The following is a 72089-nucleotide window of genomic DNA, read 5'->3' as shown; positions in this document are numbered from 1 at the left end:
TGAATTTGCTCATATTTAGTCAAGCACACAGAGAAGAGATAAAAAAAATAAATCAACATACAGATGCACAACAGCACTGCAACGATCACATATTTGAAATAGTTACTGATCAACATTTCAAATATACATGAACATTAAAATCACCTCTTTGATACTAGAAAGGGTGGAAGAGAATAGCGGGAAGGAACACCCTGTCGACTGCAGAAACATTTGCTGTCGATCCTGGAATTTTCTAAGTCAGTGGCTAAATACATGGATCAACTGGAGGTTATAAAGTAAGACTGATTGGTCCAGTAGTCACATTTTGCTTTATGTACAAGCCAAGGTTCTGGTTCTAATCCACCCAAATAAAATTTTTTATTTGAATAAACTAAAGACGGCGCCTGTACGTAGGTAGGTGTATATAAGTAGGGCGTGTGTCTGTGTGCATGAGAGAATGCCCAGTGTTGTTTAAAGGGACTGATGACAGCCGCAGTGAGCACTCACCAGCCCGTTCAAAATAACACACAATCCAGTGATGAGGAACAGATGCTCATGCATTGCATGCCATCTTGTGGTGAGATCTGACACCACCGGCCCCAAATACAGACACCCCTGTCTGTGTCTGTATCTGAAAAGTTTCCCTTTTAGTTTTCTATAGTGATATAACGGTGTTCACAGATGAGCAGAAGCCCCACACGCCGCCAACAGAGAATGCTCATCTGACAGTGGCCAATCATACCTGAAAAATAACAGTTATTAAACATCATACCTGAAAATAACAGTTATTAAACATCATACCTGAAAAATAACAGTTATTAAACATCATACCTGAAAATAACAGCTATTAAACATCATACCTGAAAAATAACAGTTATTAAACATCATACCTGACAACAACACATTTCCCTCTCGAGAGGTCTCTCCTATTGCGTAAGTAGCTTACGCTATGGGAAAACTCAGTTTCTCGAGAAATATTGAAGTCTTTATGTAAAACGCATTGCAGCTGCACAGCAGACAGCAATGAGCGAGGCAGCTCGGTCATTGGCTGTGCTGTGGCAACTTGCTCGAACCAATGACGGGGCGACTCTGAACGCTCGCGCGCTCAGAGCCCGCCAAGATGGGCGTGGCTAGGGCTATATATTAGGCACCCCGTCATGAGAGTTCTTTAGATTTAATCTCCTTCAGCGAAGACCTTCTCTTCACTGGATCCTCCGGATTGTTGGAGTCTTTTCGCCCGCCGTTGACAAGCCTACAGCAGGACTGCTAAGAGGACGCCGGCGCCTTCAGCCGCCTTCGAAGCCTTCTGCTATGCCATCCGGCGCGCATCACTGATATCCTTTTTTACTTACAAGTGTTCGCCTCTGCGACGCTTTTGATTTAAGTAAAAGAGCAATATTCGAGGCGTTGTTCCAAATGCCTTTAACCTGTGCCTCGTGCAGAGGCCCTCTTCCTGACGGGGACCATCACGTTATCTGCACTCGCTGCCTGGGACCTGACCACGCAGAAGCTGCTCTCATTCAGGGCGGATGCCCCGAATGTGACTCCCTGGGTCACCGCGCAAGAAAAAGCGCCGCTCACAGAGGCTGCCAGAGCACGCGCAATTCAGTGACGTCATGCCGGGCCAGTCCGCGCGTGCTTCACCACTACCCAAGATCTCCCCGCCACCAGTCCATTTCACGCAGGCGGACCAGCACCCCTCCAACAGAGCGGTGGGTCTCGTCTCGTTCGGCGCGTCAGGATGAAAAGGATGACAGCCTCTCTATTGACGCTGCATCCGACGACTGGCCGGGCTCGGCCTTCGACCCCGCGCCGTCGACATTAGCGGACACGAGCACGGGCACCAGCATGGACTCTGAGATCGTCCGCATCCTGTCCAAAGCCGTGGAAGACCTCGGGCTCGACTGGTCTTCTCCGAAGAACCCGCCCGCAGCCGGCTGGACGAGTGGTTCCTGCAGGGCGCCGCAGGCCCTCGACAGAGACCCTCCCTTTCTTCCCCGAAGTTCACGACTGAACTCACAAAGTCGTGGAAAGCCCCACACTCTGCTCGCCTGAAGCCTTCTTTCTCTTCCTCGCTCTCCTCGGTGGACGGCGCGAGAGAAAGAGGCTACGAGGAACCCGCCCCTCGAGGAGGCTGTGGCCAACCATCTGTGCCCACCCTCCACCGCTGGATGGAAAGCCAAAGCTTCTCATCCCTCGAAGCCCTGCCGATCTACCTCAGCTCTCGCCGTCGCAGCATACGCCGCCGCGCTAAGCTGCGTCAGCGCTTCATTCCATGGCTGTTCTACAAGTTTATCAGGCCAAACTTCTCCGCACCATGGACCTAGTCGGGACCTGAACCTGAGGCTTTCAGGACCTGCGCAGCGCCACTGACGTAGCCCTGCGAGCCACAAAGGCCACCGCCCAATCCATCGGCCGGGCCATGGCTAACCTGACTGTCCTTGAGCGCCATCTGTGGCTGACGCTAACAGAGATGAAGGACGCGGATAAGGCGCCATTTCTTGAAGCGCCTATCGCTCCAAGCGGCCTGTTCGGACCGGTGGTAAAAGAGTTTGCTGAACGCTTCACTGAAGCTCGGAAGGATTCGCAGGCTATGCGTCACTTCCTGCCCAAGTGCTCCAGCTCGTCTCAGAGCCGCCAGAGACCGCCTCAGCAGCAGCAGCGAGCCAGGGCGGCGCCTCCCGTCTCCCAGCCAAAGAGCAGACCTGAAACGGACGCTCGACGCCGCTCGCATTCCGCTGGCCGAAGGAAGCCGCCTGAGCAACGGGGTCCTCGGCCCAAGATCGTGCTGAACCCGGAGCCTCGTAAGTCTTCCTAGCAATAGGAAGAAAAAGAGAGAGTGTGTGTCTCGCAAAAGCCGGACCACTTACAGGCGGCTGGAAATGTCTGTACAGCAGTCAATGGGCCAGTCACAGAACTCGCTCACCTGCAATCAAACGCCGTTTTAACGCCAACACACAGAAATCACAAAAAGAGTCATTTTCTGCCTGTGTCACTAAGGGATCACGTGTCCACACTAAAGTGCACATTCCCACGTATCAATACTGTCCAAAACAGTGCCGAATACTTCCCCAGCTCCAGCTGGACGCACCATATATGTAGATCGTGTGCCTATTGTCATGTATGCACCACTACACGCAAGCACTGTTCCCACAGTTATAAACACTTCCCCAGTAAAAACGGGAAATACTATAAAGGTAGCGCGCCTGCCTGCTGTCCTGCATGCACTCCTACACACAAACACTGTATGCATAGCCAAAAACCCCCCGCCGCGAGCGGGAGGCTTTATGAAAGTGGCGCGCATGCCTACTACGGTATATGCACCCCCACCCATAAGCACTGCCCATACAGTTTCAAACAGTTCTCTGTCTCATGCCACAAGCATCACAGATGCGACGCATGAGCTAAGAAACTCCCGCTAAGAGCGGAAGCTTTATGAAAGTGGCGCGTGCCTATTACAATGTATGCACCCCCACCCGTAAACACTGTCGATACAGTTTCAAACAGCTCTCTGTCTCATGCCGCAAGCATCACGGATGCGACGCTGAGTCAGAAACTCCCCGCTAAGAGCGGAAGCTTTATGACAGTGGCGCACGTGCCTATTACGATGTATGCACCCCCATCCGAAAACACTGTCCATACAGTTTGAAACATTTCTCCAGCTCATGCTGCGAAGCATTTCGAGATAGCGCGATGCCTGTAATCTCACACACACCCCTGAACTCGGCACTCAACAAGGCTGCTCAGCTGCCACGCTTCTGACAGCTGTAAGCTCAGTGTTAGCACAAGGCAATTTGCCGGTGGGGCCCATACGTCACTGCGACACGCTCCCAGCCAGCATTCAGCCCATATCTGTGCGAGCAAAAGCCTGGGAAAAATCCCTGACATGCCGAAATGGGTTTTGAACATAATAAAACACGGTTACTCGCTTCAATTCGCCACGAGACCACCCCGCTTTTCAGCGGTGGTCGAGACGAAGTGAGGAGAGATGTGTCACATGTTCTACGCACCGAGGTGCTCAAACTAATAGAGAAGGGCTATAGAAACTGTTCCTCCCTCTATGAGCTGAGGCAGGTTTTACAGCCGCTATTTTCTCGTCCGAAAAGGACAGTGGCCTCCGCCCCATCCTAGATCTCAGACATCTGAACAAAGCTTTAATGATTTGCTCGCTCAGAACGACCAAACATATCCTCGCGCAAGTTCAGCCCGGGATTGGTTTCTATCAGTGGATTTGAAAGACGCTTACTTTCACATTCGATAGCACCTCATCACAGGCCTTTTCTGAGATTCGCTGAGGGACAGTCATACCAGTACACAGTACTACCATTCGCCTATCATTGGCCCCCGTACATTCACGTAAATGTATGGACGCAGCACTTTCCCCTGAGACAGCGGGAGTGCGAATACTGAATTACCTCGACGATTGGCTAATCATAGCACAATCAGAGAGTCAGTTAACGACGCACAGATCTTGGATTATCAGCCATCTAGAATGCCTGGGTCTGAGAATCAATTTTGCAAAGAGCGTGCTATCCCCCAGCCCGAATACCTCCTTTCTGGGAATAGTGCTAGACTCAGTGCAGATGACGGCGCCTCTCATCAGAGCTGCGCTCTATTCGACGCCTTGCAACATCATTCAGACCGGTACGCTCGGCCAAACGATTTCAAAGGATGCTCGGTCTCATGGCCTCGCATCAGCTGTACTCCAGCTAGGATTGTTGCACATGCGTCCTCTCCAACGCTGGCTCAAGAGCCGTGTCCCCACTCACGCCGCGGGCGCTTGGGCCACTTTTTAATCAGAGCAAATCACGGCTGTATAAAAGCCCTGAAGCCCTGGAAAGCCGCCGACTGGAATCGAACCGGCGTGAGTCTGGGCGTGAACACACGGAGAAAAATGATCACGACAGATGCCTCCAAAATAGGATGGGGGCCCTTTACGAGGGCAGACCTGTCTCCGGCTTTTGGTCAAACCCGAAAAGCGCCTACATATAAACTGTCTGGAAATGAAAGCGTCGCCTTGGCTCTCAGAGCCCTGCTTCCGTACCTGAAAACGAACACGCCCTGGTCCGAACGGACAACATGACGGTACTATCGTGATATAAATCGCCAGGGTGGACTCAGGTCGAGCTCCCTGCACTCTATGGCCAGGAGCTCATCTCATGGTCACAGCACCACTTTCGCCGCTGAGAGCAGCGCATGTGCCAGGCGTCCTGAACCAGGGAGTGGACATGCTGTCCAGAGACAAGGTTCTCCCAGGAGAATGGTCTCTCCAACCCCTGACGGTTCAGTGGTGATGGCAAACCTTTGGCAAGGCGGAGGTCGACCTCTTCGCCTCCAGGGAAAATGCGCACTGCCCCCTTTTCTTCTCAAAGAGCACAGACGCGCTCGCCCAAGTCTGGCCGCCGCCCTTGTATGCTTTTCCCCCGATCGCGATGCTACCTCAGGTCATCAGTCGGATCAGGGAAGTGAAATGTGCAGTGCTCCTGGTAGCCCCTCTCTGGAAAAAACAGACGTGGTTTCCAGAACTGATGCAGATGATGCAATCTGCCCCATGGCCGATTCCGATGAGGCTAGACCTCCTCAGGCAGGCCAACGGGATGATTCTTCATCCCCGCCCCAATCTGTGGGCCCTCCATGCATGGCCCCTCAACGGATTCCCGAGAACCTCCCCATTGGAGTTTTGAGAACCATCACGGAGGCGCGAGCGCCCTCTATGAGACGCTTATATGCCCAAAAGTGGAAAGTGTTCAGTGACTGGTGTGATACCAAGAGCTTGAACCCCAAATCGTGCGAGATACCAAGTGTACTCGCCTTTTTGCAAGAGCTGCTGGAGGCGGGCCGCACACCCTCCATGCTCAAAGTCATAGCAGCGTCACACAATCCTGATAAAGGACGTTCATTAGGGAAAAACGACCTAATCATTCGTTTCCTAAGAGGCGTTAGGAGGATGAACCCCCCTCGTCCCCCCTCGGTGCCGATCTGGGACCTGGCCACGGTCCTGGACGCACTCAAGAGTGCCCCGCTCGAACCTCTCCGAACCGTGCACCTTAAACAGCTCTCGCTCAAAACTGCGCTCTTGCTGGCTCGCCTCAGTCAAGAGAGTGGGCTGACCTGCACGCTGTCATCAAGCTGCTTGCCTGGAATTTGGACCTAACGACTGCAGCGTTGTCCTTAGGCCAAAGCACGGGTATATTCCTAAAGTGCTCTCCACACCCTTCAGAGTACAGGTGATATCTCTGGCAGCTTATCGTCCCCAGCGGATCTAAAGCGACGCTTAATTTACTCTGCCCGGTCAGGGCGCTCAGAGTATATTTGGAACGTTCTGCCCCGTTCAGACAGACGGAACAATTATTCGTATGCTTTGGCGGCCGCACTAAAGGTCTCACAGTTTCAAAGCAAAGAATATCGCGCTGGATAGTGGATGCTATAGCGCTGGCTTATGAAGCCAAGGGCCTTCAATGCCCCTTAGTTATTATAATATCTGTCAATAACACAGTTATTAAATATCATACCTGAGGATGACACAGTTATTAAACATCATACCTGACAACGACACAGATTTTAAATATCATACTTGAAGATGACACAGTTATTAAACATCATATCTGTCAATAACACAGTTATTAAATATCATACCTGAGGATGACACAGTTATTAAACATCATACCTGTCAATAACACAGTTGTTAAACATCATATCTGTCAATAACACAGTTATTAAACATCATATCTGTCAATAACACAGTTATTAAATATCATACTTGAAGATGACACAGTTATTAAACATCATACCTGAGGATGACACAGTTATTAAACATCATACCTGTCAATAACACAGTTATTAAACATCATACCTGAGGATGACACAGTTATTAAACATCATACCTGTCAATAACACAGTTATTAAACATCATACCTGTCAATAAAACAGTTATTAAATATCATACTTGAAGATGACACAGTTATTAAACATCATACCTGACGATGACACAGTTATTAAACATCATATCTGTCAATAACACAGTTATTAAACATCATACCTGACAATAACGTTATTAAACATCATACCTGACAACAACACAGTTATTAAACATCATACCTGAAAATAACAGTTATTAAAGATTATACCTGAAAATAACAGTTATTAAACATCATACCTGACAACAACACAGTTATTAAACATCATACCTGACAACAACACAGTTATTAAACATCATACCTGAAAATAACAGTTATTAAAGATTATACCTGAAAATAACAGTTATTAAACATCATACCTGACAACAACACAGTTATTAAATATCATACTCGAAGATGACACAGTTATTAAACATCATACCTGAGGATGACACAGTTATTAAACATCATACCTGTCAATAACAGTTATTAAATATCATACTTGAAGATGACACAGTTATTAAACATCATACCTGAGGATGACACAGTTTTTAAATATCATACATGAAGATGACACAGTTATTAAACATCATATCTGTCAATAAGACAGTTATTAAATATCATACCTGAGGATGACACAGTTATTAAACATCATACCTGTCAATAACACAGTTATTAAACATCATACCTGAGGATGACACAGTTTTTAAATATCATACATGAAGATGACACAGTTATTAAACATCATATCTGTCAATAACACAGTTATTAAATATCATACCTGAGGATGACACAGTTATTAAACATCATACCTGTTAATAACACAGTTATTAAACATCATACCTGAGGATGACACAGTTTTTAAATATCATACATGAAGATGACACAGTTATTAAACATCATATCTGTCAATAACACAGTTATTAAATATCATACCTGAGGATGACACAGTTATTAAACATCATACCTGTCAATAACACAGTTATTAAACATCATATCTGTCAATAACACAGTTATTAAATATCATACCTGAGGATGACACAGTTATTAAACATCATACCTGTCAATAACACAGTTATTAAACATCATACCTGTCAATAACAGTTATTAAATATCATACTTGAAGATGACACAGTTATTAAACATCATACCTGAGGATGACACAGTTATTAAACATCATATCTGTCAATAACACAGTTATTAAATATCATACCTGAGGATGACACAGTTATTAAACATAATACCTGTCAATAACACAGTTATTAAACATCATACCTGTCAATAACAGTTATTAAATATCATACTTGAAGATGACACAGTTATTAAACATCATACCTGAGGATGACACAGTTTTTAAATATCATACATGAAGATGACACAGTTATTAAACATCATATCTGTCAATAACACAGTTATTAAACATCATACCTGAGGATGACACAGTTATTAAACATCATACCTGTCAATAACACAGTTATTAAACATCATACCTGAAGATGACACAGTTATTAAACATCATACCTGTCAATAACACAGTTATTAAACATCATACCTGTCAATAAAACAGTTATTAAATATCATACTTGAAGATGACACAGTTATTAAACATCATACCTGACAACAACGCAGTTATTAAATATCATACTTGAAGATGACAGTTATTAAACGTCATACCTGACGATGACACAGTTATTAAACATCATATCTGTCAATAACACAGTTATTAAACATCATACCTGTCAATAACACAGTTATTAAACATCATACCTGACGATGACGTGAGTCATGTGATGACCCTTTACTCGTATAAATATCATTCACTACACAGACTTCAATGTATTGTGCAGCACTGACACGAGTCATGTGATAACCCTTTACACGTATAAATATCACTCACTTCATAGACTTCAATGTATTCTGCAGCGCTGACACGAGTCATGTGATGACCCTTTCCACGTATAAATATCACTCGCTTCATACACTTCAATGTATTCTGCAGCACTGACACGAGTCATGTGATGACCCTTTCCACGTATAAATATCACTCACTTCATAGACTTCAATGTATTCTGCAGCACTGACGCGAGTCATGTGATGACCCTTTATGCGTATAAATATCACTCACTTCATAGACTTCAATGTATTCTGCAGCGCTGACACGAGTCATGTGATGACCCTTTACATGTATAAATATCACTCGCTTCATAGACTTCAATGTATTCTGCTGCGCTGACGAGTCATGTGATGACCCTTTACACGTATAAATATCACTCGCTTCATAGACTTCAATGTATTCTGCAGCACTGACACGAGTCATGTGATTATCCTTTACACGTATAAATATCACTCGCTTCATAGACTTTAATGTATTCTGCAGCGCTGACGCGAGTCATGTGATGACCCTTTACGCGTATAAATATCACTCGCTTCATAGACTTTAATGTATTCTGCAGCACTGACGCGAGTCATGTGATGACCCTTTACGCGTATAAATATCACTCGCTTCATAGACTTTAATGTATTCTGCAGCACTGACGCGAGTCATGTGATGACCCTTTACACGTATAAATATCACTCGCTTCATAGACTTCAATGTATTCTGCAGCGCTGACGCGAGTCATGTGATGACCCTTTACACGTATAAATATCACTCGCTTCATAGACTTCAATGTATTCTGCAGCGCTGACACGAGTCATGTGATGACCCTTTACACGTATAAATATCACTCACTTCATAGACTTCAATGTATTCTGCAGCACTGACGAGAGTCATGTGATGACCCTTTACGTGTATAAATATCACTCACTTCATAGACTTCAATGTATTCTGCAGTGCTGACGCGAGTCATGTGATGACCCTTTACTCGTATAAATATCACTCACTTCATAGACTTCAATGTATTCTGCTGCGCTGACGAGTCATGTGATGACCCTTTACACGTATAAATATCACTCGCTTCATAGACTTCAATGTATTCTGCTGCGCTGACGAGTCATGTGATGACCCTTTACACGTATAAATATCACTCGCTTCATAGACTTCAATGTATTCTGCTGCGCTGACGAGTCATGTGATGACCCTTTACACGTATAAATATCACTCGCTTCATAGACTTCAATGTATTCTGCTGCGCTGACGAGTCATGTGATGACCCTTTACACGTATAAATATCACTCGCTTCATAGACTTCAATGTATTCTGCAGCACTGACACGAGTCATGTGATTACCCTTTACACGTATAAATATCACTCGCTTCATAGACTTCAATGTATTCTGCAGCGCTGACACGAGTCATGTGATGACCCTTTACTCGTATAAATATCACTCACTTCATAGACTTCAATGTATTCTGCTGCGCTGACGAGTCATGTGATGACCATTTACCCGTATAAATATCACTCGCTTCATAGACTTCAATGTATTCTGCAGCACTGACACGAGTCATGTGATGACCCTTTACTCGTATAAATATCACTCACTTCATAGACTTCAATGTATTCTGCTGCGCTGACGAGTCATGTGATGACCATTTACCCGTATAAATATCACTCACTTCATAGACTTCAATGTATTCTGCAGCGCTGAAACGAGTCATGTGATGACCCTTTATGCGTATAAATATCACTCGCTTCATAGACTTCAATGTATTCTGCAGCACTGACGCGAGTCATGTGATGACCCTTTATGCGTATAAATATCACTCACTTCATAGACTTCAATGTATTTTGCAGTGCTGATACGAGTCATGTGATGACCCTTTACCCGTATAAATATCACTCACTTCATAGACTTCAATGTATTCTGCAGCGCTGACGAGTCATGTGATGACCCTTTACACGTATAAATATCACTCACTTCATAGACTTCAATGTATTCTGCTGCGCTGACGAGTCATGTGATGACCCTTTACACGTATAAATATCACTCGTTTCATAGACTTCAATGTATTCTGCAGCACTGACACGAGTCATGTGATTACCCTTTACACGTATAAATATCACTCGCTTCATAGACTTTAATGTATTCTGCAGCGCTGACGCGAGTCATGTGATGACCCTTTACGCGTATAAATATCACTCGCTTCATAGACTTTAATGTATTCTGCAGCACTGACGCGAGTCATGTGATGACCCTTTACGCGTATAAATATCACTCGCTTCATAGACTTTAATGTATTCTGCAGCACTGACGCGAGTCATGTGATGACCCTTTACACGTATAAATATCACTCACTTCATAGACTTCAATGTATTCTGCAGCACTGACGCGAGTCATGTGATGACCCTTTACACGTATAAATATCACTGACTTCATAGACTTCAATGTATTCTGCAGTGCTGACGCGAGTCATGTGATGACCATTTACCCGTATAAATATCACTCACTTCATAGACTTCAATGTATTCTGCAGCGCTGAAACGAGTCATGTGATGACCCTTTATGCGTATAAATATCACTCACTTCATAGACTTCAATGTATTTTGCAGTGCTGATACGAGTCATGTGATGACCCTTTACCCGTATAAATATCACTCACTTCATAGACTTCAATGTATTCTGCAGCGCTGACACGAGTCATGTGATGACCCTTTACACGTATAAATATCACTCGCTTCATAGACTTCAATGTATTCTGCTGCGCTGACGAGTCATGTGATGACCCTTTACACGTATAAATATCACTCGCTTCATAGACTTCAGTGTATTCTGCTGCGCTGACGAGTCATGTGATGACCCTTTACACGTATAAATATCACTCACTTCATAGACTTCAATGTATTCTGCTGCGCTGACGAGTCATGTGATGACCCTTTACACGTATAAATATCACTCGCTTCATAGACTTCAATGTATTCTGCAGCACTGACACGAGTCATGTGATTACCCTTTACACGTATAAATATCACTCGCTTCATAGACTTCAATGTATTCTGCAGCACTGACACGAGTCATGTGATGACCATTTACCCGTATAAATATCACTCACTTCATAGACTTCAATGTATTCTGCAGCGCTGAAACGAGTCATGTGATGACCCTTTACACGTATAAATATCACTCACTTCATAGACTTCAGTGTATTCTGCAGCGCTGAAACGAGTCATGTGATGACCCTTTATGCGTATAAATATCACTCACTTCATAGACTTCAATGTATTTTGCAGTGCTGATACGAGTCATGTGATGACCCTTTACCCGTATAAATATCACTCACTTCATAGACTTCAATGTATTCTGCAGCGCTGACACGAGTCATGTGATGACCCTTTACATGTATAAATATCACTCGCTTCATAGACTTCAATGTATTCTGCTGCGCTGACGAGTCATGTGATGACCCTTTACACGTATAAATATCACTCGCTTCATAGACTTCAATGTATTCTGCTGCGCTGACGAGTCATGTGATGACCCTTTACACGTATAAATATCACTCACTTCATAGACTTCAATGTATTCTGCTGCGCTGACGAGTCATGTGATGACCCTTTACACGTATAAATATCACTCGTTTCATAGACTTCAATGTATTCTGCAGCACTGACACGAGTCATGTGATTACCCTTTACACGTATAAATATCACTCGCTTCATAGACTTTAATGTATTCTGCAGCGCTGACGTGAGTCATGTGATGACCCTTTACGCGTATAAATATCACTCGCTTCATAGACTTTAATGTATTCTGCAGCACTGACGCGAGTCATGTGATGACCCTTACTGCGATATAAATATCACTCGCTTCATAGACTTTAATGTATTCTGCAGCACTGACGCGAGTCATGTGATGACCCTTTACACGTATAAATATCACTCGCTTCATAGACTTCAATGTATTCTGCAGCGCTGACGCGAGTCATGTGATGACCCTTTACACGTATAAATATCACTCACTTCATAGACTTCAATGTATTCTGCAGCGCTGACACGAGTCATGTGATGACCCTTTACACGTATAAATATCACTCACTTCATAGACTTCGATGTATTCTGCTGCGCTGACGAGTCATGTGATGACCCTTTACTCGTATAAATATCACTCACTTCATAGACTTCAATGTATTCTGCAGTGCTGACGCGAGTCATGTGATGACCCTTTACCCGTATAAATATCACTCACTTCATAGACTTCAATGTATTCTGCTGCGCTGACGAGTCATGTGATGACCCTTTACCCGTATAAATATCACTCACTTCATAGACTTCAATGTATTCTGCTGCGCTGACGAGTCATGTGATGACCCTTTACACGTATAAATATTAGGGCTGTCGATTTAACGAGTTAATTCAGTGCGATACATTTTATTAAAAATAACGCGTAAAAAAAAAGTAAGGAATTAATCACAATCACCCCCAGACCGTAATAAGGAAGATTCCTGAGAAATGTAAGCTTGTAGTACCACTTGTTTACTCCAGAGGGCAGTAAGTGAAACTTCAGCTGTGTGAGCAACACAGTTTATACAGTGAACAAAAGAACCATCCAGCATACAGAACACAAACATGTTACGTTCTTGCATGCAAAATACTTGGAGCGCAAATCCGAACTAAGAGATCTCAAGATGTGTTCCAAGGATTTAACTATATTGAACTTTACACAGTGACCTAACAATTTTTAAATTTTTGACGCAACGCACCAGAGACGCTACACAAGCATGTCTGACGCAGGTGTAAATTGACGGGCTCTTAAACAAGCCCTCATAATAAATCTCCAACTAATTGATAAATTCACTTGTGAAATGGATTGCTGTGAAATGTATGCCAATGATTGACTTATGATCAATAATATGGTAGTAAACGATACATTGTATTCTAAAGCCGCTTTTTGTATTGTCTTATCAATGATTAACTCTTCTGACACAAGAATGTAATGCATTTGAATTATCTGAATATTTACATATATACGTATATATATATATATATATATAAAAGATAACTATGTATAATTATTTCATCATTATATATTGAATTACTGTTATATGAGGGGCTTTCTCAGCAAATATTTGTATATGCAATTAAATACGATTAATCACAATCAATTAACCAGGAAACCATGTAATTAATTCGATTAAATATTTTAATCGATTGACAGCCCGATAGATCAGAAACCTTTACACGTATAAATATCACTCACTTCTGCACATTAATCAGTGCTCTTCACAATCACAAAAGTGATTTTCTTTCATGCATTCATTTTTTTTATTGGAGTCTGATCATTTTCCACGGCACACTAGTGTGGGCCACACAAACCACACAGAGGTTAGGAAACACTGAAATATACAGTCACATTTTTATTGTTTGCAAAATATAAACCAGCTCCTGTGGATTTTTTATAACTCTGCCAATGTCAGATAGATGTATTGCTGGCTTCTGTGTTTGGCCGCTAACTTGTTTCAAATCTGGCAACCCGGGAACAAACATTTCAAAGTACAATATACTGGCTGGAACATTGTTTTCGGAGAAGCCATTATTTCAACTTAGCACATTTCCTAAATCTCTGATAACATATGATGATAATTTGATGCTTTAGTACAGAAATATACGACACATTGTACCTTTAAAGCTGCTCATACACGGCGCACACACACACACAAACCATCAGGTCTGTTCTAAGCAATGAACTGCACACACACACGGCAAAACATGAAATTCACTTTTTTATTATGGTAATGTTAATATATGTAATAAGTGTAACATTAAAACATTTGTATGCATATTAACATTGTATAATTCTGAAAGTAACAAGCTACATCTGTACACAGAAAATACAACTATGACACGAGTTACTGAACTATAAATATTACATCATCATATATTTAGTACTTTCAAACCAAGATAGAAATACAGATCCATAGATAAAGAGCAACAGAACTGTGGAGGATGTGAATGAGTGAGGCACTTTCTCAGGGTCGTGAAGAATGAAGCTGATGACACTGAAACTAATCGAGCAGGTGATCATCATCATCGATACACAAGAGTCACTACGGCAAGCCAAACGACACACCACTGAACGACTGTCAAACACACCCGACTCAACATTGGCATTTCATAACCAAGAAAACGTCAATGTACATTGTCTTATGCATTCCAGAGTTATATTTCCATGGTTACAGTGAAAACGATAGCAGCACGTGAGTAACGGTAAAAAAGCAAAGAAGTTGCATATGCCACATGCACACAGAGGTGTGTGTGAATCCACATTACGCCTCCCTTAAATCAAATGCGACCCACCGGCAGAAGGACTGATATAAAGCAACAAAACACAATGAAATGCAAGCGTGTGATGATATCGGAGATCTACGTCATGTTTAACAGTCATTCTGTTACATTAATGATTGTGTCTAGCAGCTTCGAGTGGATGGTGGCCTTTGTTGCATGTCACAGGTCTCCAGTCCATCTGTCAGCGATACAAAACTAGAATTCATCTTTATTAACACATCAAGCGTCATTCTCATCTGCTTCTGACTCTTTTCAATGTGAGATTATATTACAAGGTGAGCTATGAACACCAATTAAACCACAATATACACACACACCCGGTTAGCAGAGATAAATGTATGTCTCAGGTCAAATCACTGCTGAAATACTATAGTGATCGTTATTTACACGAGTGTTGCAGATGTGTACCGTAGAGTTCCTCATGAGAATAGAATTGCATAGAAAGAAAAGTGTGGCGATGATGTCAGAGGTGAAATTTCTGTCAACAGAAATAAACTGATATTAACATCTTCACAATATATTTGTGCCCACAGAATGGTCTTGAACTCGTAAATGATTATTAGTGATTTAGAAATGAATTATATTTTACTACAAAAAAACATCTATAAACATGCATGTAAAATAAAGACTTTTATTACACTATAAAGAATATTAACGTCAATATTTTGCTGTATTGACACAACTTTTGTGAGGTCTCCATTATATTATTCAGGCATTGTGTGTTTTTAAGTTTTTAATATACGACAAAAGCTCAAATGTGACTCTAAAGCGCCTTTACAAGACCGTTTGTCTCTTTTAGAGACTCAATTCATTCCTATTTTAAGTGCTTGTTTAATTCATTATGGACACATTAGTGATCAGTGTTGACTAAATTACTCAAAATAGTAATCTATGACAAATTACAAATTTCTTCTTTAAAACTGTAATCACTTTTTACTTGACTGATTACTTCCTGGGAAAGTAATCACATTACTTTTAGGTTACTTAAAAAAAAAGAAAATTCTAAATAATGTCTTATTTTCACTGTTTGTTCGCGCACACAAGTCATTCATAACATAACTTGCGTATTCTAATATTTTAGAAATAACTTCAAAATAATTACCTTAATTAAAAGTGAATGTCTTACCTGATGCTAAAAATATCAGATGTAATGCATTACACTACTGTGTGAATAAAAAGTCATTTTTATTCACGTACGGTAAGTGATTACCGTAACTTACATCTTTGTAATCAAATTACAGCTAACACTGCTCATGATGAATGCGGTTATATCAGGACCGAAGCGTTGAAACTGAAAACACAAAAGAGAATTCATGTAAATGTGTCAAACTGGTCCCTTGTTTTGGACATAATATATACTAATATTATATTATAGCTCTCAGTTCGATATTTCCTCTGTGCAGTGCCATTAACACAAGGACGTGTTTTTAAAAGAATGTCCATCTACACCAATAACATTAAGAATACTAAAGATTTATGACAATAACGTTTTCGTAAGTGTGGTTACCTTTCAGAAGGGAAAAACATACAGTATCTAGTGCATCTTTCTGTCTAATAATGTTTGAGTTCCACACACGGTTAATAACTGCAAATACACAAACAAAACCAATCCCTTTTAGCACACTCATACAGTACATCCTGTTTTATGCACAATTTGTATTAATTTCTTGTTATAATTGTTTGATCTCTGTACAAACACTTCTAGGCGTGTCGTGTCATCGAGTGTTCTCTCCGCGTGCGTGCGTTAAAGAACTCTCTCCTCGTGACGTGACGAGCTCTGATCTGATCATCTGCTCGCAGCAGCTCAATCAAACCTCTGGTGGCGAGGAACGCCTCTCGCAAGTGATCGAAAAACACTGCAGCCGTTTACACGCACACACGGTCACCCTGCAGCCTTGTGTTTGCCGCCGCAGCAGTGACACGCCTCCCCGCAGCGGTGACATGCACGCAGCGGCGGGTAGCAGCACATGCAGGGTGCGACGAGCGACAGGCCGAGCAGAGCGAGCCAGCGCACGCAGAACTGGTCCTCGCTGGTGTCGCAGGAGCACGGGTCTGAGAAGTCGCCCTCCGAGTCAGACATGCAGTGGTACAGCATGCTCTCGGCACACTGCATGCAGCTCAGCTTGTAGATGCACTGTCTGATGGGGTCGGGCGCGTCCTGACACTGGCCGCGCCAGTTGTCCTCACGATTGAACATCTCACGACAGTAAATGCAGCGCGAGCGCTCGCCGTCCTCGCGCCGCCGCCGGGACGCCTTGGACTTGAGCAGCGGCGATGGCTGCTGAGTCTTTATGGAGTCTTTGGCACTCTCAGAGCCCTCTGGGTAAAGATACTCGCACTTCTTCCCATCCGTTTTGGAGATGGTGCCGTTGAAGCCCAATTCCTCACGCTCGGTGTCTTGTTTCCACAGGACGGGGTGACGGTAGTCCTCGTAGCCTCGGATCAGAACGTCCTTACGGGGATTAATGCGAACGATCTCCTCGTCGTCCATCTGAAAGCTTACGTGACGGATTGTGTTGAAGGAAACCTGTGAAGACAACAAACATCATGTGAAAATTCATTACCGAAGATTCTTCAGGAGTCCCCAATGACACTATTATTATGGTAGCTTGACAAAGCCAACAGTGATCAAGAGTAACAGCTGCTACATCAATCATCATCTTTCTATGTGTTTTTCTGTCAAACTCTCAGTCGAACTTTCAGACAAGGCTTTGTCAAGCCAACAGCACAGTTTGTCTCCATAAACTTCATATCAAACTAGTTCATCTATTTGTATTATTTTCCCTCTATTAATCAGTACGTCCAGGATTTTGTATGAAGAATTATAATATTAAAGAATTCATATAATTCAACCATTCTCTGCATTATTTGAGGTAGCTTGCCATTTTCTTTAATTTCCCCATGAACTGTGAATCTGAGGTAATCCAATCTCTTTTCTCCACGTTTAACTATGGCACAACACCAGCTCAAAAAGCTTGCCACAATCGTGACGTAACGGACCGCACAGCCGCCATTCTCTCATTAGTTATAGAGTAAGTGAACGTTTCCTCCTCTGTCACCGACCACGTTTACATGCTCTTAAGAAAATGGTTTGTTCCAGGGTTGTTGCAGAAAGCAGCGTTCTGAAATGTCACGTAAACAAGAATGCCGTAACACAACTATGTTTCTCCTACACGGGTTAATGCGGCCATGTAAACACATAAGCAGCGTTCTGATGGGTGTCTGAAGAGTGCGCGTGTGTGGAACAGACCAGGACAACAAACGTCTTAGGATGGAGCCCAACAACTTGTCAACACAGCGGAAAGAATTCAACATTTCTGTGAGTACAGTGGGAAAACCACACACATTATAAAGCAGGGGTCTGCAAACTATGGCACGCCAGCTACGGCGAGAGAGGAGTAGACTATTTTATTAAAATTAATTCTGCACCTTAATTACCTTAATTAAAAGTGAATTTGCTTCATTTTAATATAATTATTATTTATTCTGTTATCACTGTACAATACGGTTCTATTTGTTATCATAAATAAATGCATTCTTATATTTACTGTCATGATCACATTGAGAATAGATATATTAATGCAAAAACTGATAAATGTGTCTTTCAGAGGCTTTATATGGAGTTATAATGAAAATAAGATGCATTTCAAACTGAGACCCGTGCAGACAGACAGCACACTGGAGGTTAAGTAATGCACTAAATAGGGAGCAAGGGAGCATCCTATAGCTCTCCTATAACTGTTCTGAGACCAGTGCAGACAGACAGCACACTAGAGGTTAAGTCATGCACTAAATAGGGAGCAAGGGAGCATCCTATAGCTCTCCTATAACTGTTCTGAGACCAGTGCAGACAGACAGCACACTGGAGGTTAAGTAATGCACTAAATAGGGAGCAAGGGAGCATCCTATAGCTCTCCTATAACTGTTCTGAGACCAGTGCAGACAGACAGCACACTGGAGGTTAAGTCATGCACTAAATAGGGAGCAAGGGAGCATCCTATAGCTCTCCTATAACTGTTCTGAGACCAGTGCAGACAGACAGCACACTGGAGGTTAAGTAATGCACTAAATAGGGAGCAAGGGAGCATCCTATAGCTCTCCTATAACTGTTCTGAGACCCGTGCAGACAGACAGCACACTGGAGGTTAAGTCACGCAATAAATAGGGAGCAAGGGAGCATCCTATAGCTCTCCTATAACTGTTCTGAGACCAGTGCAGACAGACAGCACACTGGAGGTTAAGTCACGCACTAAATAGGGAGCAAGGGAGCATCCTATAGCTCTCCTATAACTGTTCTGAGACCAGTGCAGACAGACAGCACACTGGAGGTTAAGTCATGCACTAAATAGGGAGCAAGGGAGCATCCTATAGCTCTCTATAACTGTTCTGAGACCAGTGCAGACAGACAGCACACTGGAGGTTAAGTCATGCACTAAATAGGGAGCAAGGGAGCATCCTATAGCTCTCTATAACTGTTCTGAGACCAGTGCAGACAGACAGCACACTGGAGGTTAAGTAATGCACTAAATAGGGAGCAAGGGATCATCCTATAGCTCTCCTATAACTGTTCTGAGACCAGTGCAGACAGACAGCACACTGGAGGTTAAGTCATGCACTAAATAGGGAGCAAGGGAGCATCCTATAGCTCTCTATAACTGTTCTGAGACCAGTGCAGACAGACAGCACACTGGAGGTTAAGTCATGCACTAAATAGGGAGCAAGGGAGCATCCTATAGCTCTCCTATAACTGTTCTGAGACCAGTGCAGACAGACAGCACACTGGAGGCTAAGTCGTGCACTAAATAAAAAGTTAGTGAGTCGGAACATTTTAATTTACCAATAATTAAAGGTCCATTACATTAGCTACATCACGGGTATCACCTCTTAAATGTATCGTATATTTGTGTGGATTTTTTTTCCTTGCTATCTGCATATTCAGTCATAATGCCCTCAAATATTTACAGGAAATAGCACTTATACTGTCACTGAAATAAAGTATACAAGCATACTATGATTATTTAGGGCTTCACAACTTTTGAGAAAAGCTGCAGCAAATTCAATCATTTTGGTCTGCAATAATAAAGAGAAAGTGCCGTGAAATCCTGGTGATTACACAAAAACAAGGTCTCAACAGCCCGTGTGGTTTTTCACAGTGTTACTCAAAAAAGTAATCCATTACAAATGACTGAGCTCGTTTACATGGACACCAGAAAGTCGTTTAGCATTTTACAGAAAAGTTTGTTTGTTTGCTCAATGAATTACAGTAACTAAATTCTTTGGCATCAGAAATCACCCAACACAGAATCAGGAAGCAATTGACAGTGTTGAGTAGTTTCATTGGCATCATAACTCTGATCTCCAGATCATTAACTCGTGTTTCTTGTGTTTGAGGTTGTACCTGATGTGGCGGCAGATATCGGCGGTTGGCAGTGTAACTCTCATCGAACGGCTCGGCTCGAACGTAAGATCCTCGGAATGCTTTTGGAGAGAAGACGTCTCGCACCGGCATACACAAAGACGGAGACTCCTGTTTGGCCTGTCATGAGGAGAAAAACTATTTGGTATCATGTAATGACATACTTTTACTTAAATTCAGCAAAGTTTATGCATCTCAAACGCACATCAAGTCTTCAAAGTCTGTGTACCTTCAGGTCAATTTAAAAAATGAAACACGAGGGCTATTTTGTAGCATTGTTTTTCAAATCAATTCAAAACAGAAAAACAGAAAAACAAGTAATTTTCCAGTTTCTTCTTTTCTGCACGGAAAACAAAATCACATGAAATCTGGTCAAGGCTTGATTTTCAGTCTGTGTACGTTGCATTCACAGCATATGAAACATGCAACAAGAAAAGGCTTGGTTACTGATTATTCACTTTTATTTGTTTCTCGTGTTTATTGCTCTTGGATATAAAATAAACATACAGCTTGAATATTAGATTTATATGTTTGTAATGAATTTATCCAACAACGGACATAAAACATACCTAAAATGGATTGAGAAATGAGAAATCCAAGAAAAAAATTATTATGACCAGAAATGCAACAAAAATAAATTTCTAATGATATTCTGCTAAAATACTTCTGCTCTCGTCCAGCAGAGGGAGTAGTCTGCACACAAACTGAATAAGTGAAACCTAAAAACACGTCCACCTCAAAATCAAATGAAAGAAGAAATTATATATTATGCGCATTTATATTTATATTTATATATATACATATACAGAACTGTGCAAAAGTTTTAGGCACTTGTGAAAAATGTGGCATAGTGAGGATGTCTTCAAAAATAATGACACAAATAGTTTTTATTTATCACTTTATGTCATACAAGTCCAGTAAACATAAAAAAATCTAAATAAATATTTGGTGTGACCCCCATTAACTTAAAACAGCCCCATATCTCCAGGACACAGTTTCTCTTCATCACAGTTCTTCTGTCTCTTTATGTAATCTCAGACTGACTCAATGTTCTGTGGGGGTCACTGTGGGGGCCATGACATCTGTTGCAGGACTCCCTGTTCTTCTAATCTTTTAATTTGCAAAAATGATGTTGTTAAAACCTTTCAATGAAAAGTGTTATGCACATTCTTGCATAACACTTTTGACTTCCAGATTTTGAATGTTTCTACAGCAGCTACCTCATCTAAAGGTAAAACCGCTTTACTAGCCAACAGCCTTATATATATATATATATATATATATATATATATATATGTAGATACAGTTGAAGTCAGAAGTTTACATACACTTAGCCATTAAAACAGATTAGCAAACTATAGTTTTATCAACTCGTTTAGGACATCTACTTTGTGCACGACACGAGTAATTATTCCATCAATTGTTTACAGATTGTTTCACAAGTTTAGCTACATACACTAAGTTAACTGTGCCTTTAATCAGCTTGGAAAATTTCAGAAAATTATGTCAAGTCCTTAGACCGTTTGCCAATTAGCTTCTGATAGAAGGTGTACTGAATTGGAGGTGTACCTGTGCATGTATTTTAAGGTCTACCTTCAAACTTAGTGACATCATGGGAAAATCAAAAGACCTCAGCCAAGATCTCAAAAAATGTTGGACCTCCACAAGTCTGATTCATCCTTGTGATTCATTTCCAAATGCCTGAAGGTACCACGTTCATCTGAACAAACAATAGTACACAAGTATAAACACCATGTGATCACACAGTCATCACACCGCTCAGGAAGGAGACGCATTCTGTCTCTTAGAGATTAATGTAGTTTGTTGTGAAAGGTGCAAATCAATCCCAGAACAACAGCAAAGGACCTTGTGAAGATGCTGGAGGAAACAGGTAGACGAGTATCTAGATCCACAGTAAAACCAGTCCTATATCAACATAAACTGAAAGGCTGCTCAGCAAGGAAGAAGCCGCTGCTCCAAAACCACCATAAAAAAGCCAGAATACAGTTTGCAAGTGCACATGGGGACAAAGATCTTTTTTGGAGAAATGTTCTCTGGTCTGAAGAAACAAATATTGAACTGTTTGCCCATAATGACCATCATTATGTTTCTAGGAAAAAGGGTGTGGCTTGCAAGCTGAAGAACACCATCCCAACCGTGAAGCATGGGGGTGCAGCATCATGTTGTGGGGGTGTTTGCTGCGTGAGGGACTGTTGCACTTCACAAAATAGATGACATCATGAGGAAGGAAAATTATGTGGATATATTGAAGCAACATCTCAAGACATCAGCCAGGAAGTTAAAGCTCGGTCACAAATGGGTCTTCCAAATGGACAATGACGCCAAACACACCTCCAGAGTTGTGGCAAAATGGCTTAAGGGCAACAAAATCAAGGTATTGGAGTGGCCATCACAAAGCCCTGATCTCAATCTGATAGAAAATATGTGGGTAGAACTGAAAAAGCGTGTGAGCAAGAAGGCCTACAAACCTGACTCAGTTACACCAGTTCTGTCTGGAGGAATGGGACAAAATTCCAGCAACGTATTGTGAGAAGCTTGTAGAAGGATCCCCAAAACATCTGACCCAAGTTAAACAATTTAAAGGCAATGCTACCAAATACTAACAAAGTGTATGTAAACTTCTGACCCACTGGGAATGTGATGAAAGAAATAAAAGCTGAAATAAATCCTTCTCTTGACTCTTATTCTGACATTTCACAATCTTAAAATAAAGTAGTGATCCTAACTGACATAAGACAGGGAATGTTTTCTACGATTAAATGTCAGCAATTGTGAAAAACTGAGTTTAAACGTATTTGGCTGAAGTGTATGTAAACTTCTGACTCATAGATATGGATAGATATTTTTTATATATTTGTTGTACCTTTAAATTATGCTGTCATCAATTATTGCATTACAGTAATGTGAACTTAATGAATGTCACCATTGAGAAAATGAGAATTAGTAGAAGTTAAACAAGAATTTGGAAGAGAATTGGTAAGTGATGTCATTGCAAACAATCAAGATAAAAACAAGCTTATCTTACTCTAATTTCTTTCTATGGGATTTGAAGTATAAAATGTTTAGGAGAGGAATGAGAGAGAACCATTATTCGTGCATGTGCATATCCAGCAGGAGACCGCTGCACCTGTCATGAATCCTCCAGGTCCAGAGGGGGCGCAACACAGCTGCACGCACACCAACACAACAATCACCACGAGCAGCTTTATTACAAAACACACTGACGATTCTGTCAACACTGAACGTGACACAAACAGCCAATAAGATCATATCTGATGATAAATGTACAGTTAGGAGCGGGATTCTGGCCAGAAATAGAAAGCATGTGATTAACCACACGTCCTGTCACTCTTCTGGGTGTTTGGTTCGGACATCGCGAGAGCGAGAGCTTTTATCGTGTCTGGTTAGGAGTCTCGCTGGAGTTGGCTCACATACTGCATTGTGATGTGTGTGTGAGACGCTGAATCACTATGACGACACACCTCTCCTGATGCCTAGCAACAGTGCTGTGATTGGATGTGCTGCAGTATCGATAGACTCTTGCTCTGTGAATGAATCAAATACCAGCACACCAGACCAAACACATGCTTCCACAGCGACACATGACACTTCCTGTGATGCATTTCAGAGTTATAATTAATCTCTATTTGCACTCTGTGTGTAATCAACATTCAGGACCAGAGAGAGACTCAGTGCTGGCTTTGGGTGTGTGGACTGTGGACTCGTGGGTAACAGGATACACAACAGACAGACGGCCGAGACTCTCTCTGACCTTACAAACAAGAGTGCAAACTAGCTGCAAAATTGCAGAAAATTAGCCAATTATCATATTCACATGCAAATGAGCTATGTTGCAAACTTGCATCAAATTGCCCATTGTTACCGGTGAAGACTCTTCCACGTGCTTGACACATGTGCTGAACACAAATCAGACACAGTGTTGCCAGATCCACGTTTTTCAAAATGCAGATGTCAGTTAAAATGATAATCTTTAATTAATGATTTCTTTATGCATCCTTTGAAAATGTACAGTGTTTCCCACAAGGACCTGGCAACCACACGCAGTATCACAGAGTCATCATCTGTAAGCCGATGTCGTGAATTACATGTTGATTTCTTTCTCACCCAAAACCGATCAAATTATTTCAGAAGACATGGATTAAACCACTGGAGTCATCAGGATTACTTTTATTCTGGCTTTATGTGCTTTTATGAGTTTGTAAGTGTTGGACCCCACTGACTTGTACTGTATGGATGTAAACACATCATATATCTCCATCAAAATGTCAGTAAATGATGAGAGTATGATCATTTTTGACAAAGTCACAGATGTTATGATCACATGTGAATGACTGTCGGTGTGTTATTGTGGACTCACCCGTGATGATGCGTCGTCAGGAGCGTCTGTGTCGCTGTACAGTGGGCAGCCTGCGGGTGAACATCACAAACACACAATCACATCTCTGTAACATTATAAGCATTCTTTATATTAAAACAAGACACCACGACAGCCGTGCGTCACTGTGGTTTTACCACGGGAAAGGACGAGTGACACAAAGTAAAATCCCTTTAACCATGCCTTGAGTGGCTGACTGCTTTTACAAAACAACAAAAATCTGATCAAAAACTATGTTCAATCAATACATATAGGCTGATTGTGACTGTCAAGCAAATCTGCACGTTAATAAAGAATGTGTTTCAAGCGGCTCATGCAATCAGATCTATCAATCAGTTTATTAATGAAGACATCATTGACATATTTAAAACAATATCTGATAATAGGTTTGTAAATATGCTTTTGATGTCTACAGAATAAATACGGCTGAAATAATGAGTGAATGTTCAACATTTGACACTTGTCTGTCCGATCACGGCAGAGAGTCCACATCACAATTCGTTCAGCTCCGGTGGCACTTGCTGTGTGCTCATGTGCCCGGTTGCCACAGAAACAAAGCTGTTCAGCGCTGTGGTCTGGAGTGACGCGTGAGGAATACTGAAGAAGCTGCTCACAGCGTTAAACAACACTGGAACATTCCACAGCAGACACATGAACGTCACACGTCTCTCACAGCTGCTGCGGCTGATGTCTGACAGTCATGTGACCTCTGCAGCATATTAATTAAGTGCTAAGATGAGAGCCTTTGCAACGACAACTGAATGTGTCATGATACCGTCTCGCCCTGATCAACACCCATCAGCCCACACATCCATCTCATGGGTCTTTCCGGCTAGTAAACGACACATTTATGCCGTTAAATGTCGGAAACGTGTCTGAGAAAAGGGTCCATTACTGATAAACTGTGAGAGATGCCTCACTGACCGCTGTCTGTCTGTGGACTCAAATCTTCATTACAATATTATAATTACATCATTACATCTCATTTAACAACCAATTCATGTGTGAAGGCACTTACAGCATCTAAAATAGACGCTTTACCTCCTACATTTATATTAGGGGTTTCAATTAATTGAAATGTTTAATAAAATGAATTACATGATACGCAAATGAATTGAATTACTCTCAATCTGTGTGAGATATTTATTATAAGGGTTTTCTTAGGACACGTCAATGTACAAGTACTGTACATCAGGCAGACGCTGTTGGAGCTGCTCACTTTGCTGCATCGTGTCATAAACAGTGTTTTTAGGTCACTGTATCAAGTTAAACAATTTGAAACGTCTCGAGATCACGCAAGACCACATCCTCATCTTGTGCTGTCTACTGTGGTTTGTTTTCTGTACAATATCTAAGAAATATGTTCATGATATTTGTATCGTGATATTAATATTGTTATTGATGATATCGTGATATCCGATTACATCTCCAACCCCCCCCCCCGGCCGAAGGACTGGTGAATATTCTTGCTTTATTTTGAATTGAAACATTTGATTAATATGTAAAAACACGAAAAAATAAAACCAAATATATTTCTAAATTCATTTTGCACTTCAAATGAATTTATAAAGCAATTAAAATAATGAAGAGGTCGTATATAATGACCATTCCTTTTGCTGTCACACAATCTACTACGACATCAGATGCAAAATGATTAGTGCAGTGGTACGAAAAGTGCGAAAAGTTTCACTAGCATCAGAATACTTTTCAAAACAGATTAAAGTGCAACAAGAATTTTTTTTTGTAAACATAATTTTAATGCAAATATAAATTTAGGTTCAAGGTGGATGTGGTTTTGTATTATATTATGATTTAGAGTTGCGTTCTCAGTCATTCCGGGGGCATGATTAATTACATGCATGTTTTTTAACACGTTATTCTTCATATGATTAATCGCACTGACGTGTTAAATAGACTTTCATTTACTTTTTAACAGTGTAAACCTCAGTTGATAATGCAAGTGAATCGTAATACTACAATAGTATGTTAACGCAATACTTCATATACTCCCATCATCAGTCACAAATACACTTTAGAGCATTGTGCATCATGCATGAGAATGAGAACACAACTATATCTGGGCTTAAAAGATACAAGAACTAAATCAATGCAGAACATTGTATCTCTACAACATGGAATATAATGTGTCCCCCATGTACCACTTAAAGCCTAAAAACTGTGCACACCCCTGCTCTATACCCCCTCTATTGTGCAGGACATGACATGCCAAGAGACTTTTTTCTGCATTCTTTGAACATAATGTTTTATGTGCAACAATAACTTGCTCTGTCGGCATTCAAGATCATTTAGACCGTACACACACACTGATTTTAATGTAATCGTTTCAAACATTATGATTTAAAATGGTGATCATTGTATTGGTATGGTATCACCATCTTTTCATCTCTGTAATCACGTGTTCCTCTTATTTTTGGGATGTTATCACAGATGTATATTTTTAAATTTTTCTGTAAATGTAAATTACGGTGTGTTTGATTCGTTTTTAAACTGCAGCATACAGTGTTTATAAGGGCTCATCACGTTCACAGCCCAATACTCACTACTCATGACTTCTTTTAAATGAGCTACTCTTTTACTCTTCCTTGAGTATTTCAGGTACTTTTACTCTACTCACACACACGATTTTTCAGTACTCTTTCCAATCCTGTGTGTGAGCTCGAGGAGGGTGAAGTCTCACTTCCTCATCTACTGAAACATCTCCGGGAGTTTTTCCTTTGACTCATTGTGGGTTTGTGTAAAGTGTGTTGTGAAAAACACCATGTACATAAAACTGACTAGACTGACGGTTGTTTCTTGACACAAACAAACTGGCAGCTTCTCGGTCACAAGCACAGCTCTTTACCAACTATGCCACACAATGGTACGACACGTCACGCCACACAGGACAAAAGAGACCACAGTATATCCTTCTTTAAAAGAGAAAAGTGCTACTCCAACTCTTCTCATTTGATCATCAGTGGATTCAGGAGAGTGCTGAATATCAACCAAGACACACAGAACCGTGTGCTATGTGTAATATCACGAATGCTAAGAACTGGAAATAAACACTTGCAAACTTGAAATAGATGACATTCATCGCTAATTTAGTGTATATCACAGTATTTGAAACACGTCAAGCTCAATCTGAAACTACAGAGACAAACCGCTGTTGTCAAGTGTTTATTTTAGAGGTTGATATGTGAATATAAAGAAGTGTTTTTAGAGAATTGTACGAAACACAACGGTGAGCTCTTCTTGATGGATGAAGATCAGTCCAGAGTTCAGAGAGCTGAAGTGTTCCTCACCTGGTTTAATGTCCTCCATGGCTCGCCGTATTCCTCTGTCGAAGGCTCTGGCGTCTGCTGGACTCTGGAAGGTCAGTCCAAACTTCTTGTTGTCAATTCTCCAGTGGTGGAAGATCGGGTTCACTTTATTGTACACCAAATCCCTCTTGATACTGCACTCCAGCACCACCTGATGATAAAACCATGAAGACAACAGCTCTAATAATGCGCAACAGTGAACGCACACTTTTTCAGCCATCTTGATTCCGTAAATGTTTTCCCCATTCATTTTTTCCAGAGGGATCTAACAAAATCCTTAATAAAACAGTTGTAAGCAGGCTATGAAATTAACGTTTTCTGCCCACCAGCCACAATGGCGGGTGAATGCCCAATTTTACCAGCCACTATGATTTTTACATACAGGCTATAAATGAAAAATCTAAGCAGCTGGTAAAATCGGGCATTCACATGCCTCTTTTTTTAGTTTACTGCAAAATATTCAGATATATACAAATATATCAGTAGTTTGAGAGTGTAGGGAGAGAAAATCAATTGCATCTTTCACAGTGCATCATGGGAGTGGGCGGAGTTGCAAAGCTCTTCTCTGATAGGTGGATTTCTCAGTAGGATCATGGGTAGTGTAGTTCTTCACCAGGAATTCTGCTATTAAACATAGCAGAAAAAATAAAAAGATGAAATAATGTGGAATGATGTTTTCAACAGAAGTATACTGTACACTGTGGATATTTTTACTTCCACAAGCCAGACTGTTGTGCTCTATTAACCTCACGTGTGTCTGACCTTAGGGCTGGTATTGATACAGATTTCCCCATTGGATTCTGATTCACAAGCTCCCCATTCGATTCCAATTCGAAATCGATTCATATGGTTATATTTCAGTTATAATGTCCATTTTGCTTAAGAAATTCTCTGCCAGCTAATGCTGTTAATTTTACAGGGGACCTTCTAACTAGGTTCATTATGATAATATTCATTTTAATTATTACATTTTAGTAGTTTCTAGTTTCTAGTAGTTTTTAGTAGTAGATCATTTATCTCACATTTAAGCTTTTTAAAAATGAACAAATCCATGTATTCAATCAATAAATAACATATTATATTTCAGATATGATTTTGTTGTTACATGTTTCTTGTTTAATGCATAATTTGTACTATTTGACACTGATAAGTATGACACTGATTTGATGAACATGTGATAAAAACCTGTACTGCCTCTTTAAGAAAACCGCCAGTTCTGTAAAGAGCATCTGCAAATGAGCGCATGTTAACGAGACTAACACCATCCGTGCCATGTGTCATTAGAATTCAAAGTTTATCAACATCTGACTGTAAAGAACTGAAAGGATATTAAAACAGATATGATTCAAACACAAATGGATTGTGTGGATCTCATCTTTGTACACAGAACGAGTGAAACCAAACTTTTACTCTCAACACACAGTGAAAGAATCTCACAGCTGAACTTCTTCACCACTATACAACTCAAACACTGTTGAGTGAAATCTCAACATTTACCAGTTGTCAAATATATATGTTTTGTCGCATAGCAAGAGTTTTGCATACATATAGAATTACCATGACATTACCATGTTTTTTGGACATTTACAATTACCTGGATGCACTAGGTTAATACAATGGTAGGCTATATGAATATGGTAATCTTATATCAATATACCATGGTAGTAACATAGTATTCTTTGAAGAACTTTGAGCACCATGCAAATACAGAATAGTGCATATATATGGCAATTGTATTTCAAAGTAACATCTGATACACACACACAAACTTACACACACACACACACACACACACACACACACACGCACACACACAAACTTACATACATACACACACACACTTACATACACACAAACACTAACACACACTTACACACACACACACACACACACACATACACAAACACTAACACACACAAACTTACATACAAACACACACACACTTACATACACACACCTGATGAAATTTCACAATTCTCCAAATTAGCAGTGAATCAATGAAATTGATTCACTGCTAAAAAAGATTGGATGGCCAGAAATGTCCTTCTACTCAATTCCAACAAAAGTGAGGTACAAATTATCGGATCAAAAAACTCTAAAAATAAGCCACTAAAATATAATTTGACTCTAGATTGATGTTCTGTTACATCATCTTCAACATTGAAGAACTTAGGTGTTATATTTGATACAATCTGTCCTTTGAAAATCAAATTACAGATGTTTGTAGAACAGCATTCTTCCACCTAAGAAATATTGCTAAATTAATAGCAAAAAATTTTTTTATAAAATAATATTCCGAAAAACTAATTCATGCGTTCATGACCTCAAGACTAGATTATTATAATGCATTACTGGGAAGTCCAGCAAGTTCAATAAATAAACTTCAATTGGTTTAAAATGCAGCAGCCAGAGTGCTGATGAGAACCAAGAAATCATATTAGCCCCATTTTATCATCGTTACATTGAATACCTGTTAAATTTCATATTAATTATAAAATTCTGTTAACTACATACAAAGCTTTGAATGGTCTCTGCAGTACTTAAGTGATCTTCTACCACGCTATATTCCAACACGTTCATTAAGATCGCAAAATTCTGACCTGTTAATAGTTCCTAGAATATCAAAATCCACAAAAAGAGGAAGATCCTTTTCATATTTGGCTCCTAAACTATGGAATAGTCTCCCTAACACTGTTCGAGATGCAGACACACTCTCTCAGTTTAAGTCTAGACTAAAGACTCAGCTATTCAGCCAGACATACACCTAATTTATCCTCCAACTCACAATTAGGCTGCTTTATTTAGTCTGCTGGAACCAGAAACATTGATCATGATTTATAACTCTGCAATGAATGTAATGGCATCTATGCTTAAATCTCTTTATTTGTTTCCCTGTCTCCTATCCTGAGGTCACCAGAACCAGCTGGATCCAGCACCATTCATGCTTCGTGTTGGACTCCACTGCTACGTGTCGCTGAATGATGATGACTAAATGCAGCCGGTGCCAGCCAAACATCACTTCAGTCTATTATGATGGGCTTCAGAGGATGAACTGATGCCAACTCCAACCATAAGACATGGGATACTTCATATGTCATTGTCTGAACCTTGGATTTAGGATGGACCACACTGAATCTCACTGAAATCACCTGCTGGTTGAACTGCGATATACCTCACTGATCTCTGCCTGAATCACTTTTATCTAATGATGGACTTAGGGATGAAACGGTTACCGGTTTCACCGTAAACCACGATAAAATTCCCATACGGGTATAAAAGGAGCTGGCTCGCAACCACTCATTCAGGTTTTGTGCTGTGGAGCTGAGACAGGGTACCGGCCATTTCAGCGGGTAGTTCATTGTTGTGACATTGTGTCAATTTAGTGACACTAGGGGTCCCTATACGAAACGCCACAACTAGCTGAACTGCCTTACGTGGACTGGCGGTGCGAGTCTGGCAAACCATTGCATGCCTCGTAGCCAGGGGCTGGGTGGGGGTGTCCATTCCCAAGGGGAAGACACCACGGAGACCACAGCCTGCCCGAAGGGGAGGCAGTTGTGTGGAAATACGTCACATGGTCATTGTCGGCATTGTCACATGTGGAGAAGTCCCTGTGGTAGGTCATACCTAGAGGGGATCGAGCTCTACAAACATCGTGACCGGCGGCAGAGGGGAACTCTGCCCAAGGAAGACGTGGGTTTACCAAGGGGGAAACAATCTCGTGGAAGATACATCACACAGGGTTGCAAACAGGCAACCAGCGCATGCGGAGCGCCTACACAGTACAGGGCCTAATAGCACACATACTGGGCCTAGAGTTAAGGAGGAAGGACATCTAGGGTAAACAACCTTGTCAACACGGCTGGGGGGTAAAAAGCGCATGTCTCCCCCTCCAGGAGGGGAAGGTGTTGTACGCAAGCAGTTCACTCGGCCAGTTGTCCTGCAAACTTACCTGTTCGTACCTGACAACTCACGGGACGAAACCACCTCAACCTGGAGATTGTAGAACCTCGCAAAGGTATTGGGTGTTGCCCAGCCCACTGCTCTGCAGATGTCTGCTACAAGGCGGCATTGGTCTGGGCCCAGGAGGCAGCCACACTCCTGGTAGAGTGTGCTCGTAGCCCCAAGGGGCGGCACACACTGGGCGTGAAATGCCAAAGCGATGGGGTCAATGACCCAGTGGGCGATCCTCTGTATGGAGACAGAGTTCCCTTTCCGTTGTCCTCCGAAGCAGACAAAGAGCTGCTCAGAGCATCTAAAGCTCTGCTTACGATCCAAATAGATATGCAAAGCATGCACCAGACACAGCAACAACAACACTGGGTCTGCCTCCTCCTGGGGCAGCACTTGAAGGTTACCTTATCCCAAAACAGGGTCGTGGGAACCTGGGGCACATAGCCCGGTCGTGATCTCAGGACCACGTGAGAGTATCCCCGGACCAGTCTCCAGGCACTTGCCGCTGACAGAGAATGCCAGCAGGTCCCCAACCCTCTTGATGGACGTGAGTACAGTCAGGAGGGCAGACTTCAAAGAGACCGCCTTTAGCTCTACTGACTCCAGGCGCTAAAACGGGGCTCCCCACAGGACCACGGAGAAATCCCTCGAGGGAATGTCAACAGCATTGTGGTGTGACACTATAGCGGCTACTTACACCTTCAAGGTGGAGGGGTACAGCTAGCCCTTCAGCCTCTCCTGCAGGCAGGAACGCACCGACCCGACCGTGCATCACTGGGGGTCTTTGCGTTGGGACGAACACCACTTAACAAACAGACGGCACTTTAAGGCATACAGGCGCCACTAAGGTCTTCCACGTCCCATCCAAGGGCCAGACATGGAGATTCCAGAGGTCTGGTTGAGGATGCCAGATGGTGCCCTATCCCTGAGAGAGGAGTTCCCTCCTCAGGGGAATTTGCCGGGGAGGGGGGCTGTTGCGAGGAGTGTAAGGTCCGAGAACAAAGTCTTGGTGGACCAGTAGGGTGCTACTAAGATGACCTGCTCCTCATTCTCCCTGACCTTGAACAGGGTCTATGCAAGTAGGCTTACTGGGGTGAACACATATTTGCGCAGCCCCCAGGGCCAGCTGTGTGCCAGCACATCTGTGCCGAGGGGAGTCTCGGTCAGAGCGTACCAGAGCGGGCAGTGGGAAGATTTCCGGGAAGCAAACAGTCTACCTGCGCTTTACCGAATCAACTCCAAATCAGCTGGACCACCTGGGGGTGGAGTCTCCACTCTCCCTGAGCATGACGACTTGAGTCGCTACTGGCTCCAGAGGAGGAGATGGCGGGTGAGTGAATTGTGACATGCGTCGTGAGTGTAAACCGGCTTGCCAATTTATATACGCTACCGTCGCGTCTGACCGGACCAACACATGCTTGCCATAGATAAACAGCCGAAGCCACCAAAGAGTGAGAAATACTGCCAGCAACTCGAGGCAGTTGATATACCAACGCAGTCATGGCCCTGTCCAGAAGCCCGCGTTGCACATGGTGCCTCAGCCTCGCTTGGAGGCGTATGTTGTAACCACGATGCCCATGGACACTTGCACTAAGGGGACCCCTGCCAGCAGAAATGCTGAACAATCAGTGGCAGATTGGCGTGATGACCACGCGATGTGTGCCATGGCGCCATGCCCATCTCGGGACTGGAGTCTGAAGCCAGTGCTGAAGTGGTCTCTTATACATCAACCCGAGCACCGTGACCGCCGCAGAGGACGCCATATGCCCAAGAGCCTCTAAAATTGATTCAGTGGGTAAACCGTTCACTGCGTGAATGACTTTAGGCAGTTCAACACTGACTGCATGCGCTTGTTCGTGAGGCGCGCCATCATGGATACTGACTCAACACCAGAAAATAGGTGCTCTTTTCCCAGTTGAGCCGAAGCCTCAACCGGCTGAGGTGCCTGAGCACCAGGTCCCTGTGCGCACACAACAAGTCACGAGAGAGAGCTAGGATCAGCCAATCATTACCCCATAGCGGGGCAAGGGCTGCCTCTGCGACTTTCGTGAGGCGACAGGGACAGACCGAAGGAGAGGACCTTTTAATGATACGTCTGGCCCTCGAAGAAGAACCACAGAAAGGGCCTGTGCCAAGGTAAAATTGAGACATGGAAGTAAGCGTCCTTCAGGTCTACCTCAGCGAACCAATCTTGATTCCGGACGCTCGCTAAAATGCACCAGACGGTGTGAGCCCAGTGGATTCCTCAGCGTCAGACTGGACCAGCCCCCTCTCCAATGCTGCTATCGAGAGCTCATCCACTTCGTGAGCCCTGAATGAGATTGTGAACGCCCTGAGACGAGCAAGCGGTCTCAACCGAACTCAACACGGGCAAACGAGAGTACTGGGGAATGGGAGGTCCGTGAGGGGTTACCCGGCTGAGTGGCTCACACTGGAGTCCCCAAATTGCCTCCAGCGCTAACCGAGGCCGGGAGCCACTGGGGTGGCTTCCCTCTGAGGAAGGAAAATTGCAACCGCAACGTTGCCATGGTCATGCTCTCGCAGTGAGAACATGACCCGTCCACAAATGCTGTCTACGCGTGGGCAGTGCCCAAGCACGTGAGACAGCGATCGTGGCTGTCGAATGCAGAGAGGTAACGACCGCAAGCAGGAGTTACACACAGACGGAAAGGCATCTTTAAAAAAACAGTCAGTGCCGCTCTTTTAGAGAAAATATACTCTTTTAGTATCAAGAATATATAATCTTTTAGGCTGTCGAAGAGCCCAGGGGAGTTCTCCGCACTCAACTGGTGCACGAGGGGGAGAAACCGCTGTAATGCGCCATAAATCCAACAGCATGCAGAGGTGAATGTACCGGCAGAGGATATCAGCTCGCTGAAACACAACCGCCCAGCTCCAAAGAAAAAATCTGAATAACTGGTTACGAGCCAGGTCCTTTTATACCCATATGTCCGGGAGTGGCATGCAAATTCCACTCACCAATTCCCATTGGCCAATTCTCAATACAATATACAGTGCCTTGCGAAAGTATTCGGCCCCCTTGAACTTTTCGACCTTTTGCCACATTTCAGGCTTCAAACATAAAGATATAAAACTGTAATTTTTTGTGAAGAATCAACAACAAGTGGGACACAATCATGAAGTGGAACGAAATTTATTGGATATTTCAAACTTTTTTAACAAATAAAAAACTGAAAAATTGGGCGTGCAAAATTATTCAGCCCCTTTACTTTCAGTGCAGCAAACTCTCTCCAGAAGTTCAGTGAGGATCTATGAATGATCCAATGTTGACCTAAATTACTAATGATGATAAATAGAATCCACCTGTGTGTAATCAAGTCTCCGTATAAATGCACCTGCTCTGTGATCGTCTCAGAGGTCCATTTAAAGCACAGAGAGCATCATGAAGAACAAGGAACACACCAGGCATGTCCGAGATACTGTTGTAGAGTTTAAAATAGAGTTATTTTAAAAGAGTAAAGCCGGATTTGGATACAGAAAGATTTCCCAAGCTTTAAACATCCAAAGGAGCACTGTGCAAGCGATAATATTGAAATGGAAGGAGTATCAGACCACTGCAAATCTACCAAGACCCGTCCCTCTAAACTTTCAGCTCATACAAGGAGAAGACTGATCAGAGATGCAGCCAAGAGGCCCATGATCACTCTGGATGAACTGCAGAGATCTACAGCTGAGGTGGGAGACTCTGTCCATAGGACAACAATCAGTCGTACACTGCACAAATCTGGCCTTTATGGAAGAGTGGCAAGAAGAAAGCCATTTCTTAAAGATATCCATAAAAAGTGTTGTTTAAAGTTTGCCACAAGCCACCTGGGAGGCACACCAAACATGTGGAAGAAGGTGCTCTGGTCAGATGAAACCAAAATCGAATTTTGGCAACAATGCAAAACGTTATGTTTGGCGTAAAAGCAACACAGCTCATCACCCTGAACACAACATCCCCACTGTCAAACATGGTGGTGGCAGCATCATGGTTTGGGCCTGCTTTTCTTCAGCAGGGACAGGGAAGATGGTTAAAATTGATGGGAAGGTGGATGGAGCCAAATACAGGACCATTCTGGAAGAAAACCTGATGGAGTCTGCAAAAGACCTGAGACTGGGACGGAGATTTGTCTTCCAACAAGACAATGATCCAAAACATAAAGCAAAATCTACAATGGAATGGTTCACAAATAAACATATCCAGGTGTTAGAATGGCCAAGTCAAAGTCCAGACCTGAATCCAATCGAGAATCTGTGGAAAGAACTGAAAACTGCTGTTCACAAACGCTCTCCATCCAACCTCACTGAGCTCGAGCTGTTTTGCAAGGAGGAATGGGCAAAAATTTCAGTCTCTCGATGTGCAAAACTGATAGAGACATACCCCAAGCTTGACTTACAGCTGTAATCGCAGCAAAAGGTGGCGCTACAAAGTATTAACTTAACGGGCTGAATAATTTTGCACGTCAATTTTTCAGTTTTTTATTTGTTAAAAAGTTTGAAATATCCAATAAATTTCGTTCCACTTCATGATTGTGTCCCACTTGTTGTTGATTCTTCACAAAAAATTACAGTTTAATATCTTTATGTTTGAAGCCTGAAATGTGGCAAAAGGTCGAAAAGTTCAAGGGGGCCGAATACTTTCACAAGGCACTGTACTTCATAATACAATAATACTTCATAATATAATATAAATGTATTATGAATAACATCTCAAGTTGTCTCAAGTTTGATTGTTGATGGGCACAGCACATGATGGCATATATGATGCAGGTTCAAGTGTCGGACTTTGATGCTTTAGGTAAGACAGTGATTATTCTTCATTATTCATATTGACTGCCATGTTGGTGGAAAAACAAATCATGCATATTCTTGTTATTGATTCTTTATTATAAAAATGACATGAAGGCCTACTTTCTAAATATCTGTATGTTTTCTATATTCTTTTGACATGAGTGTTGTACAGTAGCTATGATGACCTGTAATGTCTCTTGTATGCAATAAATGGCTTATTTATATGGAATGCATAGCAGAAGAGAAAGTGGCTGTGAGAAAAAGTCATGCAAATATAATGCATAATAACACTTTACTTTCCATAAAAAATTTACTTTTTAAGTTACTTTAAGGAGTAACGCAATATTCTAACGAGTTACTTTTAAAAGTAACGTTACCCAACACTGCTCTAAACTGCTATTGTATTGAAAAGACATTAAAATGTCTCCTTTTGCGCGTCAGAAAAAGAACAGAGCATCCGTCAGACATCGTCACTGATTACAATGAGAAATACGCTTTTGGTTTCTATCAACAAAAAAAATAATTATACTTAGAAAGGATTTTGTATAATTAATTATATTAGCAATTTGATCATATAAAACATTATAATAACAAAATATAGAATAAATAATACATTTATATTAATACTGTATTGTTTAATAACTGAACTCTAGATATTTATGTGTATATATTTAATGTGTTTGTTTTTAGATTAGCAAAGATGAGCATTATGTTTCCTGAATCATCACGTTCTGTTTCAGTGCTTTCAGCTCCTCACTGATGACATCATCATCTTGCATCACACAGTTGCCTTCTATTTTAAGAGCATCAAACAACTACTTCCTGTGAGCGCATGTGCCTCGATCTGATGTTGTCATTACCGTTTTGTCTTTGAGCCGTTCTCCGTGGATGAGGAACTCCTGCGAGTCGGTGCCATCCGTGTCTGGCCGATTGACTCTGTGGACGGAGACGCAGCTGAGACCTCCGCCGCCCAGAGGAAGCCACCCACCACTGGAGTCATCTCGCGTCATCACCACCGCTCTCACTCGTGCATAACTCTCACTGCACACACAACAACACGACACACACACATCATTAAATTGAACACCAGTACTGTTCCTTTCATTCACATTACAAGGATTTATACTTTTAAAGTTTTGTTTTTTAATTATATGCAGAGACCACAGTTGATTTCAAGAAGAGCATAAAAACTGTGCCTCTTTCAAAACTGTTTTTCTCATTAAGTGTGATTTTTATAATTGTGCTAAGAGTAAAATCACAAGAACTGAAACTAACTGAAGTTGTGCTTGACAAGTGTAACTTGTTTGTTAGTTAGTTTGAAGGTCTTTCTCTCCATTATAACAGACAGCGCAAAAAACACAGCACCATAAATCCTACATGTACAGCATCTCCTTTAAGAGTAGTAAGCCAAATTAATTGCATTTAAAGGGGTTATGACTACTATTTTCTCATTTTATTATTCTCTAATATCCATTTATAATATTAGTAATGGTTTCTTGCACCAAAACAGTCATAATTTAATAAAATATGATTAATTTCCACCGTCTCTGGCCCTTTAATACATCAGTGTAAACAGCCACTGTTCTGACTGGATAACACTGTGCAGCCCGTCAAATTTAGCCAAATATATCTGAAACTCAACCGTAAATTACCAGCAGCTGTGGTTGCCAGAGGTTTACCATGAAATATACGGTAACCACATTTCAGGCTTTACGAATGTAATTATGATGCCTGTATAATTTACGGTGTTATTTTATTGAATGATAAACTTCATACATTAACCTTCTGAAACTGTAAAAATCACCTTTTCACTTTATAATGTATTGTTAATGACTCTAGTAAGTACAGAAAAGCAGATGATGGCATTAATTCACCAATAGTGACCCTTCCAAGGAGCAATGATCAATAAACGTGAAGACATTATCACTTGCACTAAACACCATCAGGGTAGTATGTGAAATTAAAATAATGCAATACACATGTAGAGACGGCACTCTGTGTCACTCGCACAAACACTAAACACCATAAGTGTAACACGTGTGAAATTAATGTAATAAACACATAAAGGCGACAATCGGTGTCACTCACACAAACATTAAACACCATCAGGGTAACACGTGTGAAATTAAAATAATGCAATAAACATAAACTAAACTACATTAAATATAACACAGAACATCCCAATGTACATAACTGATATTAAAGATAAGAAGAAACATAACTATTCCCATAAAATATAATGAAATATGATGGGCCATGCAGGGAATTCTGGGAATGCCCGGTTAATGTGTTTTACTGTAATTTTAACAATCATTTACCATAAGATTACATGTACTTTCTTTTTAAATATATTATAACTTTTTACCGTGTATTTCAAGTAACTACCCATTACGTAACGTTAGTCTTTTATCGTTACAATTACGGACATTTTTTACAGTGAATGAACCAGTTCCACAACAATACAAAACTACATTTCAGGGTTTACACATAACGCACATGCAACACATTTCATCTGAATATATTAAACAGTTCACTCAATATCAAACCTTCATGAATGAAACTGTTTCCTCAGAGCTTTACGGTCAGGTTCACAAGTGTTTGACCTGCCCTATCTTTATCACAGTTCCTTTGCAATCATATTGTGACTGATTTACAAGCAATCCACACTGATCTGAGCAAAACTCACACACAATCGGTGACGCACATTCCAGCACTGACATGCTCAGCAACTGTAAAAATGCGTAACTTTTTCGGTGTTAAAATAAAGGATTAAAAACCATTCAAGGAACTTGAATTTTATAGAGACCCTCACAAACACGTGTACTCAATTCCATATTGTAACATTTTACCTATTAATTTTTGCATATTTTTGTTTTGTTTTTGAGTAGCCTATGGGCAATATAAAAATGTTATTTGATTGAAAAACGTTGTTTTTGAAAATAGTAAATTATTCATTCGTGGTATGGCTCTTTCATCAATGCATCAACCAAAAATGTTAACATTGTCTCCTTAGTGACAAAAGGTTCCCAACCCCTGTTCTAGTGTGAAAACATTATTTTTAATAATTTTTCATGAAACCAAAGTGATTATCACAGTAAATGTTCTGAATTACATCACTTCTTGTTGAAACAATGAGGCTGAGTAGAACATAAGCATGTGCTTTCATTACGAAGGACAACACTAGTTCAAAAGTCAATGTTAAAATCATTGGCACGCAAAAGGTGACGTTTAGTCCAAACACGCTCACGCAGTGTGTGCATGTATGAAGGAGAGAGAAATTTGGACTATTATTGATTTTAGGTGGCCAAATTAATATTTTAATATTTTGGGGATATTGTAATTATAAAGAAAACATTTAATGTTACCTGTTATTTTACAAAAAAAGAAAATATATTTTATAGAGACTACTGTACACTGCTCTTTACTATTAACAACATTTTAATAGCTTATTTTCACTTATTTTGGGTGAAGTTCCTTGTTTTGAGCTTGTTTTTCCAAAACCAGTGCCTTGTTTCTCTTGTGAGATCTGGTAACACTGAAACTAGTATTTCGCCCTTCCCTTTGCATAGAGTACTGTCATTTTAAAAAGAATGATATGAACTGTTCTTTTATTTCATTCTAACTGGTTACCATTTGAAAAGGAGGCTTCGGAATGCCGGAACAGGAATAAAAAAATACTGTTTCTATTTTCTTTTTTAGTCCCTGATTAAAATACTTTCTCCTAGCCAAGCTCTGTGCACAGTATGCATTACTTAAATTTGGTCATAATCCAGTCCGTGCAACTGGACAGATTTTCTTGACTCACAGATGCGGCCATCGTCTGTGCGCATCGTCGACACATGTACCACCCATTGACTTTACTAAAAGAGTATCTCAAAGAAGTTATAGTGGGCATGTGTCAAATGTGCTCATATTCAGAAGAGTATCACAAAGGCAATGCGGTCGACCGGGGCCATTAATATCCATCCGTAAATTAATTTTCACTGTGTCTCTGTGGCATTATGAAAATTCCTCTGTTTGATTTTGAGCAACCTGTCTCTTGAGACACAACAACATTGAATGACCAATGGTGTGAGCTGGGGGCGGGACTATCTGTTTGTTCAATCGACAGACGGGGATGTATTAAGGAAGCTGTTTTGAAAGCGTTGTTTATTTTTGCAATTCTGTTTGGTGGTGCAGAAATGACACACTTCAGCCTTAAACTTCAGCCGCGCTGATGGAGTTCACAGCCACAACATCGCACATCATCCATGTCTGTTTACACAGAATGAAAGGTGGTTCAGCGAGCGACAGCACTGGAATGCAGAAGAACTTTTAGTTCAGGAAATTGAAGTTCTGTATATCCATCAAACTTAAAAAAAGTAGAACTAGTTTAAACTTTCAGACAAGGCTAAGTCAAGCAAACATTTTAGATGATTATGATTGTTAAAGTGTTTTTCCATCACACTTTAAGATTTATATTGAACTACACACAAAATTTGCCAAATTTAAGAAGTGAAACCTGCAATATGGCTGATCTGACTGTGATCAAACATGACAAATATGCAGAAATATGCAACATAAATGAATAATAAGCAGTTTCCGTATTCATTTCTTTGGCAGTACAGTTATGTTGTTGAGATAATTACACACACACACACACACACACACACACACGTTGTGTTTCCATGTTTTATGGGGACTTTCCATAGACATAATGGTTTTTATACTGTACAAACTTTATATTCTATCCCCTAAACCTAACCCTACCCCTAAACCTAACCCTCAAAGAAAACTTTCTGCATTTTTACCTTTTCAAAAAACATAATTTAGTATGATTTATAAGCTGTTTTCCTCATGGGGACCGACAAAATGTCCCCACAAGGTCAAATATTTCAGGTTTTACTATCCTTATGGGGACATTTGGTCCCCACAAAGTGATAAATACACGCTCACACATACACACACACACACACACACACACACACACACACACACACACACACACACACACGCACACGCACGCACTTCACATCAAAACTTCAGCAATGTTATACAATATGCAGAATTCATGAATTCATTATTGAAAAAAGAAGACTAGTGGGAAAATGTCTTAAGAATATTCCGGGTGCAATACAAGTTAATCTCAATTGACACCATTTGCTACATAATGTTGATTACCACAAAAATTAATTTCGACTCGCCCCTCCTTTCTTTAAAAAAGTACAAATGTGTGTTCCAGTGAGACACTTCCAATGGAAGTCAATGGGCTTGGGTGGGTGGTCAATGCAAGGTGTGTGTTTTTAAAAGTTAACTCTATTAAATGTTTGTATGTTTTGCAAATGTTGTAACCAAATTGCTGTACAATTTGTTACAAACATTAATAACAGAATTAAATAGAACTTTGTTAATAGAACTAGAAACATTGAGCATGTTCTCAAACTCTGCAATAAATTGAATGGCATCTACGCTTACATCTTTTTATTTGTTTCCCTGTCTCAACCTCGGGACTCCTATCCTGAGGTCACCAGAACCGGCTGGATCCAGCACCATTCCTGCTTTGTGTTGGACTCCACTGCTACATGTCGCTGAATGATGATGACTAAATGCGGTCGATTGATGGACTACGATCGTGAAATGGAATGCATAGACTAACTATTGCCCACAAAAGCCTTCGTCGGCCAATTGACAGGGACACTTGCATCTATGTGAACCTCTACAATTAATCTAGATGGACTTCAAAGACTTTGGTCATTAATCTTACAGTTCAAACACAATCGATTTTTACTCACTGACACCTTAACACTTAGTTTAATAATTTTAAACCATGATTTTAACTATACATAATGAATATTTACATTACATTCATAATGTTAGCCAGAGGGGAACTGGCCCCCACAGTGAGTCTGGTTTCTCCCAAGGTTATTTTTCTCCATTAATCTACATCTTATGGAGTTTTGTGTTCCTTGCCACAGTCAGCCTACGGCTTGCTCACTGGGGTTATTAACTCTTTCCCGCCAGCGTTTTAAAAAAAAAAGTTGCCAGCCACCGCCAGGGTTTTTGACGATTTTAGCAAAACTTTAATGGCCCGCAGAATATTTAATTCCATGAATATATGAAGATGCTATATATCAAAATAAAGATCTGAGCCTCTGCTTTTAGGCAAATAAAAAACGATTTTATTTTATCTTCATTTGTTATTTTTAATGCCATTAAGGCATTAAAGGTAGGCTTTGTCAAAAACAACATTTCGGACAAAAAGCTGAGAAAAAGGCATTTCTATCTACATTTTGAGCTACATTCTCAAAACTCCACTTACGTTTAAGACGATCGCAGTCTGTTTCTTTGATCAAAGAGTTGCGTACTCTTTCAAAACATGCGTCTGGGTCTTTCTTATCAGTATTCCACCTAAAACACGGATACCAGGAAAATTCCGTGTTTGGCGGGAAGCTTTTTTCATAAAACCCGGAAAATTCCGTGTTTGGAAGGGAAAGAGTTAATATAATTATCATTTAATTATTTTTAAACCATTAAAATCAAATTTTGTCTAAATTACACAATGATGATTAATCGACTTTATGGACGTTGCAGTTTTTGTCGTCTGTTAATGCTGATGTTCTGTGAAGCTGCTTTGAAACGATGTGTGTTGTGAAAGGCGCTATACAAATAAAATTGAATTGAATTGAATTGAATTGAATGTTCAAAAGAACAAATAAAACCTTGTAAAACCTACAAATTAAACTCCCATAATTCTCAAACAATATTATAGGCTAAAGAGAAAAGATGTGTCTTCAATCTAGATGTAAATATCGGCAATGAGGCAGAAGACCTAATGACAAATGGGAGTGCATTCCACAATCTGGGGGCCGCAACCACAAACGGCCGATCACCTTTAGTTTTCAAACGGGAACGAGGAACACGGAGGAGTAACTGATTTGATGATCGAAGAGACCAAGGTGCAGAATTTTTTTGGAGCGTTTTGGGCCCCATTTGGGTCACGGAGCATCGCAAACACACTAAGAGATTTCTAGGGCTGCCCCCTGATAGTCGACCAAATGTTAGTGGACGAGAAGAGTCTTGGTCGACCAAGATTTGATTGGTCGGTTGGTCGCAGAAAAAAAATCCACATTAAAACGACGAACACCAGTATTACCACTGGTTGGACGCTAGGTGGTACTATGGGATAATATTCGGTAAACATGGTTAGGGTTAAGCTTACAAAATAAAGCTTATTTTGATTTCAAACTCTGAACTTTTTTATTTATTTTAACTTAATTTATTTGAAAAATTGCTTTACAACAGTTGTGAACATCTCTCTGGCAAAGAATCTACTTCATCTGTGCATTCTCTACCGGACGGGTATTTTGTTATCGGGGAAAATACATCCTCTGTGAAAAAACATTTTTGTTCCCTCCGTCACGATATGTATATACAGTATATATATATATATATATATATATATATATATATATATATATATATATATATATACATCGCAATATCCAATTACATCGGCAACCCCGGGCTGAGGGATTAGTGAATATTCTTGCTTTAGTGATTTTGCATTGAAAATTAAATTCCTTTATTTAAAAAACTAAAAACTTAAACCAAATACATTTCTAAATTCAAATTGCACTCGAAATGAAAAAGCAATTAAAATGATGAAGTGATTAAAGAATAATATATATAACCACGTTTCCATTTACCGTCAGGCAAGAATTCGTGTAAACATGCAGGTGGAAAATGACTTACACAAATGAAGACATAAAAATTATTATAAATGTATTTATAATGATGATAATAATCACTGAAATATAAATCAATGTTCGAGGTGAACGTGTTTTTGGATTATTGTATATAGTTTGTATTATTTTACAGGCTGCAGAGTTGCGTTCACAATGAACTGCTCTGTGGAAATAAAGTGAACTGAACTCAAAGCACCTCCTGAACTGAGATGTCTGATGTCATTTGCAGAACTCATAGATGAAACTGTTCTTGCAAAAAAAATTAAATCAGAAGACAGAAACAAAGAAAGAGTAAGAACTGTTTACATGCGCGTGTTCCACGAGACTGCACGCCTCTGTATCAGCGCGTCATATGCCCATATACGGCTTTTCTGTCATCTGTACTTAATAATACAATAAAGAGTGTTTCTTCAAACGTGTGTCTTTATATCTACGTACAAATTATTTGTTATATTAATTTGATGATGATAATAATAGTAATAATAATTGAATAGATTAATGGGAAAACAAGCCAAATATCACCAAAGGCATCAGCTATTGGAGATCCCTCTGACCATTATTGATCCACAGATCATCGTCTGTCGGCACAACTCTAATGTGCATTTCTCTCTAAATTAACAAAATGTTCAGACAGTCTCTTGCTGTTTTTTTCTGACACATTCAGAATTATTACCGCTTTTCCCTTTGTCGCTGCGGCTCGCTTCGTGCATGCGCTTGTAAAAATTATATTTTAAAGGCTCATTATTGCGGTTTAGTATTTCTCTGTTATGTAGAACAGTATTAGAAATGTTACTTATAACATTCTTTCTCAGCCTTGGAACTAAAACCATTTTCTGATACCCCCCAATATATATATATTTAATAATTAAATTAATATCATAAACTAGTCGACTAATGGCTTAAATTAATGCCTACAAGTCGACTAGGAAAATCTTTGGTCAGGGGCAGCCCTAGAGATTGTCATGATAGTCTGCTCTAAAATATCGAACATGTTGGATATCTTGCAACTACATGAAATAGTCTGAGGTTGAGAAACCGTGTGTGCAGTTCAAATGATAGCAGTTTGTATGGGCTCTGAATGATGGTTTATTAAACAGTGCCAGGACTGACAGAGGAGACCGGGTGCGTCCTGAGCTCTGAACATCACACAATGACCGCTTCTGTCGCACTGGACTCAATATCACACAGTGAAGCAGACTGCAGGAGCTGCAAAATAACGGCTTGTTTCATTTGCATCCGAAAGCGAGAAATCGCCACGCCACTTTCTGCACTGAAGCAAACCAGGCCTGTTAGATCCTACAGTCTCACTGCTTCAACACAAAACACATAAACCATTACATCTCTTCATGGTCACATTCATGGTTAATGTTTGACTTTTTACCAACAAGATAAACTAAAATACAAAAGATGGATCCTTTAATATCCGCTAAAGAGAAAACCCTTTTCTGGAATAAGCATGATGTTTATGTTATTATTGGGTCACCAGCAGAACGTTTAGTTGTTATGTAGCAAGTTAGAAAAGAGAAAAGAGGCTGAATTCTTTGAAACACGGCCCCTACAGGAGTGATCAACTCATCAACTCAGAAAGCTGATTTTAATATTCAGTCATGAGACAGAAGACTCAAAATCAATTATTCCAGAGACTTAATTAATGGTTTGATCTAGAATAACACAAGATTGTTTTACTGGGAGGGATCAAAATGTATAATGTTTTAATCATGACTGGTCACACGTTTCTGACCACCAGGAGTGATAGTAAAGGAATATTCTGGGTTTAATATAGTTCATTGTAAAAATATGTGTTCCAGTGAGACACTTCCAATGGAAGTCAATGGGGTTTAATCTGTGAACATTCAAATACTGACTGTTACAGAAGTATAAACAATATGTGTGTTAACATGATTTTACTGTCATTAAATCACATAATAATAGAGATGCACCGATCGACCGGACAGGGACCGGAATTAGCCGATTTTCCGCATGCTCGGCCCGGACCGATAACCGGCCGGTCAGCCTCACGTCTTACCGATTCCAAGCCGGTCCGTTTTGTTGCCAGCGGCGCAGGCAATAACGTCACAGCCGCATGTAAACATGTCATTGGCGTGGGAGATCTTTACTGTGAAGAATACATAAAGTTCGAAAAGTGTAATAATTGTAAGGCCAAAGTAAACCGTGGGGGAACCACCACAATAACTTTCGGATCAACAAACCTAATTAGACATTTAAAACACCATCACCCAGCTGAAAATGCCCATTTTAATAAAGAAGCTAAAAAGGGAACGCGGCTAAAGCTAGCCAGAGCTCAGAGCCAGTCACGAGTCAGCAGCGTCTCCTATCATTCCTTGGAATGAGCAGCGAAAATACCAAAGCAATTAGAAGAAAATGATGTAATTCATGTTCCTGGATGACCAGCTGTTCTCCACAGTTGAGGACAGAGGGTTCAGAAATCGGATACATTTCCTCGATACAGAGTAGGAGGTACTTTCCGACGTCGCGTTGCCCGAGTTGTTTAATCTCGTGTCATGTCACACACGCAGCCTGTTCATTGTTGCCAACTTAGCGACTTTGTCGCTATTTTTAGCGACTTTTTAGACCCCTTTAGCGACATTTTTTCAAAAAAGCCACTAGCGACAAATCTAGCGACTTTTTGGACAAACCTTAGCAACTTTCCAAATTCCAAATATCGCCAGTACTGCAAGCGTGAGGTCTTACTTCCCCGCTGCGTCTGCTCTGTTCAGTGAGCGGCTGAGAGGAGCAGCACATTCCGTTGACTGCACGCCAGCGGACATAGACATGAATGAGCTGCGCATGTGCACGCTGTGTTAGCAGGAACCAATCAGTGATCACATAGCACCTGCCTTCTCCTTTGTTTTAATTCAAAACATTTAATTTGACCATTTTTTCCCCTCAAACTCTTATACACATACAAAAACGCATATACACACAATATAAATTTGTCAGTGCTGTGGAAGTAACTGCTGGTTAACATGTAACGTTAGCTACGTTCCGTTCCGTTCCGTTGTTTAACAGAAAATATGTAATTGAGAACCGTTTTACTGGACATTCGGCTATATACTTATATAAAAACAGTATGAGCACGGTTTAGGGGAGATAACCGTTATTATAAACTGAAGTAGGCTACAGTACCGACAAATTAGGCAGAATGCAAATACGACGCGATGACGTCATTAATATGCTAATGATGCATGACGTCATCTGGCGACATTTAGCTACTTTTCGAGCAGGCTTTAGCTACTTTCCATTGAAAATAGTTGGCAACACTGAGCCTGTTATCTGTCAACATTTGGGTACACAAATCCGGGTGAGGGGAAGTGGGGTGCTGGATGGCAGAGGCAGCTAAATACATACAAATTGTGCCGTTGTGATTTAATGTGCTGAGTAACGTAATTTTTCCCACCGTGTCCGATATTAAAATCAGTGCGACACACATTGCAAAAGGCGTGGGCATTGTCGGTATGGCTTCGGGATATGAAATTCAATTCTTCCATCCAGCTGTTGTTAAATTTACATGTCTTTTTAGTTTTTTCACCAGAGCACCAGCTGAGTCTTCCTCTCCCATCTACCAGTGATGCTTGATTTAACATCCCGCGTCTACTGCCTGCGCAGATATCAACAGCGCAAATAGGTTGCCAGATTGAGGTCATAAATGATTTGTAATTTGTATGATGTGTCGATTGTGTGAGTAGGATGCGTTTCATTCAAGATCTGGCAACTGGACCACCTTGGAATAATATATTGATGTGTTTATTCATATAACGTGGTTTGGGCCAATCAAATTACGGGAGTTTTTTGGGGAGAAATAACAAAACGGGAGACTCCTGGGAAAAACGGGAGTGTTGACAGGTATGGTTACAAGCTGTTCCCGAAGCAGTGCTCAGTTTTACAACTGATATTTGGACATCTAACGTGAGTTGAGCGTATTGGACACTTCAGTTTTTCAGATCTTTGGAATTGTTTTGTTAGACGAGTAATAAAGAGAAAAAGGTTCATTTATAAAAATTGTGGGAAATGACATCTGTTATATAAAGCAACTCATTTGCAGTTAATTGTTATTTCTACCTCTTTCCAGTCACAGAGCACTTTATTTTGAGAGTTGTTTAAGTGAGAGAAGATCCTGTAACTTAGTGCAGTTTGGGGCAAATTGTAATGTTTAATAATTTATTTTATTATGAAAATAAAATGTTGCATTGAAGAAAGGTAGATTTTGTTTGTATATGCGGTCAATAATAGTTCTTAGAAAGAAAATCGGAATCGGCAGGTCACACTTGCAAAAAAATCGGAAATCGAAATCGCCCAAGATAATTGCAATCGATGCATCTCTACTTAATAATCACATCTGTGGAAAGATATAGACAATTTAACTTTGTGGTTATGACGACATAATGGCATAAACCCTAAAACGATGCAGTTCCACACAATCAGGTTTTCTTTCTGAGAAGTTTTGTCTCTTTAATTCTTTATGTTCAGTCCTTTAATGCACTGCTGCGACAGACATTAAAGTGCCGCTTGTTCACCATCAGATGTCAACTCTGTGGGTAATTCACAGGTTTACTTAAGGTTGTCACAATACCAAAATTTCAGAGGTTGCCAGTAAAATTGTATGATTCTTGATACTAATTTCAATATACAACAACAACAAAAAAGTTTTCCTATTGAACACATAGGAAAAATGTATCAATGTAAATAATAAATTAAAAGGTTTGCATGTTTCCTTGAAGAGTTTCTCAGCGACACTATGAAATCTGTTTTATTGTTACTTCATCATAAAAATAATATCTAATCAAATGAATTTATAACACTTGGATCAAATGAAAATAGAACAATTACTTTTAAACATTCCATTGCATATTTTTAATCAAATCAAGTGCTTCAATAATGAAACATTGGTCTTATTTTTGTCAAATAAAGTGCTGCACAACAGAGCATCACATTATACATGAAAACATTGATTAAATACTTCTTTTCAGTACAACAGCACATGTGCTGGTGAGATATTGCTTTAATTATTAGTATTAGAGTAAATACAATATTGTAATATACAGCACTAATATTTTTCTTGATTTCTTCAATTCTCCCATCTAGCTTTTATTTTGAATCTAACTTTTTATTTTGACAAGAATGTTTTTCAGTTCTGTGGTTGGTTTGTTTTTCACACTTCTGCTAAAGATGTTGATTATATGGCCCAGTGTCATTATTAATGTGCAAAATGCTGCAACTAATTATATAAATACTATAAGAGCATGTGATACTCATAAAATCAGTGCAATGTTAAATGTATGTAATATGGCGGGACAACCCGCTCCTCTCTCTCCACCCCACCTCTTAGGGCCGTCCATCAGCCGAGCGATTCATTTGTGAATCAGACGTCTTCAGTTCTGATTCAAAACTGCCGATAGTAAACACAATCTACATGGCATAATGAAGCGGTGTAGATTTTTGTCAAAGCTATGACGCTACCTAATAAAAAATATACTGTAGCTTTACTACTGAAAAGCTACTTAAAGCCCAACAAAGCTAGCATCTCACTACTGAGAAATATAGTTAAGCTAATAGCATTGTTATTGGTGTTATAACTGCCCAATACATAAAAAGTGGTGTTTTGATCAGTCTGTGTTTTCAGTGTATAAGCGGCTTCACATGACTGAATGTACTAAAAAAAGTCGACAATTTAATAATCACTAGGACCAGGGCTGCAGACTAAATGGTAGCATTTGCGACCATTTTTCCTAACAGTTCGATTAAACTTAGCAAGAAGTCGCACTCTCTGATTGTGTCGTTTTCTGTTGCAAATAAGAAATATCAAATGGCAAACATTCAAAATGCAAAAGGAAACAGCTCTACCCGGATCAGTCAGAGTGGCTCAATGGACAGATCAGTGCAGATCTGGGGTGGGCGATATTACAATATAACAATAACGATATCACGATGTTGTTAAATAAAAAAAATCTATAATATATAGTAAATAACCATATTGTAAAGCCTATTATTGAAAAATCCATGAAATACTTTATAAATGAAAACTACTTCCTCTTATATAATTTTCTCTTTATTTTGAACTTAACAAATATTGAATAAAAAAAAAAAAAAACATGTATTATTCAAATAGTGCTAATCAACCTTTCCACAATGCTAAATTTGCCATGTCAGTCTGATGTTGTTGACTAGTATTATTCTTATAAACACTTCTGAAAACTGAAACTGAAGCCGCTCCGCCTTCCTCCATTTCTCAGACAGAATGTGCCACATACATGTTACGTGAAGACCACAGTTCTTGCACACGGTGAGAATGTTACAGCGATACAGACAATAATCCAAAATGTTTTATATATATATATATATATATATATATATACACACACGGTTTATCATGTCTGCCGGTATATAGGCCACCCCTAGCTTTGACTTGAGCATGTGTGTTAGTTGAGTGAGTGTGTGTGTGTGTGTTTGTTTGTGGGCATGTTTAAGTGGTTTATGAGGACTTTTAGGTTATAAACTGGTAATTACAAAATGTTATAAATGCTATAAATGTGGTTTGAAGAAATTTCTAGTGTCCCCATAATTCAAATAGCTTAAAAAATAGTAAACGATGTTTTATTTAAAATGTAAAAAAGCAGAAAGTTTGTGTGTGTGTGTGTGGGGACACATAGTTCTTTATGAATGGAGGCGGGTCACGTGATGTGCGCAGCTCTGTCTCGCGCTGTCAACAAGAGGCGCTTACGACACGAACATTCGCACAAATATCACTCATTACTTTAAACAGCGATACATCGAGCGTTTTCTAGCACAAGTGTTGCTCTTTATTCCGCAGCGCTCCGAATGTTTCTGTGCTTTTTATGAATGAGGCTCATGACGATTGAGAAAAACATGGCGTCGCGCGCTCTGCCGCGAGTCTGCGGCTGCGTGTCAAACCGCGCGCACACAGATAGTCAGCACGTCGCGTCTATATAGTCAGCTCACATGGGTTTGACACACAGCCTGACCCCGCGCTAATGGGATCAAACTAAATAAATAACATGACACAGCGATATCCCTAACCCAAATATATCAAATATATACAACATTAACATGTATATGAAGAGCTGAGCAACGACAGCACCTGTAAATGTCTTTACCTCATATCAGTTACATAACACCAACATTAAGATCATAATATTTATTTCCTAAGTGACAAAATCATTATTTTCATTTGAGTAATAATCATAGTCTACAACACTGTTGATTGACAGCTTGTCCTATAAAAAATATATATATATATATATATATAATTATTATTATTATTATTATTAGATGGTAATAAATGGGTTTGTGTCGTGTTTGTAGTGTTGATAAATAATTTATATATCATCAGACCTCTAGCTGCAGATAGAGCCTTTATGACCAGACCGATTCAGAAATACAGCTACACATCAGACATTATAGGATATATTTGATCAGACATATTCAGCAGCAGTTACTGAAGATCAGGTGTGTGTGTGTGTGTGTGTGTGTGTGTGTGTGTGTGTGTGTGTGTGTGTGTACACACTCACTCTCTGTTTGGATTTGATTCTTCGCTCATTTTTTTATCACGGGGATCCAAATCCTGGCAATAACATGGTGCTCGCGCTCACGACGGGGAAATAAAGCGCAAATATCTCAATTTTCTCCATCAAATCACCGTGAAAGGCCGTTATTGACACAAACCCCTCCGATCTGCAGTCGAGCATGCTGCACGAGAGCCCAAAACACTGACGGGTGTATGAAACCAATGAAAACAATACTTCAATCGATCTGACCAATAAATCACATCCAGCGGGGAAATCACCGGCGTCTTCCTCATCCTGATGTGAAAACAATCCCGAAAACCCTGAAACAGTGAGTTAGGAAAATCCACATGAACCTATCAAGCGACTCCCTTCATAGACAACTTCACACGGCACAATTGCAGCATTAAACTCAACGCCTCGATTATGTACACTTCCTCAATACACTCACAGAGAAATCTTGGATTCGAATGAAATATGACACGGGAATAAGCCAAAGAACGGAAATTCTTCATGGGAAGTTTGAGGGATCTGTTTTAAGCGAACTCCATTTTCATGCAGGCGAATCACAGCGGAAAACTGGGCGGAAGACCGGATAACCGGAGACATCCCTCCGCCACACACACACACACACACACACACACACACACACACACACACGAGAGAGAGAAAGAGAGACACGCACAAATAGACACACATTGAGACACACACGCACACACACACACACAAACACACGCATGCATCCAAACTCACAAACAGACACACACACACACACACACACACACACGGAGGACAGTTTGTGTTAAATTATATTTATTATACCCATTAATCTTATATTCTAACACTATAATGACAAGCCAAATGTACTTTTAATCATATGCAGGATGTGAATTATAGATATCAACAATTTTACTAGTTAAAGTGTGTATAGGGATTTTAGAAAGGAGAAGGCGAGAACCGGCTTAATGTTTAATAAAACTTAAACAAAAAGACAAACACACAAATGTGTCGGACAACTGTCCGTAATTCTCTCCCTCTCCCACACTGCAGCTTCCAGTCAGCCTTTTCCCTCTCTGAGGCTTGATTAGCGGCCAGGTGTGCGGAATCACGATCCAGCCCTGCCCTCCTCCCCCCACAAAGTGATAGTTCACTCATGCCATCCCAGATGTGTATGACTTTCTTTCTTCTGCAGAACACAAATTAAAATGTTTAGAAGAATGTTTCAGCTCTGTGGGTCCATACAATATAAGTGAATGGTGATCAGAACTTTGAAGCTCCAAAAAACACATTAAGAAAAGATACAGGTGAAACTCAAAAAATTAGAATATCGTGCAAAAGTTCATTAATTTCAGTAATTCAACTTAAAAGGTGAAACTAAAATATTATATAGACTCATTACAAGCAAAGTAAGATATTTCAAGCCTTTATTTGATATAATTTTGATGATTATGGCTTACAGCTTATGAAAACCCCAAATTCAGAATCTCAGAAAATTAGAATATTACATGAAATCAATAAAAAAAAAGGATTTTAAATACAGAAATGTCAGCCCTCTGAAAAGTATAATCATGCATATGTACTCAGTACTTGGTTTGGGCCCCTTTTGCATTAATTACTGCCTCAATGCGATGTCGCATGGATGCTATCAGCCTGTGGCACTGCTGAGGTGTTATGGAAGACCAAGATGCTTCAATAGCGGCCTTCAGCTCTTCTGCATTGTTTGGTCTCATGTCTCTCATCTTTCTCTTAGCAATGCCCCATAGATTCTCTATGGGGTTCAGGTCAGGCGAGTTTGCTGGCCAATCAAGCACAGTAATACCATGGTCATTGAACCAGGTTTTGGTACTTTTGGCAGTGTGGGCAGGTGCCAAGTGCTGCTGGAAAATGAAGTCAGCATCTCCATAAAGCTTGTCTGCTGAAGGAAGCATGAAGTGCTCTAAAATGTCCCGGTAGACGGCTGCGTTGACTCTGGACTTAATAAAGCACAGTGGACCAACACCAGCCGATGACATGGCTCCCCAAACCAACACAGACTGTGGAAACTTCACACTGGACTTCAAGCATCTTGGATTGTGTGCCTCTCCATTCTTCCTCCAGACTCTGGGACCTTGGTTTCCAAATGAGATGCAAAATTTGCTCTCATCAGAAAAGAGGACTTTGGACCACTGAGCAACAGACCAGTTCTTTTTTTCTTTAGCCCAGGTAAGACGTTTGACATTTGAAGCCCATGTCCAGGACCCGTCTGTGTGTGGTGGCTCTTGATGCAGTAACTTCAGCCTCAGTCCACTCCTTGTGAAGCTCCCCCACACATTTGAATGGCCTTTTCCTGACAATCCTCTCCAGGCTATCCTAATCCTATCCCTGCTGCTTGTGCACCTTTTTCTTCCACACTTTTCCCTTCCACTTAACTTTCTATTAATGTGCTTTGATACAGCACTTTGAGAACATCCAACTTCTTTTGCAATTACCTTTTGAGGCTTTCCCTCCTTGTGGAGGGTGTCAATGATGGTTTTCTGCACAACTGTCAGGTCAGCAGTCTTCCCCATGATTGTGAATTCAACTGAACCAGACTGAGAGACCATTTAAAGGCTCAGGAACCCTTTGCAGGTGTTTTGAATTAATTAGCTGATTAGAGTGTGACACTTTGAGACTACAATACTGAACCTTTTCACAATATTCTAATTTTCTGAGATTCTGAATTTGGGGTTTTCATAAGCTGTAAGCCATAATCATCAAAATTATATCAAATAAAGGCTTGAAATATCTTACTTTGCTTGTAATGAGTCTATATAATATATTAGTTTCACCTTTTAAGTTGAATTACTGAAATTAATGAACTTTTGCACGATATTCTAATTTTTTGAGTTTCACCTGTATAAGCAATTCATATGACTCCAGTGGCTAAATGCATGTCTTCAAAAGTGATATGATAGGTGATATGATACACTTTAACAGACTCAATGTACTTCCTCTGAGGAGCATGATGGCCTTTGTTGGCCTTTATTCTATACACCTCAAGGATCTCTGCCAGCTTTCGTATAACTGATTATGCTGCCACCTATACTGTCCTTGTACCAAGGTGGTCTTGCACCCAGCCAACATGTGCTGCAGATTTGCTCTTGGGGCACCACAGAGGGGACAACTCTCCTCTTTACCATACCACAGAAATAAACATCCAGGACATGGAAGAGTGTCATAGGTGGATCTTATTTGAAAACTTAGTCTGGCCTGGCGTATCTTCCACAGGTCAGCCCATCCTAAATCTCTATTAGATGCACCTTCCCATACTGTCCAGCGCCCTTGCTGCTGCTGGCTGACTGCTCAAATCATATACCCTTCCTCTTCTATCGTAGTTATTTCTGTCACTACCATTGCTTTTTTCAGTTTTTTCAGGGGCTGCTGTCCACAGTTTGGGAGCCATCCACCATCCAAGGCCTGTTCTTCCTGATTGGGTTCTTCCAACATTCTCTTGTTGCTTCAGTCTTGAAACCACCCTTTTTATAACCTCCTCTGCCTTCTATGAGAGGCCTGTTCGGGCCTGGACTTGACATTCCCTTAGTTCTAAGAACAGCTTGATCTTCTCCTGCTTGTAACCCAGGGTAATGGACATTAATGGCAGTTTTAAGGCATTTCTTCCAAACAATGCTACGTCTGAAAGACAAGCCCAGCCACTTTCTGATGTGACTGCTGGCCTTGGTGTTTATCCTTCCCACTGCCACTGCAGTGATCTCACACATCTTAAGCGGCCACATCAGGCAATAATACAGTTTAAATTTGTAACACCAGACCTTGTGTCTTATCCAGGCCCTCTTTCAGCTGCTTCAGAACCAACCCTACCATGTGTTTATCTGACAGATCTACTGTGTATTTTCTCCCTCAACTTCAAATGGATGATCTCGAATGTAGCTGTGAACAAGATGGGAGAGATTGAACATCCATCGCAATCCCTTTTTCCAGTTGTTGCCATCCAGTAATGTAATCCTGTGTTGCTTGTCATACTTTCAGGTCCCCATAGTAACTATCCTCTTCCCAATCCTGTAAAATTAGCCTAAAACGCCTAATCAAGGCATACCCAAAGTAAATTTAAAGCTGTTCTTGAACCTTTTGGAGTACATGCATGGTTTTGGTCACATTTGAAAGGGGACACTCTGAAGTTTTTTCCCCAGCAGTCAGAATTACTGTAAGTGCTACTGATTCTGAGTAATAGAAGTTTGAACACAATGAAATAGAAGTTTTTTTTTTCCGCCTGAAATTTTTTTTGCATACAGATGCCTGCAGATGACTATAACTTGTAGCTATTAGCTTGAGAACACAATGGGATCACAGCATGAAGCCTTACCTAGTCCAAGTTCAAATTTTAGAACAATACCATAAAAAATGAATATTTTACACATGTTTTTCTAAGGGTACACCCAGGCGTTTTACAAAAGTGCCTTTTGGATACTCCAAAAGGACCCTTTGGTAACCTAGGACAAAAAGGCTCCTACTTTTGAACGCTTCAACGTACAGTCATAATTTTGGGCTCTAATGAAAGATGACACTTAGAGCTATCATATTCCATATCCAGATCCACTATTAGTTTTGCTGACACGGAGTAACTGATGCATAAACACATTAGAGTGCCTTTTCCCTTCTTGAAACTAAATGTTGTGCATATAAAAGAGTCAAAACTAGTGCTATGGTGGACAATTTGTTTATATAAAAAATACACAACAAACTATTTACATGAATTTTTACACAAAGTATTTACAAACCATTATAAAATTGTACATGTTTCTAGCAACATGCCAGTCATTGTAGCAGTCACATTTGGGTACAAAGCACAAAGGCAGAACACAGGAAGAGCACTTCACTGGTGTCTTTGCATGACACTGCCTGCACTTCAGACGACCAGCGGTGCAAGATTTGGTGATGTGCAACGGCCTGTGATCTGCTCTTCGTGGAGCAGGAGATACGGGTCTGGCTGTGGAGTGAGACCCCAACTCTGCCAGGGTCTCTCTGAAAGCCCTCCTCTCTTGATGAGGTGCTGTCCTGCTGCTCCACTTTATGTGGCCGCTTGCTGAGTGGGGGAGAATAAATAAATGTAATTTACAAAGCTAGACACAACTTTTCCATCTTTTCTGTATTATATATATATATATATATATATATATATATATATATAGTTTTTCTTTTCGAGTGTGTAAATATGCATTATTGTATGTATATTTACTGTAAATACTGTATACTTTGCCAATGTACTATGGAACAAAGAGATGGGCCTACACCTCCCCATCAATTCAGCATTGTAAAAATAGATGGGCCTACACCTCCCCACCTCCCCGCATTGTAACAAATAGACTCTCAAACACAACATATATTCTTATTTTCAACTTATATTTATTTATATATATACAGTGAGGAAAATAAGTATTTGAACACCCTGCTATTTTGCAAGTTCTCCCACTTGGAAATCATGGAGGGGTCTGAAATTGTCATCGTAGGTGCATGTCCACTGTGAGAGACATAATCTAAAAGAAAACTCCAAAAATCACAATGTATGATTTTTTAAATATTTATTTGTATGATACAGCTGCAAATAAGTATTTGAACACCTGTCTATCAGCTAGAATTCTGACCCTCAAAGACCTGTTAGTCTGCCTTTAAAATGTCCACCTCCACTCCATTTATTATCCTAAATTAGATGCACCTGTTTGAGGTTGTTAGCTGCATAAAGACACCTGTCCACCCCATACAATCAGTAAGAATCCAACTACTAACATGGCCAAGACCAAAGAGCTGTCCAAAGACACTAGAGACAAAATTGTACACCTCCAGAAGGCTGGAAAGGGCTACGGGAAATTGCCAATCAGCTTGGTGAAAAAAGGTCCACTGTTGGAGCAATCATTAGAAAATGGAAGAAGCTAAACATGACTGTCATTCTCCCTCGGACTGGGGCTCCATGCAAGATCTCACCTCGTGGGGTCTCAATGATCCTAAGAAAGGTGAGAAATCAGCCCAGAACTACACGGGAGGAGCTGGTCAATGACCTGAAAAGAGCTGGGACCACCGCTTCCAAGGTTACTGTTGGTAATACACTAAGACGCCATGGTTTGAAATCATGCATGGCACGGAAGGTTCCCCTGCTTAAACCAGCACATGTCAAGGCCCGTCTTAAGTTTGCCAATGACCATTTGGATGATCCAGAGGAGTCATGGGAGAAAGTCATGTGGTCAGATGAGACCAAAATATAACATTTTGGTCATAATTCCACTAACCGTGTTTGGAGGAAGAAGAATGATGAGTACCATCCCAAGAACACCATCCCTACTGTGAAGCATGGGGGTGGTAGCATCATGCTTTGGGGGTGTTTTTCTGCACATGGGACAGGGCGACTGCATTGTATTAAGGAGAGGATGACCGGGGCCATGTATTGCGAGATTTTGGGGAACAACCTCCTTCCCTCAGTTAGAGCATTGAAGATGGGTCGAGGCTGGGTCTTCCAACATGACAATGACCCGAAGCACACAGCCAGGATAACCAAGGAGTGGCTCTGTAAGAAGCATATCAAGGTTCTGGCGTGGCCTAGCCAGTCTCCAGACCTAAACCCAATAGAGAATCTTTGGAGGGAGCTCAAACTCCGTGTTTCTCAGCGACAGCCCAGAAACCTGACTGATCTAGAGAAGATCTGTGTGGAGGAGTGGGCCAAAATCCCTCCTGCAGTGTGTTGCAAACCTGGTGAAAAACTACAGGAAACATTTGACCTCTGTAATTGCAAACAAAGGCTACTGTACCAAATATTAACACTGATTTTCTCAGGTGTTCAAATACTTATTTGCAGCTGTATCATACAAATAAATAGTTAAAAAATCATACATTGTGATTTCTGGATTTTTTTTTAGATTATGTTTCTCACAGTGGACATGCACCTACGATGACAATTTCAGACCCCTCCATGATTTCTAAGTGGGAGAACTTGCAAAATAGCAGGGTGTTCAAATACTTATTTTCCTCACTGTATATATATATATATATATATATATATATATATATATATATATTTCAGTCCATTATATATATATATATATATATATATATTTACAGTAAATATACAAAACATCTATATAGCATGTCAATAGATCTGAAACAAACAATGAACTAAAACCTCACACACGCATCATACAAATACAAAAAACACGCACAAACGGTTCAAACACTCACTGAGGAAACACACGACAAAGGGTAATTACAAAATGTGTTCATTATTCAAACTAAAGCTTATTTATGCGAATATACAGTAATATATGTTATAAAACACAAGAAAACACTTACTTGTCCAGAGCCATGTCTCATCTCTCCATATTTCCTCTGCCTCCAAATCATCCGTATTGTTTTCAGAAATTTCATCTCCAAACTCAGAATTTTGACAATGAATGCCTTCTTATATCACATCCTGGGGTGAAAATCCTGTTTTTCAGGTCCGCTTTCACCATATTTAAATCGACAAATGTGTAAACAGTTCCAAAACAGCTCTCCAATATTTTTACGCACAGACGCACGACACACTCGGTAATGGCAAGGCAATTTTGCGCATACACATTACAGAACCATTCTCTAATCTTCCCACTAAAGCTGCATATCACTGTTTTCAGAATTTCATTGGCTATACGATGCGTCAGTCATTTCCACTCTTCGATGTAATTGGTTTGATCAGTAAACAAAGGAAAGTGGGTATGCCCTTACATTCGACACAGACTGTGGTTGGGTATTGAAGGCTTTGGATAGGACATGGAAGCTCCTATTGGGTCAAATGAGGTGTCAATCGAAAGGTCAGAGTGCGTGCTTCCATTTTGATACCGGATATAGGAAATGTTTACATCTGAACTGAAGTTATTACCGATAATATGTGAAAGATTAGGCACAGCTGCCAGGTGCTTTGAAATGATGCAACAAGAGTCTGTGGATATTTATTGATGTAATACTGTGATTTGGACTAAACATTTTACTTGATTTGATCGTTTGGACATTTGACAATGAAACAACACCGCTTTTTGTCGGGAAGTTATGGCTCAGTGGACTACTATGAGGCTTCATAGGTGAGTTGCCTAAATTTTGTTTTTGGTTGTTTATATGTTGGTGGTCTGACAAAGATATAGATTGTACCTGCTGTTGTGATTGTATCTTAAAAAGGTTTACATCGTTCGAATCACGAGTATCTCAGCTTTCCAAATATATGTATTATGTTTACTTTTTTTTTTTGGAGTTTTATCTTTCAAAAACATAAACCTCTGAAACACACCGTGGGTTGAGTTCGGCACGTCAGACCGGGAAAGCGCTATCTACCAAGCTCTTGGTACTCTGATACATGAAAAAACTCCAGTGAAAAGTTCACAAGCTGGTGTGGAACTGATATATAGGCATCCAGCCAGACTACATGGAGCTGGTTAGGTCCAAGATGGCAGCGCGGTAGCACGCAGCGGCCACTCCGGATCCAAAATGGTGCTATTTTTGTTAAATAACACAACTTTTGCAGCACATGGACATCGGAGCAACCGGTGTTTGTGTTTACCATCGCCAGACACTCCTCAAATATAGGATTCGTGCAAAAACCAAGCTGCATGATGATCTACAGTAGGCGCTATGTGAACTCGGCTTGCTGCGGAGACCAGGCCTCCAGTCCTCGGCATCGCCTGATGCTGGTGGCCGGGGGAGAGGACATCGTAAGCGGTGTGCAAGGAAGCGGAAGCGTGGCAAGAGGGCGGGGTCTATGCTAGGCTAAAAACAAACCCTAGACGTCCGGCTCTCCCATCTATCCTGCTCTCAAATGTTTGCTCCCTGGACAATAAACTGGACTACATCCGACTCCAGCAGGCTACGCAATGTGAGTTTAGAGACTGCTGTGTCTTTGTTTTCATGGAGACGTGGCTCAGCGACAGAGTTCCGGACGCCGCCATTCAGCTAGACGGGCTCGCCTCGTTTCGTGCTGACAGAAATGCAGCTCTGTGCGGTAAGACTCGCGGTGTTGGCTTGTGTGTTTACATCAACACGGAATGGTGCAAGAACTCTATGCTAGTCTCTAGCTACTGCTAGAGTAATTCCAGCATATAGACCGCTCGTCAGACGCACAAAACTAATTCAGAATCAGGTGAAAACCTGGCCAGCAGGAGTCATCTCTGCTCTTCAAGACTGTTTTGAGTGTACTGACTGGCAAATGTTCAGGGAGGCTGCAACATATGGCAACTCTACCAACTTGGAGGAATACACAGTATCAGTGGCCAGCTACATCAGCAAGTGCATTGATGATGTCACTTTCTCCAAGACCATCACCACACGCTCCAACCAAAAGCCGTGGATGACTGCGGAGGTGCGCGCGCTGCTTGTGTGTTTACATCAACACGGAATGGTGCAAGAACTCTATGCTAGTCTCTAGCTACTGCTAGAGTAATTCCAGCATATAGACCGCTCGTCAGACGCACAAAACTAATTCAGAATCAAGTGAAAACCTGGCCAGCAGGAGTCATCTCTGCTCTTCAAGACTGTTTTGAGTGTACTGACTGGCAAATGTTCAGGGAGGCTGCAACATATGGCGACTCTACCAACTTGGAGGAATACACAGTATCAGTGGCCAGCTACATCAGCAAGTGCATTGATGATGTCACTTTCTTCAAGACCATCACCACATGCTCCAACCAGAAGCCGTGGATGACTGCGGAGGTGCGCGCGCTGCTGAGGACCCGAGACTCCGCCTTCAGAGCAGGCGACAAGGCAGCCCTATTAACAGCGAGGGCAAAACTGTCCCGGGCCATCAGAGAGGCAAAGCACGCACATGCCCGGAGAATCCATAGTCACTTCCAGGACAGCGGTAACACGCGGCGCATGTGGCAGGGCAACATCAGTTGCCTGTGATAAAGATGCCTCCCCTCCAGATGCGCTGAACGACTTCTACGCTCGGTTTGAAGTGCAGAACGACATGGCGGCGAGGAAGTCCACCCCTCCTCCCAACGACCAGGTGCTCTGTCTTACCATGCAGACCAGCTGGCAGATTTTCTTACCGACATCTTCAACATCTCTCTGAGCAGCGCCATTGTTCCAACGTGTTTTAAGGCCACTACCATCGTCCCCATGCCAAAGAAGTCTTCAGTATCCTGTCTCAACGACTACTGTCCCGTCGCACTCACACCCATCATCATGAAGTGCTTCGAGAGGCTCGTCATGAGGCACATTAAGACCCAGCTGCCCCCAACACTAGACCCACTGCAGTTTGCGTATCGTCCAAACCGTTCAACAGACGATGCCATCGCCACCACCCTCCATCTGGCCCTCACCCACCTAGATAAAAAGGACTCATTCGTTCAAATGCTGTTCATAGACTTCAGCTCAGCATTCAACACAATCATTCCCCAGCACCTGATTGGAAAGCTGAACCTGCTGGGCCTGGACACCTCCCTCTGCAACTGGATCCTGTACTTCCTGACTGGGAGACCTCAATCAGTCCGGATCGGGAACAGCATCTCCACCACCACCACACTGAGCACTGGGGCCCCCCAGGGCTGTGTGCTCAGTCCACTGCTGTTCACTCTGCTGACTCACAACTGTGCACCAATACACAGCTCGAATCACATCATCAATTCGCCAATGACATGACGTGGTGGGTCTCATCAGTAAGAACGACGAGTCAGCATACAGAGAGGAGGTGCAGCAGCTAACAGACTGGTGTAGAGCCAACAACCTGTCTCTGAATGTTGACAAAACAAAAGAGATAGTTGTTGACTTTAGGAGAGCACAGAGTGACCACTCTCTGCTGAACATCGACGGCTCCTCTGTGGAGATCGTCAAGAGCACCAAATTCCTTGGTGTTCACCTGGCAGAGAACCTCACCTGGTCCCTCAACACCAGCTCTATTACCAAGAAAGCCCAGCAGCGTCTCTACTTTCTTCAAAGGCTGAGGAAAGCACATCTCCCACCCCCATCCTCACTACATTCTATAGAGGGACTATTGAGAGCATCCTGAGCAGCTGCATCACTGCCTGGTTTGGGACTTGCAACGTTTCGGACCGCAAAGCCCTGCAGAGGATAGTGAGGACAGCTGAGAAGATCATCGGGGTCTCTCTTCCCTCCATCAAAGACATTTACAAAAAACACTGCATCCGCAAAGCAACCAGCATTATGGACGACCCCACACACCCCTCACACAAACTCTTCACCCTCCTGCCATCTGGCAAGAGGTATCGAAGCATTCGGGCCCTCACGGCCAGACTGTGTAACAGCTTCTTCCCACAAGCCAACAGACTCCTCAATACACAGAGACTGGTTTGACACACACACACATGTCCTGAGTTGCACTTTAATTTTGTCCCTTTATAACAGGCTGCTACCTCAATAACTGCTATGTGCATAGAACACTATCTCATAGTATGTTATGTTTACATTTGGCATTTTAGAAACTGTCATCTTTTTCCACTACTGTGTACTGGTCGGCGCTGCACTGTCCCTTTCTGTGTCTATTGTCCTGTTCATTGTTAGTAATATATCGTACTGTCCCATACTTTTTGCATACGTTTGCACGTGCACTTTATATAGGTATGTTATTTAGTCTGTGTAGTCTCATGTGGTTCTGGGTTTGTCCTATGTTGTTTTATATAGCACCATGGTCCTGGAGGAACGTTGTCTCATTTTGCTGTGTACTGTACTAACTGTATAAGGTTTAAACGACAATAAAAACCACTTGACTTGACTTGAGCTCTTTCTTGTCTCTCTTGGCAGACTGAATCTGCTCTCATATTACTGACGCATGCTCCACACATCCAGGAAAACCTGGTACGCCTGCCTTCTGGCAGCTTGTGTCTATGAATCCATTCTTCAGGAAGTAATCAGACATCCTCTTTCTACCACCGAAAAGAAAATATTTTCCTCCACATTCAGTAGAGCAATACTCTTAAACTGACTTAAGTTGGTTGGCTCCTGTTCTTTGGGTATAAAGATGGCTACTGCCCTTCCCCATTCCAGGGGTTTGCACTGCTTCTTCCAGGCAACTCTCATTAGTCTCCATAACAGTTTAAGGACTGTTGGAGACTGCTTATACAGCCTATACGGGATCCCATTTGGGCCCGGGGCTGAAGATGCCCTGGAATTTTCTACCACTAGCCTGATCTCAGTCAAATTGGCTGGAGCTACATCAAATCCCACTCCTGGCTCCGCTGGCTGAGGTACATATCCAGGTGAACCAAGTGGGCTATCTTTATGGGGAGCCCCTAGTTGTTATTTCATGTGATCTTCTAGATCTTGCTTCGGCATTACCAGCTTTCCACTCCTCTTTGAGCAGATTTCTGGCAAATTTAAAAGCATCCTTGATGAAATTCATCCTCTCATGCTCATTCCTTCTTCTCCACTTGTTCTTTCATGTGATCTTCTAGATCTTGCTTTGGCATTACCAGTTTTCCACTCCTCTTTGGGCAGATATCTGGCAAATTTAAAAGGATCCTTGATGAAATCCATCCTCTCATGCTCATTCCTTCTTCTCCACTGTTGAATTCTCTCTACCCTCCTCAAAACAACAACCTAGCCCTTATGCAATCCCACAATACCTTCAAGTCCTCCTTCTCCTGCTTATCTGCACTTCTCCATGACTTACTGAACCTCTGCTTTTTCACCAGCTGAAGTATTTATTTTCCTCTCCTACACATCACCCTGGGACCACGCTTCTTTACTGATGTTTCCCCAAATCTACCTACACATTCTTCATAAACAAGCTCACTAAACATATTAAGCTTGGCCTCAACCCTTCTGCTGAGTGTATTCTCCAAGGTGGAGCACAGGTCTTGGTCTAGTCTGTTCCAGGCCTCATTATCATTAGATCTATGTCTTGCCGTTGCTCTCTTGTCTGTGGGTTAACAGTTGTATCCTTCTGCTGCTCACATTGTGGGCATGACTTGTCCTGCTGGTGATACTGGTCTTCACAATAGTGGATGGACTCTGTATCTTTCTTGTCTGGCCTGCTGCTGCAGTGCAAGGTTGTGTCTGGCTGTTCCTAACAAATGTAATCCTTCCTTGATGAATGCGCAGCCCCTTGTAAGTCATTACCCTCGTTCACCTGTAGCTTCATTTCCAAAGGATCCTTTTCTCATTATTCATGGCTAATCCAGTCATGTCCGTAGAGTCCAACCTAATTGGTCCATATTCCATCCCACCTCTAAAAGGACCACTAGGCACTTTTTCTTGTATAGTGTTTATAGTAGGTTAGGGTGTCCCATGTATGAGGTCCTGTGGGTAAGGTAACTAGCCTGCCCACCCCTGTGCAGACTTTCCTGCAGTCAGTCAGTCTATCCTGACAGTCTTCCAGTCTTCCCTGAACTCCAGCTGGCCTATTCACAGTAGTCACTGGTCTCCCTGAATATTACTCAGATGCACAAGTAAATGTCTAAACCTGCCTTACTTGAGCATTACTGCCTGCCGCACCTCCACCGGTGCCTTCAGTTGTCCAGGTATGGGGTCATCAGCTGGGAGCCACCTATCACGGATGTTTCACCCCAGAACATCTCCCTGCCACCCCCGCAGCTGGACACCAGATTCTCCTTGTTGCCTCTCAATCTTGCTCTCCCTCCAAGACATACCATTCAACCAGGGTTCAATACACCCCCCACACCCCAATGAGCTATCAAATTAGAAAAAACACAATCTATCAAACTCAGCCTACCACCTATCCAGTGCTTGTCCTTAAACCAATCCTCCAACAGATTATGTAGCTCCTCCAAAGCCTAGCTTGGCCTGGTTTTGGACCCCCACGCAATACCTCTCCAGAAACCCATGGAAAAAGGACTGAGTGGGTCAGCGGAAATAGTTCCTCCCCACCCTTTTCCACTTCTACTTGTTATCTCACCACATATAGCAATTGTTCCCTGTTCCTACCTTCTCATTCAGCACACCCCAATTTTCATCCTTCCTTCTTAACCATTGCCAGAAGCTCCCTTTTTCTGCTTCCTCTGCCATTTCCTTCAGAGTATGTTGACCAACTTCACTTGCAACAAAGACCACAAACCTTAAAGTTTTATCAGAGACTGGTGTTGGTTATGGTCAGGCTACAGTGGCTGGTTGGCACAGAGTTGATTTCTTGTCATTTTGTTATTCATTTCATAAAAGTGGAACATCTAAATGTTCACCTTCTTGCCAGATTCTGATTAATACTCTCAGGGCATTTTAATGGTTAAATCTGTTAAAGTGAAGAAAACTTTTCCGTTTATTTATTCAACCCAAAAATTCAACCCCAGCAATAAACATTTTTAGAATACATACATTTTGAGTTAATAATGTGAGTCTGCTGGCATAATTACTGAACGCATTTGTGCTAAAATTGATTAATCAAAGATTGATAAGCTTAATCATTCAAATTAGTTGGTTGACATCATTTAAAAAAAGAGTGTGAGTGGGGTTGGTTGGGCACACAAGATAAAAAAATAAGAAGATAACAATGCGTAACCTTTAAACATACGATTTTTCAAAATGTATAGCTCTACTATGCCACATCTAGTCTACTCACATTAATGCAGCTGGGGAAGTGTTCAGTGCTAGAGAAAAATATTCAAGGATATAACATTGAAAGATCAGCACTCTCTACAACCCCAAACACTTCTGGTGTACATGGTTCAATTTGACCGGAGTTCGTTTGAACAGAGGCATAAAATTCTTGCAATGTCTCATTTCAGATGACAGCAGTGTAGGCGCATTAATATAGAACAGTGATTAGAACTGACTGGAACTACCTGTGCATTAAACTGTTTTAATGCATGCATTCCAGCCAGTCAGAATTGAGTATTCAAACAGACCATGGGATAATGTAACTTTAATCATTAATTAACAAAAGTCAATAAATATTTGATCAGTTTGAGTGAGAAACATACCAAAATTTAAGCTTGACGCATGTGTCAAGCACGTGGAAGTGAGTTAAAAGCTTCTCTCATAATCTACTAAAAGTAGATTGCTGATATCAAGATTTATAGTGAATTAGAACCTACATTTGACTACGTTTCTCTCTCAAACTTATCGGATCTCTTCAGAATACATGGATTAAACTATTGGAGTTGTATGGATTATCTTTATGATGGCTTCATGTGCTTGTTGGACCCAATTGACTTTAGATTGTAAGGACATAAACACCTTATATCTCTGTCAAAACATCTTTGATGAGAGAATGATCATTTAAGGGTGAACTATCCCTCTAACATAATAATAATATGGCGTTTACGACAAATATGTATCATATAATGATTTGAGCATTTTAAAATGAAAATGGCCAATACAAAGACTATGTCAGAGTTTAATGCTATTACATTTCTCAGAATATAAATTATTTTAAATTAATAGAGTGTGATTTTTGCTTGGTTGTAATAGTGACTGTATGTTGTGTAAGAACATTCTGTTTCTCTGGATAAAGTTTTTAATTTATATCTAATCATGATTAAAACCCTTAAAATCTATTATGATATTTGATCTGATACCTTAGATGTGGGTTTTGTTTTTTCATATGTATACAGGAACAATATTGTTCATGATGTCTGCTGCCCTCAGAATCTCTCTAGAACTTACCTTTGTGCAACACTATATATATGCTGCAGAACCAACTCACTTGTTAAATTCGAAGTTTGTCATTCATTGTCAACACAGGGTGTTACATTTGCGCCATTATTGGGCACTTACTGTCTATAAGAATAAAAAAATAACAAAACAGGGGAAACCCCGTGGAGGCTTGTGGGACCTCTCACACTGCAAATAACAGAGGTTTGAGCCACTTATCCCAATTCCGAGCATGTTCGTGCACAAACTTACAAATCATATTTTTTAAGGTCTTATTAAATTGTTTGACCAAGCCGTCCGTCTGTGGATGGTACACACTTTTCCAAAATGATTTAATACCCAATAATTTGTACAGCTTGCGTAGTGTACGTGACTTGAAAGTAGTGCCCTGCTCAGTTAGGATTTCTTTCTGGAATCTCCACTCTGGAGATTTTTCTGAAGAGTGCCTCCGCAACACTATGTGCTAAGATGTTGCGAAAAGGCACTGCTTCTGGGTATTGCATAGTCCACCAGAACCAACACAAAGCGATGCCCGCATGCTAACCATTCTAATGAACTGACAAGGTCCATGACAACTCTTGTCAAAGGGAACCTCGATCAATGGAAAAGAGCGCAATGGCGCTTTTGGAGTGGCCGGCGCACACCACCGGCTAATCTCCCCGCAATTCCCTGGCCAATAGAAAAGGGCCACGAGACGGCTTAGTGTTTTCCCCTCTCCCAAGTGACCTGCCATTGGACTATGAATAGCCACCGTGAATAACTTTCCTGACGGCTCCTTGGTACTAACAACTGGGATCTATCTTCCTTTTTCTGAGCGTTCCACATCACTCGACGCAACCAATCATTTATAATTGAAAAATACGGATATGTGAGTGCAATGCATGGCTGAAGGCATTTATACCAATTACATTGCCTAAGAGTCTCGTCTCAAATCTGCTCCAAAGGAAAATCCCCAGCGGGAATTCGCCTTAGGGCTAAGGAAGCCGAATCTTCCCCCTGCCTTACGTCATCCTGACGCAGAGCTGACGTAGATGGCCCTGGTTCCACCTCCCCGGTCAGTGCATTGCACACTCCAGACCGTACTTCTGTATTACAGGACCCATCCACCCACAACCCCTTTAACAATTTGGTAAAATCTGGGTAATTAGTATCCAAAATTAGTGGATGGGAGAGGCGGGAACTAATCACAGCCTCAATGTTATGCTTTTGACCCCGAAATAGAATAGTGATGATCACTGCAGGATAATTGTTAATATCCTCATGCACACACCTCACCTTCACCCAATTATCTGTATCCAAAGCACCATTTTGAACCAAGCATTGATGAATGGATGTTTGGTTACAACCTAAATCCACCAAGGCTTGGTATGTTAACCCCCCCCAATAATCAGAGGTATTTGGAAAGATGGGGGTTGCCTGTGGTGTGTCGGGGACCCGGATCAACATCCCCACCTCCATCACCGGGCACAGTTCGCGGACGTGTCCTGGCTCCCCGCAACTCCAACAGACCGACCCAAACCTCGCACCCACACCAGTGGCTGCAGCTTCACCCACCTGAGAGGAAGAATTGGTAGAGCCGGGGGAGAGAGATTCAGGAGGGTTAGTACACCCTTTGGAATTGGAACCGGAATTGTCCCACCATTTCCGAGGGGAACAGGATAGGTCGGAATGGATGGGGGGCACAGAGAGAGAGAGAGAGAGAGAGCAGGGCACAACGGCACCTGGGTAAGCCACTAAATAGCCCTCCGCCAGCTGCACTGCTTCATCCAGTGATGCCTTTCGGTAGTTTGGAGACAAATTGTTCAAGTACCACGAGATCGATGACACCCCCGATGCCACTGGGCTACCCGGCCAAAACCCACCGCCGGCAGGCATGGAACTGTTGAGTGAAGGCAAATGGGTGGCCAACTTCACTCAGTGTCAGGGATCGGAACCGCTGGTGATGCTCTTCGGGACTGTGGCCGACCCCCTGTAGGATGGCTTTTTCTGCTCGGAGTACCTCATGAGTTTGTTGACTGGGAGTTTTTGGGCAGTGAGTTGTGCCTCCCTGGTCAGCAGCAGTAGGATGTGGACTGCCCATTGCTCCCATGAACATTCCAGAGCTTGGGCCATGCAATTATTTTAGTTCGGGGGACATCACCCGATTTTAGTGTTCCTCCACCCCCAAATCCCAGTTTACCCCTATTGGTGAGTATTTTAAGATTCTTAGATTACAATAAGTCACTGTATATTTTACAGTATGTTGTGATGAACTGATTACATTTGCTGCTGATGACAGATTTTTTATGTTCAAAAGAAGAGGAAGTTGTCTATAGTCAAATGGAAATCCCCAAACAACAGTTTGAATACACACACACACACACACACACACACACACACGCTTTCCTCACAACATCTGCGTAAGAGTTTATTTAATCCTGCACTTCCTGAAATGCACTTCTCAAGTCCCAATTTATGTGATGTTCTTGGTTTTGGTTTGGTCTAGTTCTCTCTTCTGGAGCTGGACAGTAATGTCATAAGACCTCACTGTCATGTTTTGTTCAGTGCAGAGATACAGCTGCATTTATCAAAGAGGTGGAGTTACCTGAACTGAGCATACATGATATTGACCTTGGAAAAGGAACTCTGATGCATTTTAGAATAATGCAGGAATTTTTTGCTCTGGGTGTGCAGGAACTGATACAATCTAGAGTAACATATACCATTAACCATTGCATTAAATGTCTTTTCAGGCACCGTCCTTGGGATGAGATGTTAAATCGAGGTCCTGGCTCTCTGTGGTCATAAAAAATCTAATTCCTTGCCAAATTCCACCATTTGTCCATTGTCAATCATGGCCTCCTTATAATCACCATCCATTAATTGGCTGTATATACTATCTCCTCTCCACCAATAGCTGGTGTGTGACTGTAGGTGTACTGGTGCACTATTCGCTATGTGCACAGGTGACGCGACGAACGTTCGAAATCTGCGTGGTGGGCGGGGGGACTTCCGGTTTAGGTTACTACCGGTATTTCCGATGTAGATGTTGTGGAAGAGTGAGTGGCAAGCTATCAGTGAGTACCGTATGTAAAATGTTAACAGTAAATAAGAAACGTCTTACATATCAGTATCAAATTGGCAACTCTAAATTACATTGTAGTGTTCCTCGATGTGCCGTTTCATCGAGGTATAATTCTGAAGTTTTCATCGTTTTCCGCATCAGCCTGAGGTACGAGCTCAGTGGCTAGTCAAGATAAGACGCGAGAACTTCACTCCTACCGATAACACCCGGGTATGCAGTCGACATTTTAAGCTAGAAGATTTCATCATAACAACCACAGGACCTGAAAACTTGTTCAAGGAGCTGTGCCATGTCTTTTGAGTGGAACAATTTTTGTTTACCAGCCAAGGACTGTATTTTTCTCTATGAGCTTCCATATACTGCTTATATATTTTGTAATTTACTATGCTGTTTGTTTTTTGTATCTTGTGATATACCTTTCAGAAAATTGTCTGAAATATTGACAATGTTTACATTTGTCATTTATTGTCTTTACACTGCCAGGAGGAACACAAATACATGAGTTAATTCAGACATTTATTATACAAAGACACAAGCTGTCATACTACACTCAACAATAACATGGCTCCTATAATTGTAACATTGTGATGCAACGTTTGACATTTTGTATGAGTTATGAGTTTGTAGATAACTAGTCCACATAACTGCACATAATACAGTACTCAACAGTACTTTAATGCTTCTTTGCACTTCTGGTTGGATGTCAACTGCATTTCATTGGCTCTGTACCTGTACTCTGCTAAATGACAATAAAATTTAATGTAATCTAATAACTACTAACACTGAATTCATAATAACAAAAGGTACCTCAGTATAGGTTTGTTGTTTATGTACATACATGTGCATTTCTTAAAGAGAACTATTTACATTGATTTTCACACAAACACATGTTTTGTACAGTCTGATACAGTAATGCAACATTATGATTGCATAAGGCTCTGCCAGCCACACAGGAGCACTCGACCTCATAGAGCTGAACAGGGGTGGAGTCTTCTAGGACAATCTTTTAAAAAACAAAAAAGTGTGTTATAATCAGCAGAGATCACAAACTGATCAGATATCTCAAAGTCAAAAGTGCATTTTGCATTATTTTTCAAGTTAGCTACTATGAGTTAGAGAATGAGGTTACTTTAGGGTTAGTAAGAAAGTAAGTAAGTTAAACACAACACAATATAAACAGCAAAGCAACTGTCTCAACAACCAGCTTCTGGGGTTTC

The 72089-nt window shown here is 41.2% G+C and overlaps 1 protein-coding gene across 1 annotated transcript; it reads right to left on the bottom strand.

Moving 5' to 3' along the window:
- Positions 1-14126: 14126 nt before the first annotated feature.
- LOC127662833 (sprouty-related, EVH1 domain-containing protein 1-like) lies at positions 14127-52822 on the bottom strand. Its single transcript, XM_052154197.1, has 6 exons — positions 52269-52822; positions 37858-38038; positions 28232-28400; positions 24909-24958; positions 20492-20629; positions 14127-17620 (listed from the first exon to the last, which is right to left on the bottom strand). Exons 1-6 carry the CDS (start codon positions 52295-52297, stop codon positions 16976-16978), a joined length of 1212 nt encoding a protein of 403 aa, XP_052010157.1. The 5' UTR covers positions 52298-52822; the 3' UTR covers positions 14127-16975.
- Positions 52823-72089: the final 19267 nt, after the last annotated feature.

The sequence above is a fragment of the Xyrauchen texanus genome, chromosome 22 (assembly GCF_025860055.1).
Source record: "Xyrauchen texanus isolate HMW12.3.18 chromosome 22, RBS_HiC_50CHRs, whole genome shotgun sequence".
NCBI lineage: Eukaryota > Metazoa > Chordata > Actinopteri > Cypriniformes > Catostomidae > Xyrauchen > Xyrauchen texanus.
This window is presented reverse-complemented; position numbering and strand designations above follow the sequence as displayed.

Bases quoted from the DNA above. Each gene is read 5' to 3' on its own strand.
- LOC127662833 (XM_052154197.1), bottom strand. From the start codon at position 52,297: ATGAGCGAAGAATCAAATCCAAACAGAGA. The intron at 20,630-24,908 runs GTGAGTCCACAA...TCCTCATGACAG, and splicing joins CTGACGACGCATCATCACGG to GCCAAACAGGAGTCTCCGTC. The intron at 17,621-20,491 runs GTACAACCTCAA...TTGTCTTCACAG, and splicing joins GATATCTGCCGCCACATCAG to GTTTCCTTCAACACAATCCG.